The following is a 54,000-nucleotide window of genomic DNA, read 5'->3' on the forward strand; positions in this document are numbered from 1 at the left end:
CACCAAATGATGACCACCAATCAGAGACCACTATGATGACACACCAAATGATGACCACCAATCAGAGACCACTATGATGACACACCAAATGATGACCACCAATCAGAGACCACTATGATGACACACCAAATGCGTTTGATGGATCCTTTTTGTGTTCTTCTAATGCCTCTTAAGGGGACAGTAATCAAAATGTAACTGAAAGTAATCAGATTACATTACTGAGTTTGGGTAATCCAAAAGTTACGTTACTGATTACAATTTTGGACAGGCAACAAGTAACTGACATCATCTTCTGCACATCTATCACTCCAGTGTTAATACTAAATTGTAATTATTTTGCACTATGGCCTATTTATTGCCTTACCTCCATAACTTACTACATTTGCACACACTGTATATAGATTTTCTATTGTGTTATTGACTGTACATTTTGTTTATCCCATATGTAACTCTGTGTTGTTGTTGTTTTTATCGCACTGCTTTGCTTTATCTTGGCCAGGTCGCAGTTGTAAATGAGAACTTGTTCTCAACTGGCTTACCTGGTTAAATAAAGGTGAAATAAAACAAAAAAAAACTGTAACACACACTATATTACAAACAAACACGATGAAACACTGCCACCTAGTGCTCATTAAACAGTTTAGTGGTATGAACAGACGCACTCTTGAACCATTCTATTGTCTGGTATGGACTTTAATCTATGGATTAATCTAAAATCCAAAATCAATGTGTAATCTATGGATAAAGATCAAGTTTGAGTAAGATAGTATCTCTCTCTCTCTCTCTCTCTCTCTCTCTCTCTCTCTCTCTCTCACTCTCTCTCTCTCCAGTCTATCTCTCTCCAGTCTATCTCTCTCCAGTCTTTAGAGAGAGAGAGAGAGAGAGAGAGAGACTGGAGAGATAGAGACTGGAGAGAGAGACAGAGAGAGAGAGAGAGAAAAAGAGAGAGAGAGAGAGAGAGAGAGAGATGGTGAGAGAGAGAGAAAGAGAGAAAGAGAGAGAGAGATGGCGATTGAGAGAGAGAGAGAGAGAGAGAGAGAGAGAGCGAGAGAGAGAGAGAGAGAGAGAGAGAGAGAGAGAGAGAGAGAGAGAGAGAGAGAGAGAGAGAGGGAGAGGGGAGAGGGAGAGGGAGAGGGAGAGGGAGAGGGAGAGGGAGAGGGAGAGGAAGAGAGAGATACTATTCAAAAAATTTCAAATAGAGCAGCAGCTAATGAAAAAATGAGTTTTTAGAGTGAAGTACATCGGAAAAAACCAAAAGAAACTGCAAGACTGAATAAGAGACAAAACAAGCAACAAACAAAGAAGAAAGGCTTTTGAAAAAGTAACTATTTTTCATAAAACTGTAGTTATCTTAGCTAGCTGAATTGTTTACCAGTTGCTAAGCAGTTGCTAGGGACTCTCCTGGAAGAAGCTAGCTAGCTAACAAAGAATATCTAGTTAACTGAAGAAAAGAAAGACAAAATAAGACAAAATAAGGACAGAAGACAAATGACATCAAAGTAAAACAGTCCTCTAAAAGACACAAGAGAGAATAATACAAGAAACAACGCTTCTATTGCAACATTGTGTGAAATTGTTTACCCACCAGACATCCAGACGGAGAAAGCTAAGAAAAGTTTCAAAGGTTTGATGATGGAACAGAACCATGAATGCCTGTTTGCAGATCTTACCAGTTGCAAAACAAGAGCAAATGTAATATTTAATACCAAACAAGGGCACATATGAAAAAGGGTTATTTGCAACAATTTCCCTTTCTCAAAAAAGAGAGGCATCAGCCAAGGATGTCAGATCAGCATTTTTGAAGAAGCTGACAAGAGCAACACGTATTAAACAGTAAACTTATATAATAATGGAACTGTATTGATACAAGGCAATGATTCAAGCCTCCAGGATTTTGAGAATATGTTTGCTACCCTAAAAGCAGAAGCTAAACTCATCTCAGAAACTGAGGAAAAAGTCAATGAGGGAGATGGAGAAAAGCAGGCCCCAACGGTCTCTGTGACACAGCAAGAAGCCCTCAGTGTCCCTCTACCTACCTCACCTGCAGCAGACAAAGCCAAGGACATGCCTACGACACCAAGAACACCTGCTATGCAATGTTTCCACAACACCCTCTCTCTAATTGAAGCAGAGGTCATATAATTCAAAGAGAGGGAGGAGGACACTGTCCAGAAACTAAAAGAAGAGATGAAACAGTTCAATCAGACAAATGATGACCTCAGAGACCATCTGAGCACAACAAGAAAGGAGCTAGAACAAAGAGAGAGGTACATTGAGACCCTCAACCAGCAGCTAGTCAATATGTCCTCTGCATCTAGAGAACATGTCCACCAGCCTGGTACAACACAAGCAGAACCTGAGACCAGCATGGCCTCCACCACACAGCCTGATGACACTGCACCCGCCTACCAGTCTGCTCCAGTCCAGATCAGCCAACCAGCATCCCACTCTGCTCTAGCCCAGGTCAGCCTACCTGCTTCCCAGTCTGCTCCAGCACAGTGTGCTCCAACCCAGGTCAGCCAACCAGCAAACCAGTCTGCTCCAACCCAGGTCAGCCAACCAGCCACCCAGTCTGCTCCAGCCCAGGTCAGCCAACCAGCCTCCCAGTCTGCTCCAGCCCAGGTCAGAATACCAGTCTCCCAGTCTGCTCCAGCCCAGGTCAGAATACCAGTCTCCCAGTCTGCTCCACCCAGACAGTCACCCACAACTGCAATCATTATTGATTCAAATGGGAAGTTCTTAGTCCAGGAAAGATTATTCCCTAGACACCAGGTGTATAAGTTCTGGTGTCCTACAACTGAGAGTGCAATGCAGCTACTCAGTCAGACCAGGATTGACACCCCCGACAACGTCATCATCCACACTTCCCAGGAAAGTTGATCGAAAAAATAAATCAACAGATCACTGTGGACTGTGCCTCACTGCTCAACGGCTCACCACCCCACTCTGACATGTGAACATTTATACGATAATGTACATCTTGATCAGGACAGTATCAGAACCTTTGCCAAAGACCTAAAGGATGCAACACTTGGCAGGGACCCACACACCCATCACCTCAGCAACAGAGCCCCCCCCCCTCTCCCCCCCCCCCCTCCCCCCGCCCCACCTTCTGAAACAACAGTACCCCCACCATCCCCAAGAGAGAATAGCCAGACACGGCTTATTACAGCACAGCTCTACAAGACCAGGCCCAACACAGCACAGATTTACCAGACCAGACCCGCCTCAGGACAGCACGACCAGACCCGTCCCATCACAACACAGCTCTACTAGACCTGGCCCATCACAACACAGCTCTACTAGACCCGGCCCATCACAACACAGCTCTACTAGACCTGGCCCATCACAACACAGCACTGCCCACTACTCCAGGGTCGGGCAGAACACTGTCCTTCAGAGAAGTACACCACATGATGCAGTCCACACCATGTATCATTCAGATCATCAGCCTACATATGCTGAGGTAACCTCTGGCAAAAGACACCTAGAACTATCAGAGATTGGAGAGGTGCGCCAACTACTGCATCTAATATGCATACTACTGGGATAAACAGACCCTTTCATTCACACGCACGCACACACGCACACACACAGACACAGGGTTGCAGATTGCTTTGTACTTATTTTTTGGGCCATTCTTATTAATTTGTTTACAACTATCCTTTATTTTAATGCCACTGGTATTTTAATAATAGTGATGTGTAATGGTGTGTGTGTGTGTATGTGTATATGTATGTATATATGTGTATGTGTATATATGTATGTATATATATATGTGTATGTGTATATGTATGTATGTACAGTGGGGAAAAAAAGTATTTAGTCAGCCACCAATTGTGCAAGTTCTCCCACTTAAAAAGATGAGAGAGGCCTGTAATTTTCATCATAGGTACACGTCAACTATGACAGACAAAATTAGAAAAAAAATCCAGAAAATCACATTGTAGGATTTTTAATGAATTTATTTGCAAATTATGGTGGAAAATAAGTATTTGGTCAATAACAAAAGTTTCTCAATACTTTGTTTTATACCCTTTGTTGGCAATGACACAGGTCAAACGTTTTCTGTAAGTCTTCACAAGGTTTTCACACACTGTTGCTGGTATTTTGGCCCATTCCTCCATGCAGATCTCCTCTACAGCAGTGATGTTTTGGGGCTGTCGCTGGGCAACACGGACTTTCAACTCCCTCCAAAGATTTTCTATGGGGTTGAGATCTGGAGACTGGCTAGGCCACTCCAGGACCTTGAAATGCTTCTTACGAACCCACTCCTTCGTTGCCCAGGCGGTGTGTTTGGGATCATTGTCATGCTGAAAGACCCAGCCACGTTTCATCTTCAATGCCCTTGCTGATGGAAGGAGGTTTTCACTCAAAATCTCACGATACATGGCCCCATTCATTCTTTCCTTTACACTGATCAGTCGTCCTGGTCCCTTTGCAGAAAAACAGCCCCAAAGCATGATGTTTCCACCCCCATGCTTCACAGTAGGTATGGTGTTCTTTGGATGCAACTCAGCATTCTTTGTCCTCCAAACACGACGAGTTGAGTTTTTACCAAAAAGTTATATTTTGGTTTCATCTGACCATATGACATTCTCCCAATCCTCTTCTGGATCATCCAAATGCACTCTAGCAAACTTCAGACGGGCCTGGATATGTACTGGCTTAAGCAGGGGGACACATCTCGCACTGCAGGATTTGAGTCCCTGGCGGCGTAGTGTGTTACTGATGGTAGGCTTTGTTACTTTGGTCCCAGCTCTCTGCAGGTCATTCACTAGGTCCCCCCGTGTGGTTCTGGGATTTTTGCTCACCGTTCTTGTGATCATTTTGACCCCACGGGGTGAGATCTTGCGTGGAGCCTCATATCGAGGGAGTTTATCAGTGGTCTTGTATGTCTTCCATTTCCTAATAATTGCTCCCACAGTTGATTTCTTCAAACCAAGCTGCTTACCTATTGCAGATTCAGTCTTCCCAGCCTGGTGCAGGTCTACAATTTTGTTTCTGGTGTCCTTTGACAGCTCTTTGGTCTTGGCCATAGTGGAGTTTGGAGTGTGACTGTTTGAGGTTGTGGACAGGTGTCTTTTATACTGATAACAAGTTCAAACAGGTTCCATTAATACAGGTAACGAGTGGAGGACAGAGGAGCCTTAGTTAGTTAATCATTAGTCTAACAGTTGTTTTTCATTTTATTGTTTTCATTTATTTTATTTCTCACATTAAACAGACATTTGAGAAGGATTTGAGAAGCGAATTGCTTGCAGTTGTACCTATGACACACAGACACACTAAAGCTGTACAGTGTAGTTAGAAAAGTCAGTTTACATTATTTGCAGATGTGTTCCCTTTTATTTACAAATCGAAAAATGTAACATTTGAAATGAATGTGACAGAACAGTTAAGCCAAGAGTTCCTGTGGGAGTCTTCTCCTTCAGTCTTTTTGCCTCCTATGCCTCGTTTCCCATTAGATGGGATTTTCCCAATGCCAACTTCACCTGAGACAGCCACTATCCAGTGTCATGTGTTGCTGAATTACAGATCTCGCTATCCCAATGTCGCTGCTGTCCATGGTGCTGAAATATCCAATCTCGGCTATTTGCATACATAGGACCATCCACACTTGACACCACACACACAAGTTAATGCTTTTTCTCTCACACACTTTTGAACATTGCACAACCTGCAACAAGACACTGAAACAACACTTAATTTCAAGTTTGTTTTTTTCTGAATAAGATGAAATCAATGTGTGGAAGGAGATTGGACAATGTATAGGCATTCCCTATAGCTGTTTTTGACTGGAGCATGATCCGATTGCTTTGTTTGAGCCAGAATGGAAATTTGGTCTGAGAAACGACGCCCATTTTAGCATGACTATTTCAGACAAAATTAACTTTATGTTATATGTAAAAATATAAATAAGGCAATGTTTATATGTCACGCCCTGGCTCTGGGGACTATGTTATGTTGAGCCAGGGTGTGTAAGTCTATGTTTGTATATCTATGTTGGCCTGAGTGACTCCCAATCAGAGGCAACGAGTGTCAGCTGGTTGTCTCTGACTGGGAGCCATATTTAACTATCGGTCTTTTCACTTTGTGTTGTGGTTTCTTGTTCCGTTAAGGTTTGTTCGTGTTGTAACCTTAGACGTCACGCATCGTTGGTTATTGTTTTGATCGTGTTGATCAGTTAATAAATATATATTATGTTCACCTTCAACGCTGCGCATTGGTCCTCTCTCGTAGACGAGCGTGACATTATATGACCCCCTTTCAAACAGTCACTTATTTATCACTTTCTTGCAGATATACAGTGCATTCAGAAAGTATTCATACCCCTTAACTTATTCCACATGTTGCTTTCTTACAGCCTGAATTCAAAATGGATTCAATTATAACATTTTCTCTCACGCAGCTACACACAATACCCCATAATGACAAATTGAAAACACGCTTTTGAAATTTTTGCAAATGTATTGGAAATTACATACAGAAATATCTCATTTACATAAGTATTCCCACCCCTGAGTCGATTAAAGCTGTGTCTTACTTGATAAATCTCCAAGAGCTTTGCACAACTGGATTGTAAAATATATGCATTATACAATATATAGACAGACATTTTTTTTTTGCCATAGGTTTTCAAGCCGAATTAAGTCAAAACTGTAACTAAGCCACTCAGAAACATTCAATGTCGTCTTGGTAAGCAACTCCAGTGAATATTTGGCCTTGTGTTTTAGGTTATTGTCCTGCTGAAGAGGGAATTTGTCTCCCAGTGTCTGTTGGAAAGCAGACTGAACCAGGTTTTCCTCTAGGAATCTGCCTGTACTTAGCTCTATGCCGTTTATTTTTATCCTAAAAAAGTATCTAGTCCTTGCCAATGACATGCATACCCATAACATGATGCAGCCACCACCATGCTTGGAAATATGAAGAGTGGTACTCAGTGATGTGTTGTGTTGGATTTGCCCCAAACATTAGGCTTTGTATTCAGGGCATTAAGTTCATTTCTTTGCCACATTATTTGCAGTTTTACTTTAGTGCCTTATTGCAAACACAATGCATGTACAGGTTTCCTTCTTTTACATTTACATTTTAGTCATTTAGCAGACGCTCTTATCCAGAGCGACTTACAGTTAGTGAGTGCATACTCTGTCAATTAGGTTAGTATTGTGGAGTAACTACAATGTTGATGATTCATCCTCAGTTTTCTCCTATCAAAGCATTAAACTTTCTAACTGTTTTAAAGTCACAATTGGCCTCATGGTGAAATCCCTGAGCGTTTTCCTTCCTCTCTGGCAGCTGAGTTAGGATGGACACCTGTATTTTTGTGGTGACTGGGTGTATTGATACACCAGCCAAAGCATAATTAATAACTTCACCATGCTCAAAGGAATATTCAATGTCTGCTTTATTTGTACCCATCTACCAAAAGGTGCCCTTCTTTGCGAGGCATTGGAAAACCTCCCTGGTCTTCATGGTTGAATCTATGTTTGAAATTCACTGCTCGACTGAGGGACCTAATAGATCATTGCATGTGTGGGGTACAGAGATTATGTATTCGTTCAAAAATCACTATTATTGCACACATAGTGAGTACATCTAACTGATTATGTGACTTGTTAAGCACATTTTTACTCCTGAGCTTATTTACACTTGCCATAACAAAGGGGTTGAAAACGAATTGATTAGATTACTAGATACTAGACTCTGTCAATATGTTTTTGGAAGTGGCTCTGCATTTCTTGCATACATATCATATTTATGTAAGGATTATGATGACTTTCTAAAAGGACAAAGCTGTTTATGTGTGTTCCCTTGTCTCCACTGTCACCACATCCCTCGATGCGTGCAAACAGAGCATCTATATCAGGGATGGGCAACTCCAGTCCTCGGGACCTGATTGGTGTTACACTTTTTCCCCAGCCCCAGCTAACACGTTTGACTCTAATAATCAAGTGCTCATGGGTTTCAGTTTAGAATGCAATAAGTTTAATCATCTGTGTTTGCTAGGGATGGGGAAAAAGTGTGACACCCCTCCGACCCCCAAGGACTGGAATTGTCCATCCCTGATCTATATGGTACAACCAGTACCAGACCTTAATGAATGTGTCTGTTTTGAATATTCACGGAGACAGAATGATGTGGTTGATAGCAGAGACGTCATGCCCAAAGGGGGCACAGGGTCACTTGCCCCCTCAGATTTGTGATGTTTAAATTTGTCTTGTTATATTTTCTCTGTCATACTACTAACCATGAAGTTGGCTTTAGCTAGCCCAGATAGGATCCCAATCTCCCAACCTAATAACTACACTGAACAAAAATATAAACGCAACATGTAAAGTGTTGGTCCCATGTTTCATGAGCTGAAATAAAAATCCCAGAAATGTTCCATTTGCACAAAAAGCTTATTTCTCTCAAATTGTGTACACACATTTGTTTACATCCCTGTAAGCAAGCATTTCTCCTTTGCCAAGATAATCCATCCACCTGACAAATATGGCATATCAAGAAGCTGATTAAACAGCATGATAATTACACAGGTGCACCTTGTGCTGAGGACAATAAAATGCCACTCTAAAATGTGCAGTTTTGTCACACAACACAATGCACAGATGTTTCAAGTTTTGAGGCAGCGTGCAATTGGCTTACAGACTGCAGGAATGTCCACCAGAGCTGTTGCCAGATACGTTTATGTTAATTTCTCAACCATAAGCCAAGGCGGCTTTAGAGAATTTGGCAGTACTTCTAACTGGCCTCACGACTTCAGACCACTTGTAAAGCAGCGTATGGGCGAGCTGTTGGCTGATGTCAACGTTGTGAATGCTCCATGGTGGCAGTGGGGTTATGGTATGGGCAGGCATAAGCTACGGACAATGAACACAATTGCATTTTATCGATGACAATTTGAATGCACAGAGATACCGTGGGATAGTGTACGTGCACAAAGTGAGTTTGTAACATGTATATCATTCTTGCTTGTTGTTCTTTATAGTTACTACCATTGCCTATTGTAAGTTGCCTCTCTGTGTTTTACTGTGTTGTGTAATACTCCGCAGGTAGCATTATGCCATTAATACAGCCCTTCCTTTGTTAATAGCGTTGTTGCTCTACTTGTGCTATCAGTTATTGTGCATATTCATTACCCCTGTTTTCTGTCCATTACAGGACCACTATCATTCCACTACCTTTCCATGTCCATTTCATCCGTGTGTGTAAATTTTTTTATTTTATTTTTTATTTTTTTTTATTTCACCTTTATTTAACCAGGTAAACCAGTTGAGAACAGGTTCTCATTTACAACTGTGACCTGGCCAAGACAAAGCAAAGTAGTGCAACAAAAAACAACACAGAGTTACATATGGGGTAAAAAAAACATAAAGTCAGAGATACAACAGAAAATATATATACAGTGTGTGCAAATGTAGCAAGTTATGGAGGTAAGGCAACAAACAGGCCACAGTGCAGAACAATTACAATAGTATTAACACTGGAATGCTAGATGTGCAAGAGATTATGTGCAAATAGAGATAATGGGGTGCAAAAGAGCAAATTAAATAACAATATAGGGATGAGGTAGTTGGGTGGGCTAATTTCAGATGGGCTGTGTACAGGTGCAGTGATCGGTAAGGTGCTCTGACAACTGATGCTTAAAGTTATTGAGGGAGATAAGAGTCTCCAGCTTCAGAGATTTTTGCAATTCGTTCCAGTCATTGGCAGCAGAGAACTGGAAGGAATGGCGGCCAAAGGAGGTGTTGGCTTTGGGAATGACCAGTGAGATATACCTGCTGGAGCGCAGACTACGGGTGGGTGCTGCTATGGTGACCAATGAGCTAAGATAAGGTGGGGATTTGCCTAGCAGTGATTTATAGATGGCCTGGAGCCAGTGGGTTTGACGACGAACATGTAGTGAGGACCAGCCAACAAGAGCGTACAGGTCACAGTGGTGGGTAGTGTATGGGGCTTTGGAGACAAAACGGATGGCACTGTGATAGACTACATCCAATTTGCTGAGTAGAGTGTTGGAGGCTATTTTATAAATGACATCGCCGAAGTCAAGGATCGGTAGGATAGTCAGTTTTACGAGGGCATGTTTGGCAGCATGAGTGAAGGAGGCTTTGTTGCGAAATAGGAAGCCGATCCTAGATTTAACTTTGGATTGGAGATTCTTTATGTGAGTCTGGAAGTTGAGTTTACAGTCTAACCAGACACCTAGGTATTTGTAGTTGTCCACATACTCTAGGTCAGACCCGTCGAGAGTGGTGATTCTAGTCGGGTGGGCGGGTGCTAGCAGCGTTCGATTGAAAAGCATGCATTTAGTTTTACTAGTGTTTAAGAGCAGTTGAAGGCTACTGAAGGATTGTTGTATGGCATTGAAGCTCGTTTGGAGGTTTGTTAACACAGTGTCCAATGAAGGGCCAGATGTATACAAAATGGTGTCGTCTGCGTAGAGGTGGATCTGAGAGTCACCAGCAGCAAGAGCGACATCATTGATATACACGGAGAAAAGTGTCAGCCCAAGAATTGAACCCTGTGGCACCCCCATAGAGACTGCCATAGGTCCAGACAACAGGCCCTCCGATTTGACACACTGAACTCTATCTGAGAAGTAGTTGGTGAACCAGGCGAGGCAGTCATTTGAGAAACCAAGGCTATTTAGTCTGCCAATAAGAATGCGGTGGTTGACAGAGTCGAAAGCCTTGGCCAGGTCGATGAAGACGGCTGCACAGTACTGTCTATTATCAATCGCGGTTATAATATCGTTTAGGACCTTGAGCGTGGCTGAAGTGCACCCGTGACCAGCTCGGAAACCAGATTGCATAGCGGAGAAGGTACGGTGGTATTCGAAATGGTCGATGATCTGTTTATTAACTTGGCTTTCGAATACTTTCGAAAGGCAGGGCAGGATGGATATAGGTCTGTAGCAGTTTGGATCTAGAGTGTCACCCCCTTTGAAGAGGGGGATGACCGCGGCAGCTTTCCAATCTCTGGGGATCTCAGACGTTATGAAAGAGAGGTTGAACAGACTAGTAATAGCGGTTGCGACAATTTCGGCGGCTAGTTTTAGGAAGAAAGGGTCCAGATTGTCTAGCCCAGCTGATTTGTAGGGGTCCAGATTTTGCAGCGCTTTCAAAACATCAGCTGTCTGAATTTGTGTGAAGGAGAAGCGGGGGGGGCATGGGCAAGTTGCAGCAGAGGGTGCAGAGTTGGTGGCCGGGTTAGTGGTAGCCAGATGGAAAGCATGGCCAGCTGTAGCAAAATGCTTGTTGAAATTCTCGATTATTGTAGATTTATCGGTGGTGATAGTGTTTCCTAGCCTCAGTGCAGTGGGCAGCTGGGAGGAAGTGCTCTTATTCTCCATGGACTTTACAGTGTCCCAAAACTTTTTGGAGTTAGTGCTACAGGATGCAAATTTCTGTTTGAAAAAGTTAGCCTTTGCTTTCCTGACTGCTTGTGTATATTGGTTCCTAACTTCCCTGAAAAGTTGCATATCGCGGGGGCTATTTGATGCTAATGCTGTACGCCACAGGATGTTTTTGTGCTGGTCAAGGGCAGTCAAGTCTGAGGAGAACCAGGGGCTATATCGGTTCTTAGTTCTGTATTTTTTGAAAGGGGCATGTTTATTTAAGATTGAGAGGAAATTACTTTTAAGGAACAACCAGGCATCCTCTACTGACGGAATGAGATCTATATCCATCCAGGATACCTGGGCCAGGTCAATTAGGAAGGCCTCCTCGCTAAAGTGTTTTAGGGAGCGTTTGACAGTGATGAGGGGTGGTTGTTTGACCGCGGACCCGTTACGGACGCAGGCAATAAGGCAGTGATCGCTGAGATCCTGGTTGAAGACAGCTGAGGTGTATTTAGAGGGTATGTTAGTCAGGATGATATCTATGAGGGTACCTATGTTTAAGGATTTAGGGTTGTACCTGGTAGGTTCGTTGATAATTTGCGTGAGGTTGAGGGCATCTAGCTTGGATTGTAGGATGGCTGGGGTATTAAGCATATCCCAATTTAGGTCACCAAGCAGTACAAACTCAGAGGATAAATGGGGGGCAATCAGTTCACATATGGTGTCCAGGGCACAGCTGGGGGCTGAGGGGGGTATCCTTGGATAATAAAGTATCCTTGGATGTAACTCTGAGGTTGCCTTATTCCCCTCTTACCGAGGGAGGTGAAAGCGCAACCTGGTCTCAGAACATTTCAAGGCAAAGGGTGGCTACTTTGAAGAATCTCAAATCTGAAATATATTTTGATATGTGTAACACGTTTTTGGTTACTACATGATGCCATATGTGTTATTTAATAGTTTTGAAGACTTCACTATTATTCTACAATGTAGAAAATACACAAGACACAGAGGAGGAGAAACTATCCAACACCCTGGGAGAGAGAACGAGTGACCTCAGTCGAACTCATAGCCAGAAAGATGGGTTAGATACAGGAGAGGAGGAGGTTACCCCGAATGCCATCACCCCTGCTCCTGTGATCAGGCCAACGGGCAGGCGGAGCGAGAGGTCATAGTGATAGTGATTCACACCCAGAGAGAGACAGACAACCCATACAACCTCTTGGCTGAGATTAACCACACAGAGGTAGAGGTAGAGGGCCTTCAGGGCAAGCCAGTCAGTCTGCCTGCTCTGATCCTCAAGTCAATTGTATTTAAATTCATATTCATTAAAGATTTTTAGTCAAGACTTGAAAAGTGCCATTTATTTCAAATGATAATTATTCAGTGTCTGCAACCCTCAAGAACCAGGGTGAGTCTGGGTCCCCCTTTAACTGGGCAAACACAACTTGCATATCGTCATAGACTAGGCGGAAACGTTCATCTTTTAACTTTGCTTAAATAAAACAATGCATTTTTCATAGTGAGCAAGAGTTTTCTATGATGATTAAAGTTTTTTGGTCGCGCCCTCCACTTTTTTGTCAAATAATACATCTAAAAAAAATGTAATAAGTTAATTATTAAAAGCATTAAAATTGGGATTGGGATGTTTCCCACTTATTTATACAACCTACTCCACAAAGTTTAGAGAAATGTTCTGAAATTAATTAAGAATTAAACAGAAGAAAATCAGAATTGAAGGCAACTATAATGCAAAGAATTTAATGGTCTATGGTTCAATCCTGTTTCTGGTCTAATGAATAATTAATATTGTTCCTCCTCTTCCTTGTGGCAAGCGCAGCAGCACACTGCCCTCCAAAGCCTGCAAAAAAAACGCCGGACTGCCCCTTTCCTCGCCCTGCATGGAACATCCAGGGTCACCTCCTTGGTGACGTGTGGGGTGACGTCCAGGGTGACCACAGCAACATCCTCTGGAAAGGGACAAAAGTGGGGCAGAATGTAAATAAATGCAAACCGTAGGTTCTAAACACTGGCCAGTTGAATGGGATCTTTTATTTCAGCTCATGAAACATGGGACCAACACTTTACATGTTATCATGATGAACGGCACCTGTCAGAGTGCTTTCTATAAGTCTTACTCACCTGCTTGGATGTCAGATGGCAGAGTGGCGTAGACGGCCACCATGAGAGGCTTTTCTTCAGGTGTGACGTCCGCAACCTCCAAGAGTGAAGAAGCAGGGTATTTATCTGTGTTAGGGGTGAGGTCCAAAACCTCCAGCTGAGAACAAGCCGGATCTGCCTCTGTGTTAGGGGTGATGTCCACAACCTTCAGGTGGGTAGAAGCCGGGTCTGCCTCTGTGTAAGGGGTGATGTCCACAACTTCCAAGTGGGACGAGACGGGTTCTGCCTCTGTGTTAGGTGTGACGAACACAATCTCCAAGTGGGAAGAGACGGGTTCTGCCTCTTTGTTAGGGGTGATTTCCACAACCTCCAGGTGAGAAGTAGCCGGGTCTACCTCTGTATTAGGGGTGATGTCCACAACCTTACGGTGGGAAGAAGCCGGGTCTGCCTCTATGTTAGGGGTGATTTCCACAACTTCCAGCTGGGAATAAGCCGGGTCTGCCTCTGTGTTAAAGGTTATGTCCACAACAACTAGGTGGAAAGAAGCCGGGTCTGCCTCTGTGTTAGGGGTGATGTCCACAAGCTCCAGGTGGGAAGAAGCAGGATCTGCCTCTGTGTTTGGGGTGATGTCCACAACCTCTAGGTGGGAAGAAGCCAGGTCTGCATCTGTGTTAGGGGTGATGTCCACAAACTCCAGGTGGGAAGAAGCAGGATCTGCCTCTTTGTTTGAGGTGATGTCCACAAGCTCCAGGTGGGAAGATGCCGGGTCTGCATCTGTGTTAGGGGTGATGTCCACAAACTCCAGGTGGGAAGAAGCAGGATCTGCCTCTTTGTTTGGGGTGATGTCCACAAGCTCCAGGTGGGAAGATGCCGGGTCTGCCTCTGTGTTAGGGGTGGTTTCCACAACCTCCTGATAGGAAGAAGCCGGGTCTAACTCTGTGTTAGGGGTGAGGACCACAAACTTCAGGTGGGTAGAAGCCTTCTTAGCCTCTGTGTTAGGGGTGATGTCCACAAGCTCCAAGTGGAAAGCAGCCAGGTCTGCCTCTGTGTTAGGGATGATTTCCATAACCTCCTGGTGGGAAGAAGATGGGTCTGCCTCTGTGTTAGGGGTGATGTCCACAAGCTCCTGGTGGGAAGAAGCCAGGTGTGCCTCTTTGTTAGGAGTGATGTCCACAACCTCCAGTTGGGAAGAAGCAAGGTGTGCCTCTTTGTTAGGGGTGATGTCCACAACCTCCAGGTGAGAAGAAGCCGGGTCTGCCTCTGTGTTTGAGGTGATGTCCACAACCTCCAGGTGGGAAGATGCTGGGTCTGCCTCTGAGTTATGGGAGATGTCAACAAGCTCCAGGTGGGAAGAAGCCGGGTCTGTCTCTGTGTTAGGGGTGGTTTCCACAACCTCCTGATAGGAAGAAGCCGGGTCTAACTCTGTGTTAGGGGTGATGTCCACAAGCTCCAGGTGGGAAGAAGCCAGGTGTGCCTCTTTGTTAGGGGTGATGTCCACAACCTCCAGCTGAGAAGAAGCCGGGTCTGCCTCTGTGTTATGGGTGATGTCCACAACCTCCAGGTTGGAAGAAGCAGGGTCTGACTCTGTGTTAGGGGTGATGTCCACAACCAATGGGTGGGAAGAAGCTGGGTCTGCCTCTGTGTTATGGGGGATTTCCACAACCTCCAGGTGGGAAGAAGCCTGGTCTGCATCTGTGTTTGGGGTGACAATTAAAATCCTGATTGGCTTTACTACTACAAGGCACCAGGATGTCATGACAAAAGGCATATGTCAGAGTGTTCTCTATGAGTGCTACTCACCTGCTTGGATGTCAGCTGGTAGTGTGGCGGAGACGGCCACCACTAGGACAGGGGGAACTGGCAGGGTGTCTGCAGTAGGCTGGAAGTAGCTTTTCACCTCGTCCGCCACAAAGGCACAGACAGAGCTCATAAAAAAAGGGGTTGTGAGGTCATCCAGGGAGAAGGACTGGCTGATTCTCCCAAGGATCGACCTCACAGAGTCAAAAGTAGCAGCCCGGGAGAAAGGGGTGTGAGGAGAAGAGGCCTTCAACATGCTGGAGAGCTTCTCCCCTATGGCCACCACCATACTCACAGCCATCCCGCTTAGGAGGATGGGGTGATCTGAATGGCCTTCCTCTGGCTGAAGCCACAGGGCCAGGAGGATCCTGGGCACCAGCTCCACCACCACCTGGGATGGGCTGAGCAGGTTGCTACAGGGCTTATTGGACAGCTTGTCCTGAATGCTCCTCACAGCTCTCTCCATGATGATGTGGACCTTGGGGTCGCTGAAATCAACAAAAAGCAGCAGAGAAAGCTAAACAATGTGCAATGTTCACACAGAGAACACTGCCCTAGTTTTTTTCTGCATAGCTCCAGATGTGTAGATGAATGGAGCAAGCCGTATGCGGGGCAGTACATGGAACTCACATGTCAGCGCCAGCTGGAGAGGTGGGGTGCATAGAGCGGCGGAGCTTGCAGACAGCCTTGTGCTCCATGTCAATCATTTTTAGGCAGGTGTTTACTTCCCAGGTCTGCCGTAGGAAACAGGAAGTCCCATTAGTGTAATTTCACAACAGATATATTCTGCTGTACTAACTAGTTGTTGAAAGGCTAGAAAAGAGCTCACTGACTGATAGTCTAAGTCTCTAACTCTCATTCTCTTACCAGCCGAGCGAGTTCGTTCCCCTCCTCCAGGGTTTCCTTCCACACCCTTCAAATAAAACACAAAGCATTTCAACTTTCCTGGCTTCCTATTTATCTGTTGTTTATTTTACCCACACCTCCTGGAGTGCTGCTGGTGACAGAGAATGGCAGTGAAGGTGAGAGCTGACGTGGTACTCACCTCTCCCTAAGGGATTTTTTGCCCTGAGACACCAGCCAGTCGCTCATGTGCTCCATGGTGACATGGGGCGAGACCTGGCCTCGACTCTGGAGCAGCAGATAGTGGACCATGAGCTTCTTCTGCAAGATGAGGTAAGGTGTGAGACCGTGCCACTAAAGACCATATAATGTGCTTTCAGAGGGGCCTCTCGCAACATTTCACAACTGCTCATGTCTCACAATTTGCAAGTGATATTAAGAACTCTTATGACCATCTTCTCTAAACTGTCTTGAAATAAAACTCTTGTTTTGGGATTAAATCTATCTCTTTCTTTCTGTGGTTACTGTTTTTGTGGGATGAATCTTACCTGTTTATTGTAATATGCTTCCTCCCAGCAGGCCTGCAGAGTCTGAAAATAAAGGCTGCTTCTACAGAATTCCTTTGAAGATAATTAAAATAAGTATGCTTTATTAGGTACATTATGCACAGGCATTTACAGTATGCCAAAAGGAATATCTCCTAAAATTACCTTAGTGGGACCATAAGTGAACTCAGGAATGCTCCCAATCCTATCCATGGTCAGAGGGGGACGAAATGCAGCGCTATAAATATACGGGATGCTCTAGAGATAACAGGAATTACTTAAAGTCGCGAATGATCAATGCCTGTGGAATCGTCCAATTTGCTGCGCTGAGAATTGAGTTGTAGGCGATATTTGGTTATGTTTGGCGCAACATACATGTTTACATTCTATTGCCATGGAGAAATTGAGTTTCTAGAACCTGTTTTCTTCTATATCTTTATTTCGTGAAAGATTAAGATCTTTATTTTGTCATAATGTGTATATGAGGACGTTGGAGCCCGTTCCGATTCATGACGCGGTTATCCAGGTGCAAGTTGCATAGACCTACTAATCAAACCTTGGCTTACAAGTTAAATTAAATTAGTATATATGCCTATACAAATCTATTGACCACATCCATTTAAATCAATGATTGTCAATTGAAAATCTGGTTGTTGTGTTATCCTGTTGTGCGTGTCAGGTGTCCTCTTAAGCACGTTATTCCAATATTTCCTAGAATTGACGCAGGTTACACTTTTGCAAAACTACTCGGTTAAAAATAAGAGCATGAATGACAATAAAGGTATGACTTGAATTATATGTGTAGTAGTGTGATGTTGTTCCCCTAGATTATGCACCAAATTGCACACAAGGACAGTTCAAGTAGGCCAGGTCAAGAGGGGATGTTAAAAAGTTAATAATAATAGTAATTCAATGTGGTTTCTTTATTTAATTACAGCTCCATAGCTAATGTTATTTTTTGGTGTACAAACATTTTTATGTATCTATATTGTTAATACACCTAATTGTAAAAGTTGTGTATATTTTGGTTTGGTCCATCGCGGGTTATCTGTATTTATGTACCCTCTTATTGTTCTCTTTTGCCTGACCTTCAACTAGCAAGGTATGTTGTCCTTGGCGCCGTAATTTGTCGATATAAAACTGTGGTAAAGTTACACAAAGTGCTGTTACGCAACTACAGGTTTTGTTACAATGTGGACAATATAAAGATGTATGTTAACAACTTTCACCGAGCTCGCTAATTAGGGTACCTATTGTAACTCGGGAGTATTTGGGGCAGTGTTTGAGTGAGTGTCTATGTGCTCACGCAGGTGCCCGAGAGCTGTGGCTGCACCAAGGGCTAAACTATTGTGTGTTGTCTCTTCGTGTACAGGTATGTCATTTATTTTGTCAGAATTATGTTGTATATCATTTTACTTGTATTGTATAGTGTGTTGTTAGGCACTGAATGTGTGCATGCAGCACCTGTTCTCTTTTGCCTGACCTTCAACTAGCAAGGTGCCCGAGAGCTGTGGCTGCACCAAGAGCTAACATATTGTGTGTTGTCTCTTCGTGTGCAGGTCGAATAAAAATTATCCAACCATCAGAATTCCAGTTGTGGCAGTGTCCTAATTACGTGACCTGCCGACTGGTCAGCTCAAGCCGACCGCCGGAGCTGTGCATGTGGATGAGGTGCACGACCTGCGCATGTGAATTTGTTGATGGCTTACTGTAAGTGAATATATACTGTAAACAGTGAAAGTGAATGTAGCATATTCATTAGATACAGGTATTCGTGCTTATTTGTATGTTTTGGATGAATTTGTTTATTGCATTTTTTGGGGGGGGTATTTGAATGCACTAAATGCACCCGTGTTATGCTGGGGATTTTAGTGTGGGTAGAGGGAGGGGTGTCCTTCCATTTACACCAATTGTACAGTCAGCTCCTGGGAGTAGAGCGTTTGCTAGTCCTGAGTTTGCAAGCACTGGGAGGGGTAGGCTGTTTGTTCCACCTGACCAGGGTATCCCACCTCTGTCTTTTGATGTACCATCATCCACAGTACTCGGTGATAATGGGACGCCTCCGAGTCAGCTTAGTGACCTTATTAAGCAGATTGGTTCAGAGATAGGAGAATCTATCAGAGCGAGTTTACTGCAGCCTGGGGTTTCAAGTCTTTCTCCTGCCCGTCCCCCTCACCAACCCCAGCAGTTTCCCCTGCCTGAGCAGTGTGGGTCAACCTTTATTGATGCGTCCAAGCTGAATCTGGTTGTGAAGTCAGATGTTAGTGCTCCACCTCTTTTTAGGGGTGATGGCTCAGATAAGTACTCTGTCCTGGAGTGGGAGGAGTTAATGGAAGTCTACCTAGAGAAGAGGGGTTACACTGGGTCTGGGAATGAGATGAGGATTCCTAGTCAATGAACTTGTCATAAATCAACATAGGATAGGCCCTCTTCCCCCCCCCCCCCCCCACACAAGACTCATATATATATATATATATATATATATATATATATATATATATATATATATATATATAGGAAATGTAAGCAAGGGTTGAGCTTCTTCAGTTTGTGTCACAAAGTGGATAAGTTTCTGTGTCCCTTTCAGAGTGAGTGACACATTTACTTTATATAGTGTACCAAGAGTTGTTCCCTCGCTTACGGCCATACCAGCCTGAATACGCCCGATCTCGTCAGATCTCGGAAGCTAAGCAGGTTTAGGGCTGGTTAGTACTTGGATGGGGGACCACCTTGGAATACCAGTTGCTGTAAAAGCATGTAAGAAGCTATGACGTGGACTGATAATCTGCGTTATAGGCTGAGATGTGAAGATGTGGAATATGAAGATATGATATGGAAAATAAGCTGTGAAGCTATGAGATGTGAAATATGAAGCTATGATATGTAAAAAATAAGCTGTGAAGCTATGAGATGTGAAATATGAAGCTATGATATGTAAAAAAGAAGCTGTGAAGCTATGAGATGTGAAGAAGTGATGTGAAATATGAAGCTATGATATGTAAAAAAAAAGAAGCTGTGAAGCTATGATATGATGTGAAGATGTGAAATATGAAGCTATGATATGTAAAAAGAAGCTGTGAAGCTATGAGATGTGAAGAAATGATGTGAAATATGAAGCTATGATATGTAAAAAGAAGCTGTGAAGCTATGAGATGTGAAGAAATGATGTGAAATATGAAGCTATGATATGTAAAAAAGAAGCTGTGAAGCTATGATATGATGTGAAGATGTGAAATATGAAGCTATGATATAAAGATGGGTTAATTTTAAAAAAAAAAAAAAAAAAAAAAAAAAAAAAAAAAAAAATACGCCCGATCTCGTCCGATCTCGGAAGCTAAGCAGGGTTGGGCCTGGTTAGTACTTGGATGGGAGACCGCCTGGGAATACCAGGTGCTGTAAGCTTTTTGTCCCAGTAGAGCGTGCTCTTGTGTCATGGAGCAACTGCCTTTTATTTATCACCCTAATAATATCATGGATTGTTATTGGACTAAATGCAGTTTGTGTGCTGCCCTGCCCTGCCCTGATCAAATCAAATAATGGACAGTGCGTTTCCCTCAAAATATAGGCAGTACATGCAATCTTAGTTTTTAGTCTAGGAGACAGTCAATGTCTGTAGTCCATTAGGGCACTATAAAATCCCTTCAATGTTTTGCCTGATTCCGTTAATTCCCAAGTTCCCTTTTCTCCGTTTAGATTTCCCCGTTGACCGTTTGTCCCTGTTTTGGCAGGTTTTCGCTCTCAAAAGTACACCTTTTTAATAGCAAAACAGCACAATTGGATGTTCTATGTCCACAACAATGTTTAAACCCTATCAGGTGACCATTTGTGAGGTCTGGGAAAAATGTAAGACATTTAGATTTTGGGGTGTAGTTACCCTTAAATGCAAGCGTGCACCAGGAAGAGACCTTTGTTTGGTTAAGCGGTGTTGCTGTAGAACAAATGGCCACTGGAGTGATGCAAATGATCACGGTATAATTCTGCCAGGCAGGCATAGGCTACTTTGTAGTTAACATTTACTTGCGAAGGTTTTGGGGAAAGCCATTCCTTCCCTACCAGAAGAAGGTTATCATTAGCATCATCGCTAACGGCTACACAAAGTGTAGACATACGCGCGCACCGCACACATGCACACAGACAGGGGCATTCCTGTGCCGTTTCAGAAAGTTCATGGAAATACGAATCACTGATGCATTTTGTTCATGTCTTATGATTGACTTGGGCAAATGAATGTGTTTTCTAACAAGTTGAATAGATTTAGTTGATTTCTTACTAAGTTCAATAAATGTTTGAATATTGTTGAATTTCGGTTTAATGTCTGGATTCCGTGATTCGGTCCGCAACGCTTATTTTATAGGGCCCTAGTCAATGAACTTGTCATAAATCAACATAGGATAACGATATTATAACCGCGATTGATAATAGACAGTACTGTGCAGCCGTCTTCATCGACCTGGCCAAGGCTTTCGACTCTGTCAACCACCGCATTCTTATTGGCAGACTAAATAGCCTTGGTTTCTCAAATGACTGCCTCGCCTGGTTCACCAACTACTTCTCAGATAGAGTTCAGTGTGTCAAATCGGAGGGCCTGTTGTCTGGACCTATGGCAGTCTCTATGGGGGTGCCACAGGGTTCAATTCTTGGGCCGACACTTTTCTCCGTGTATATCAATGATGTCGCTCTTGCTGCTGGTGACTCTCAGATCCACCTCTACGCAGACGACACCATTTTGTATACATCTGGCCCTTCATTGGACACTGTGTTAACAAACCTCCAAACGAGCTTCAATGCCATACAACACTCCTTCAGTAGCCTCCAACTGCTCTTAAACACTAGTAAAACTAAATGTATGCTTTTCAATCGAACGCTGCTGGCACCCGCCCTCCCGACTAGAATCACCACTCTCGACGGGTCTGACCTAGAGTATGTGGACAACTACAAATACCTAGGTGTCTGGTTAGACTGTAAACTCTCCTTCCAGACTCACATAAAGAATCTCCAATCCAAAGTTAAATCTAGAATCGGCTTCCTATTTCGCAAACAAAGCCTCCTTCACTCATGCTGCCAAACATGCCCTCGTAAAACTGACTATCCTACCGATCCTTGACTTCGGCGATGTCATTTACAAAATAGCCTCCAACACTCTACTCAGCAAACTGGATGTAGTCTATCACAGTGCCATCCGTTTTGTCTCCAAAGCCCCATACACTACCCACCACTGTGACCTGTACGCTCTTGTTGGCTGGTCCTCACTACATGTTCGTCGTCAAACCCACTGGCTCCAGGCCATCTATAAATCACTGCTAGGCAAATCCCCGCCTTATCTTAGCTCATTGGTCACCATAGCAGCACCCACCCGTAGTCTGCGCTCCAGCAGGTATATCTCACTGGTCATTCCCAAAGCCAACACCTCCTTTGGCCGCCATTCCTTCCAGTTCTCTGCTGCCAATGACTGGAACGAATTGCAAAAATCTCTGAAGCTGGAGACTCTTATCTCCCTCACTAACTTTAAGCATCAGTTGTCAGAGCACCTTACCGATCACTGCACCTGTACACAGCCCATCTGAAATTAGGCCACCCAACTACCTCATCCCTATATTGTTATTTATTTTGCTCTTTTGCACCCCGGTATCTCTATTTGCACATAATCTCTTGCACATCTAGCATTCCAGTGTTAATACTATTGTAATTATTTTGCACTATAGCCTATTTATTGCCTTACCTCCATAACTTGCTACATTTGCACACACTGTATATATATTTTCTGTTGTATTTTTGACTTTATGTTTTTTTACCCCAAATGTAACTCTGTGTTATTTTTATCGCACTGCTTTGCTTTATCTTGGCCAGGTCGCAGTTGTAAATGAGAACTTGTTCTCAACTGGCTTACCTGGTTAAATAAAGGTGATTTTTTTTTATTTTTTTTATAAGTTTGCAAATGTGATGATGCATGGAATGCTTGATATATTCTTCATGGAGAAAATTAGCTTCCCCAAACTTGAGAGCAAGACTGGCCTAAACGCGCTAATGTTTTCCTTTGCTAATGTGCGTCCCGCCCCCCTGTCAGCTGTCAGTTTTGTCGATGACCACGTACATAAGACACGCCAATCACCGACACCTGAAGTTCCATGACCATCACAGCCCTAGTTGTATGCTTGAGTTTGTTCAGAGGAGGCTTTGAATAAAATCCGATCTGAGTGTGAAATGCCTTACTGAGGGTAAATGGAAGCTCCTCTTGTGCCCGGCTCAGCCTTATACAGTTTAAGGTACTTTACCGTATCCATTTCAGTAAGGCCAGATTGTCCAAATTCTACCCAAATATTGATGGTACATGTGACAGGTGTAAAAGCTCCTTGGCGGACTTGACCCACATGTTCTGGTCCTGTCCCCGTCTGGCAGATTATTTGTCCACTATTTAAAACCCTTTCTGAAGCATTTGATATAAAGTTGCAGCCTAGTGCAGAAATTGCTATTTTTGGAGTACCAAACAACAATCCTTCTCTGACCAATAGACAGCTAGATGCCATTGCCTTTGCCTCCCTGTTAGCCCGCAGAAGGATTTTATTGGATTGGAAATCTATCAATCCTCCCTTAGCCTCTCTTTGGCTCAAAGATCTGAAGCTGTTCCTAAAATGAGAAAAAATGAAGTTACCATTCGAGGGTCAACCAACTCATTTTATTCCTCCTGGGACCCGATGATATCCTATTTTGAACAGCTCCAAACACTTCCTCCAGATTAGTACTCTTGGCCCCACCTTGAGATTACTGCTATATAGGCCTATAAAATCACTTAATCACCTGAAATTGTTAGGCTATTACATTTTTGCTTGAAGTAACGTTGTTGTATACTTTTATTTTGTTTTCTGATATGTAAGTCAATTACTTTCCCTTTCTTTTTAAATGTGTTTGGAGGCATTCTGGGGGGAGGGGGAGGTCAAAGGGGGACTAAAAGGGGAGAAATGTACCATGTCTTTACATGTTATCTTTCATTCATTGTGAATACAAAATATATAATTTTAAAGGGAAGGCTTTGAAGCCAGATTTAGCGGATTTTGCTGTTTAGTTTTCCTCAACCTGTGTTTTGTTTCTCTCTCCTCTCCCTGTTAGATGGTGAGGCTGCTTCTCTCCAGAGGAGCCAACATTAATGCCTTTGACAAGAAGGATCGCCGAGCAATCCACTGGGCTGCTTACATGGGTGATGAGTTTACCACATCATTTACATTCTGACTAATGTCCTTTATACCAATGAATGAATGAATGAATGGACTGTGTGTTAGTCTCACAGCTCAGCTGTATGAGCCACGTCTAGTGTGTTATTATGTCAGAATCATGTACTAAGTAGGTTGATTAGATGTTTTCAGTTGTACTAACATGATGTAGGTGTTGCTTATGGTGCTGTGTACCACTGTAAACTAATCTATCTCTCCCTCTCTCTGCCTATCTCTCTGTGTTTGTATCTCTGTTTCTCTCTTAACCCCCTTACTATCTCCCTCCCCTTCTCTCTCTCTCTCTCTCTCTCTCTCTCTCTCTCTCTCTCTCTCTCTCTCTATTTATCCCTCCCCCTCTCTCTCTACCATAGGGCACATTGAGGTGGTGAAACTGCTGGCCTCTCATGGATCAGAGGTGTCCTGTAAAGACAAGAAGGCCTACACCCCTCTCCACTCTGCAGCCTCCAGTGGAATGATCAGTGTGGTCAAGTACCTCCTGGACCTTGGAGTGGATGTGAGTCAACACGCATTCAAATGTGTAGTCACTGTTCAATTACAACTCAATGAAAATACAGAGCTCTAGTGGGTTGGCGAATGATTTCCTTTCAAGTAATGAAGAGATGGAGGTTGGAGCCAGTGTTTTGGGCCAGGGGGTTTTCAGAACCAAGTGACCTGATCAGGAATGTATTGTTTTGTTCCCCCCCCCCCCCCCCCCCTCTCTCTCCACTCTTTTCCCTCCCTTGCTCCCTCCAGATAAATGAGCCCAATGGTTACGGTAACACCCCCCTCCACGTGGCATGCTACAACGGGCAGGACGTGGTGGTGAATGAGCTGATCGAGTGCGGCGCCAACGTGAACCAGGTGAACGAGAAGGGTTTCGCCCCACTCCACTTCACGGCCGCCTTGCGCCATGGGGCGCTCTGCCTGGAGCTGCTGGTGGGCAACGGGGCCCTCGTCAACATCAAGGTGAGGAGACCGGATGACCAACACTGTGTCTGAACTAAATAACACCCTATTCCCTATGTAGTGCACTACTTTTGACCAGGGGCCCATAGAGCAAGGAGCCGTGATGACACTGCCTGTGTCCCAAATGGCACCCTGTTCCCTTTATAAGTACACTACTTTGGTTCAAAAAGTAGTTCACTATGAAGAGAATAGGGTGCCATTTGGGACGCACACACTGACGCAGCACATGGCTTAGTATTTGGCCCTGGTCTACATTCAAATACCAATGGAATAGGCCTAACAATGCAAACTAAATGCAATCAAGCGCTCCTCCAATACGTGTTTGATTTTGCCTGTGGTCAGCAGCACAGACTGCCGTGTGAACCATCTTTGTCTTTCTATCTGCAGAGTAAAGATGGAAAGACCCCCCTCCACATGACGGCCATCCACGGACGCTTCTCCAGATCTCAAGCCATCATCCAGAATGGTGAGTCGCTGTGAATGCTCTCAACTGAATATATATGAACCAGTAGGCTCTTCAGCATTGTCTTTTGTCTTCAAACCATGATTCACTGGCACAGAGCAATGTTACTTGCAATGTGGTTGAACATGAAGCTTCATGAGGCCTCTAGGGTCAAGTGGTTGACGTGTGTGTGTGTCTGTGTGTGTGTCTGTGTGTGTGTGTGTGTTCTGTAGGTGCTGAGATCGACTGTGAAGAAAATAATGGAAACACACCTCTGCACATCTCTGCTCGCTACGGCCATGAGTTACTCATCAATACACTCATCACGAACGGAGCTGACACAGCCAAGTGAGAACACACACACACACAGTTTCCAGCAATAATGCAACATGCATCTGCAATTCTGTCATTGACCGAATTCCCGCTTGGAGACTATGCTCAACACATTGTGGTGTGTGGGGGGTTGATAGACAGGGCATTGCAGCATTCTGATGTGTTGATCTGCTGTGGGGTTTAATGAGGACTGTGATGTGGTGCTGTTTCCAATCTTAGCTGAATCAACTGTAAGTCACTCTGGATAAGAGTGTCTGCTTAAAGTCTAAAATGTAAAAATGTGTTGCAGGCGAGGCGTCCATGGGATGTTCCCCCTCCACCTGGCTGCTCTCAGTGGGTTCTCTGACTGCTGTCGGAAGCTCCTCTCATCAGGCTTTGATATAGACACCCCTGACGACTTTGGAAGGACCTGTTTACATGCTGCAGCAGCTGTTGGGTGAGTGGACTGGTCCAGGCTTTACACCAAGGAATATTTAGTTCATGAACTGGAAAGCCACCAGAAAGAACAAACACATATTCACACTCTTACATTTCACATGGTTTAGCAGTATTGTTTAGAGTTATTTAAAAAATCGTATAGATCATTAGTGCGGTATCATTTCTGTATAATGTGGTTCCATGCCATGGTGGTATTGACTTGCGCTCTGGTCTAAATTGTCTTTATATCTTCTTGAAAGAGAAGCCTGCAAACTGCTCTTGCTAGTATCACTTTTTATTATTGCTTTTAGTAGCATTATAAAAACAGTGATACTAGCAAGAGCAGTGTACGGGTTTCTCTTTTCTTTCAGGTTCTCATTGTTACCATCCACCTGATAGCTCAGATGAACGAGAGCCTTTCTGACCTTGATATCTTGTTACCATCCACCTGATAGCTCAGATGAACGAGAGCCTTTCTGACCTTGATATCTTGTTACCATCCACCTGATAGCTCAGATGTACGAGAGCCTTTCTGAACTTGATATCTTGTTACCATCCACCTGATAGCTCAGATGTACGAGAGCCTTTCTGAACTTGATATCTTTTTACCATCCACCTGATAGCTCAGATGTACGAGAGCCTTTCTGAACTTGATATCTTGTTACCATCCACCTGATAGCTCAGATGAACGAGAGCCTTTCTGAACTTGATATCTTGTTACCATCCACCTGATAGCTCAGATGTACGAGAGCCTTTCTGAACTTGATATCTTGTTACCATTCACCTGATAGCTCAGATGTACGAGAGCCTTTCTGAACTTGATATCTTGTTACCAGGAACCTGGACTGTCTGAATCTGCTGCTCAACACAGGGGCAGACTTCAACAGAAAGGACAGCTTCGGAAGGTCTGTCTGTGGCATCAAATAACTTTCATATGTGATCTTTATGATAATGGGGAATATAGTATAGGGGCATATAGGAATTATTATGGGAAAGATTGGGCGGCAGGTAGCCTAGCGGTTAAGAGCGTTGGGTCAGTAACCGAAAGGTTGCTGGTTCAAATCCCCTAGCTGACTAGGTGAAAAATGTGTCTATGTGCACTGCAGCAAGGCACTTAACCCTAATTGCTCCTGTAAGTCGCACTGGATAAGAGTGTCTGCTAAATGACGTAAATGTAAAATGTAAATGTTATACAGCTCCAATAAGCTGTTTCTGTTGTTGATGTTGAATGGTTTCTGTGCGTTCTTCTAGGAGTCCTCTGCATTATGCGGCAGCCAATTGTAACTACCAGTGTCTGTTTGCCTTGGTGGGGTCTGGGGCCAGTGTGAACGATCTGGATAAAAGGGGTTGCACCCCGCTCCACTACGCTGCTGCCTCCGACACAGACGGAAAGTACGTCTCACACCTCTCTTACTGTTGTGTGTGTTGTGGTGCCATGACCTTTCACATTTCACTGTAGTCTGGAGAGTATGTTGTGGTGCCATGACCTTTCACATTTCACTGTAGTCTGGAGAGTATGTTGTGGTGCCATGACCTTTCACATTTCACTGTAGTCTGGAGAGTATGTTGTGGTGCCATGACCTTTCACATTTCACTGTAGTCTGGAGAGTATGTTGTGGTGCCATGACCTTTCACATTTCACTGTAGTCTGGAGAGTATGTTGTGGTGCCATGACCTTTCACATTTCACTGTAGTCTGGAGAGTATGTTGTGGTGCCATGACCTTTCACATTTCACTGTAGTCTGGAGAGTATGTTGTGGTGCCATGACCTTTCACATTTCACTGTAGTCTGGAGAGTATGTTGTGGTGCCATGACCTTTCACATTTCACTGTAGTCTGGAGAGTATGTTGTGGTGCCATGACCTTTCACATTTCACTGTAGTCTGGAGAGTATGTTGTGGTGCCATGACCTTTCACATTTCACTGTAGTCTGGAGAGTATGTTGTGGTGCCATGACCTTTCACATTTCACTGTAGTCTGGAGAGTATGTTGTGGTGCCATGACCTTTCACATTTCACTGTAGTCTGGAGAGTATGTTGTGGTGCCATGACCTTTCACATTTCACTGTAGTCTGGAGAGTATGTTGTGGTGCCATGACCTTTCACATTTCACTGTAGTCTGGAGAGTATGTTGTGGTGCCATGACCTTTCACATTTCACTGTAGTCTGGAGAGTATGTTGTGGTGCCATGACCTTTCACATTTCACTGTAGTCTGGAGAGTGTGTTGTGGTGCCATGACCTTTCACATTTCATTGTAGTCTGGAGAGTATGTTGTGGTGCCATGACCTTTCACATTTCACTGTAGTCTGGAGAGTATGTTGTGGTGCCATGACCTTTCACATTTCACTGTAGTCTGGAGAGTATGTTGTGGTGCCATGACCTTTCACATTTCACTGTAGTCTGGAGAGTATGTTGTGGTGCCATGACCTTTCACATTTCACTGTAGTCTGGAGAGTATGTTGTGGTGCCATGACCTTTCACATTTCACTGTAGTCTGGAGAGTATGTTGTGGTGCCATGACCTTTCACATTTCACTGTAGTCTGGAGAGTATGTTGTGGTGCCATGACCTTTCACATTTCACTGTAGTCTGGAGAGTATGTTGTGGTGCCATGACCTTTCACATTTCACTGTAGTCTGGAGAGTATGTTGTGGTGCCATGACCTTTCACATTTCACTGTAGTCTAGAGTATGTTGTTGGTCGTGTTTGAATACATACTAGTGTTAAATCTGCAGTGTGAAAGCTTGGCCACGTCTCCTTTGGGAAAGTGTCTCTGCTTGCTTATCTGTCTGTCTTGATGTTGGTATAATGATTAGTGAACTCTTGACCTCTGACCTCTAGGTGTCTGGAATATTTGCTGCGAAACGACGCTAACCCAGGGATCAGGGACAATCAGGGCTACAACGCAGTCCATTACGCGTCTGCGTACGGACACCGCCTCTGTCTGGAGCTGGTGAGTCAGAACCACAGGGGACTAGACGCCCTGCATTCACAGACCATTTTGTCTGCGTCCCAAATGGCTGTAGGGCCCATAGGGCTCTGGTCAAAAGTAATGCACTATATAGGGAATAGGGTGCCATTTGGGACAGACGTTGATATTCAGTAGGTTTTAAGGTGTGGTTGCATGTTTGTCGTGGCCGCATCGTCACTCTTGATGTTCTTTTTCCAGATTGCAAGTGAAACACCTTTAGATGTGGTAAGTACCAGTTGGTTACTTTTCCTCACACTAGCTTGTTTAAGATACGAATGCAACACCCCAGTATGTCTGCAGGGGCTGGTCACTGAGATTTACAACATGAAACATGCTACTAGACTAACCTTCAAAGTAAATATGTTACAAGTCTAAACTGGCCCGTCCTTGTCTTTCCCCAGCTAATGGAAACCTCAGGGACAGACATCCTGAACGACTCTGATGTCAGAGCTCCCATCAGCCCCCTACACTTAGCTGTGAGTAAAGCCTACCTGCTCCTGTAGGGGTCTCGCCACATGACAAATGGCACCCTATTCCCTATTTAGTGCACTACTTTTGACCAGAGCCTTATGGGCCCAGATCAAAAGTACTGCACTACATGGGAAATAGGGTGCTATCTGGGATGCAGGCATGGTGTTGTTTTTCCACGAAAAGTTGATTGTCCAGACACTCACACACCATGTTCCTATCTGTTCCTGATTAGTGTAAAATACATGCATGTTTTGACACAGTGATGATGAGGATGATTTCCTTATTTTGCCATTTGAGTTAATCAACCTCCAACAGAGGAGAAGTAGAGTGTTTCTAAATCTCACGCTTGGCAGGGACCTTCGATGTTGATGCTGGGCGGGAGAAAAAATGGGCACCCGATTTGAGAGACACTGGTCTACTTTAGGGGTCTAGGACTGTTTCTGTTCAGGCATACCACTGGTCTACTATAGGACATTGATTATATTAAGAGTGTATTTCTGTTCAGGCATACCACTGGTCTACTATAGGACATTGATTATATTAGGAGTGTATATCTGTTCAGGCATACCACTGGTCTACTATAGGACATTGATTATATTAGGAGTGTATTTCTGTTCAGGCGTACCACTGGTCTACTATAGGACATTGATTATATTAGGAGTGTATATCTGTTCTGGCATACCACTGGTCTACTATAGGACATTGATTATATTAGGAGTGTATATCTGTTCTGGCATACCACTGGTCTACTATAGGACATTGATTATATTAGGAGTGTATATCTGTTCAGGCATACCACTGGACTTTGCTTCAGACTGTGTGTTTGTTTCCATTCAGGCGTACCACGGCCACCACCATGCTATGGAGGTCCTGGTTCAGTCTCTGCTGGATCTAGACGTGAGGAACAGCCAGGGGCGCACCCCTCTGGACCTGGCTGCCTTTAAAGGCCATGTGGAGTGTGTTGACGTCCTCATCAACCAGGGAGCCTCCATCCTGGTTAAAGACTTCACCCTGAAGAGGACCCCCATCCACGCTGCAGGTACGCATAGGATATCACGTAAGACCTAGAGATTCTGTAATTCAAAAGTTTTCCTTACCAAGATGGACATTTGTTTGGTCATGTTGCTAGGACGCCAATGTCCACTCTAGGGATATTATATAGCATAGTGTGAAAATGCCCACTACACACTGATCTAAGGTCATTTTTTGTCATTATTGCTGAGGATCTGGGGAGGGTAAGCTGATCCTAGATCAGTGCACAGGGGGACTTCTATCCAGAGCCAGGTACACAGCTAGCAGGTGACAGGCTTCGAGGGCCTCAGCCCCAAAATGTTTTATTATCTGCTGTGTTAACATCATGAGGATGTCATCTACCAATACCACTGTTCTAGAAATCTGTCTGTTCATGTGAAGGTAATAGTCGTCCAGCAATCAGCTCATATCCTCTCTGTTTATCCTCCTCTAGCTACCAACGGTCAATCATCTCACATTCTTATATCCTCTCTGTTTATCCTCCTCTAGCTACCAACGGTCATTCATCTCACATTCTTATATCCTCTCTGTTTATCCTCCTCTAGCTACCAACGGTCATTCATCTCACATTCTTATATCCTCTCTGTTTATCCTCCTCTAGCTACCAACGGTCATTCGGAGTGTTTGCGTTTGCTGATTGGAAATGCTGACCTCCAGAGTGCAGTGGACGTTCAAGACGGGAATGGACAGTAAGTCAATTGGGTTTTGGATACAATTCCTGAAATAAAGAGATTTTGACACTAGTTCTACGTCCCAAATGGCACCCTATGCCCTACTTGGTGCACTACTTTAAACCAGAACCCTATGGGCTCGGGTCAAAAGTAGTGTACCATATAGGGAATAGGTTGCCATTTGGGACTCAGCCTGGTTATTACCAGTTTGTAATATGACCTTGTTGTCTTGTGTATCAGAACCCCTCTGATGCTGTCGGTGCTGAGCGGACACACAGACTGTGTGTACTCACTACTCAACAAGGGAGCCAGCGTAGAAGCCAAAGACAAGTGGGGCAGAACAGCGCTACACAGAGGGGTGAGGAGGAGAGCTGGCTGTATACGCTCACACACAGAAAGAGACGGGGAGGCTCAAATATACATATTATCTTCAGAAAAGTAGTTGTCCATGGGTAGTGGTGTATTCATCCCTGTAGGGGGACCTGCCTCCAGACATCATTTGTAATAATTGATGATTCATTATTATATCATTGATTATTAGTTATTCAAATCCATTCTTGTCTCCCCGCCCTTCCTCCCAGGCGTTGACGGGTCATGAGGAGTGTGTGGAGGCCCTGCTGCAGCACAGCGCCAGCTTCCTGGTTCGGGACTGTAAGGGGCGGACCCCTGTCCACCTGGCGGCGGCATCCGGACACATCGGGGTGCTGGGGGGACTCCTACACGCCGCCCAGTCAGTGGAGACCCTCCCCGTCATCACAGACAACCAGGGCTACACGCCACTACACTGGGCCTGCTACAACGGTACGTACTGGACTAACGGAACACTAGATCTTTTCTGATTTTCTCTCTTCAGCACCGTAAACATGTCCCTGAATTAGGCAGGCCATACAACTAGGGGTGTAACGATTCGATTTGTATCACGATTCGTGGTTGTCGATACGATTCAAGGACGATATTGGTTCATTTAGAACGATACGATCCGAAACGATTCAGTGACTTGAAATCGATTCAGTAACCTTTTAGCCAAAAATTCAACCAGTGTGACTGAAATAAATACCTGGATACTGGACAGTGCAGGTGAAGTTTCCTAGATTCCTGTTTCTTGTAAGGACCGCAATGGTGGCCTCATAATTTCTCGCTCGTCGGCTTCTCCTCTGTCGTCCGCCATGCTATGTTTTGTTGTCTTTGCGCCTTTGCGCTGCTGCTGGCGTGGGGCGATGACGTCACGGATAGGCAGACTGAATCGAGTAATGTTTAAAGCCTTTATCATTAAAAGTGCTAAGAAAAAACATCCATATAAAGTCTGACGTGCTTAAATCCAATGGGTTATTTCCTAGTATCGATACAATCGATTTATTACATTTTAAAACGATGTTAGAGTGATATATGTTGTCCAAAAGGCCAACTCACCGAGCACAGATCGATGTAGTTGGATCATAGGAATATAAATCGATACATCGATGTAGTAGATGGATCGTTACACCCCTACATACAACGGTACGTACTGACTAACTGGACTGTAGCTCTGTTCTCTCCTCCATGAAGTGTACACTCATTCACTCCCTCTTGTGGCTTGAAAAGCATTCGATTGGTGTGGACGGAGCCATGTGGGGGAATGAACAAGACTACAACAGAATTAGGGGTTATGACTCTCAGTGGAGGACCTTACACTGAAACAGGACTTTGTCATAGCATATGTCACCGAGGGCAACTCGTTCAGCCCCCTCCACTGTGCTGTGATCAATGACAACGAGGGGGCTGCAGAGATGCTGATTGACACTCTGGGGCCGGCCATTGTCAACGCCACTGACACCAAGAACCGGTAACTACAGCACATGACAAAGTCCTTTTCTTCTGGAGAATAATGTTGTCTTGGGAATAAAATGACCTCTGGGGTTGGATGAGGGATTGTAGATTACTTTTAATACATCTATTAGTGATTTTATATTTCTATGGTATAAACAGGGTTAATTGAACAAACTTGTTTATAACAGTCCTACATGATATCGGTGAAATAAGTTTCCTCTCTCTCCAGGACCCCCCTGCATGCGGCGGCTTTCACGGACCACGTGGAGTGTCTTCAGCTGCTGCTAGGCCACAACGCCCAGGTCAACTCCCCCGATGCCTCCGGGAAGACCTCCCTCATGATGGCTGCTGAGAACGGACAAACCAACGCTGTCGGTACGCAGCCCCCTCTCCTCCGCTTTGCCTCGCCCAGCCGGCTTAAGTTCAACATGTCTGTTTTACATTTTAATAAGTCGCTTCATTTCCTAATTGAGTTTCTTTATGTTTCTCTGTCTGTGTCAGAGCTGTTGGTGAGCAGTGCCAAAGCAGAGCTCACCCTGCAGGATGCAGTCAAGAACACTGCTCTTCATCTGGCCTGCAGTAAGGTGAGCATCCCCACATGAAGATGACGTTCATCTGAACAGTTGGCTCTCTCTGGTTGAAATTTTGGTCTGACATGTTTGACTCTGGTTTTTAAAGGGGCATGAAACCAGTGCTTTGTTGATATTGGAGAAGATTACAGACAGGAACCTCATCAACTCGACTAACGCAGCCTTACAGACGTACGTATGGTTCAGCTGTATTAATTGGGCCAGAAGAATTAGAAGAAGTGCACTATATAGGGAATAGTCTGGCATTTGGGAGGTATCCTCATTTGCTGCTGGCTAATCTGACGGTACTTTCTCCTCAGGCCGTTACACGTTGCAGCCAGAAATGGTCTGACGGTGGTGGTTCAGGAGCTACTAGTGAAGGGTGCTAGCGTGCTCGCAGTCGATGAGAATGGTAAGATCCATAACGCTAACACCGTTTTCTTCTGTACTTCTCTTCTCAATGTGTCCACAATTGTTTCTCTCTAGTCCACTGCTTGGTTATTGTCTTAACTTTGTATCTCCTAGCCTGCTGTTATTTCATGTTTTTCACCAAAAGTGTTATAGTAAACGGTGATGCTCCTGAAGTGACCCTCTGCTGTTCTGTTTGAACCCCTCAGGTTACACGCCTGCCTTGGCCTGCGCCCCCAACAAAGACGTGGCGGACTGCCTGGCGCTGATCCTGGCCACCATGATGCCCGTGTCCCCCTGCAACCCGGCGCCCAGCCTGTCCTTCAGTGCCATTAACCACTACACCACCAGCCCCTCCAAGAGTGTGACCTTCGACAGCCTGCCCGTGCTGCGCAGCGAGCACAGCTCCTACTGCAGCTTCAACAACATCGGCCACCGCGACCACGATGGAGGCTTCTACAAGGATGAGGAACTCAACGACTCAGACTCAGAGACATACTGAGGGGGGGGGTGGTCGCTGCCCAGGAGGGGAGCCAAGGGCAGGCGGATGGACAGTGAAGTGGGGCAGAGGCCACAAACAAATCCACACATACACACCGTGTCTTAAATCACCACAGCCAGCTTTGGGAGGGCACGAGCCGAGACAGTCCGCACAGGAGCCTTAAGAGTCCTGCAGATGGAGAGAGAGAAATGGAGGGAGGGAGGGAGGGAGGGAGAGGGGGAGGCACAACAGGCTGGCTGGCCACACTCATCCTCTCGTACCACCAGGTGTCCTTCCAGCAGATACTGGACTTCAGAGGAACTGCTGCTGCTATACCCCACCTTTACCTTTACCCACAAAGGTCCTAAACGGTAGAAACTGTCCAGCCAACAGACAGACGGACACCTTATGACGGCAATAACCTGTAGTCCAAGGGGATAGTAGCACTTCACTGAGTGAAAAACAGACATGGACCAAAAGATGTGGAAGAAGCCTTTTCAAAACCTGTTTTGACAGTAGAAATGGGATTGAGCGTTTTGGCCTGAGAAAAAACATAAGGAGTGATGTTTCATTTAAGTTTTATGAGAGTGATGGTCATGTTTATCCGCACACTAAGACAGTCAGAACGCACCTAGCCTCTTGTCTGTAATCCATGTGGGAGGAGGGGAAATCATTTATTTTTTATGAACAAACATTTTAATAAAATCATTCATGTCTTAAGCTCCTGACCCTCTGTGGGAACCAAAAAATCGTAGTATTTGCTCTCATGAGTAATTTCAAAGAATTTCCATCCCCAATGGCACCCTATTCCCTTTATAGTACACTACTTTTGACCAGGGCCATAGGGTTCTGGTCAAAAGTAGTGTACTCTATAAAGAATAGGGTGCCATTTAGATTTTGCATTTGTATGTGAGCGACAGGACTTTTTACATTTGCGTTATTAAACCTACCTGTCCTTTGCCCTCTAGAAAATATTTTAGAAAGTAAATTATTAATTCATATATTCTTTCTTGTGATATTTATGTCATCATTTTGTGCCTTCTTTAGTTACTGAGGGGAGGTTAGGAGAGTAGGGGCAGCTGTATGAGCGAAAACAATGATGCACACTAAGTACTACAACGTTTGTGAAAAGCACTGATACTATTCCGAGGCATACGAGGGGGAAAACATGCCTCCCTTGGAGAGGAGAAACACTGTAAACCAATGGTTTTGTCTCTTTTTTAAAATAATTTAAACTGGAAATATGTACAATACATATGCTATGTTCGTCAAATCAGGATCAGGAGGTTCACAGGTTTTTTCGTGTCCTTTTTTTCTTTAAAAGGATGAAACTAGCATGTACATATGAAATAGTGACTGAATCGAAACTCCCATGAATTCTTTCAGTATCTGAAGATTGCTGTATATTTTATGAGTAATAAAATAAAGAAATGAGTTATGTTATTTAATAATGAACTATGGGTTATCTGTTTTATGTGACAACCGCAGTATCAATTTCTAGGTGACAGTGGTGCTAATCCCAAAAGAAAGGCTACATACAACAAGGAACAAGAAGTCTATTGGCAAAGTGATGAATATTGCATGTACCTTGGCCTAACGGTGTGGGTTATGTATTTTATTTTTCATGGCGTCCTCAACATTACAGTTTTAAGGGCAACAATAGCCTACATTTGTTTACAACTCGCAGGATTTCCATACATGAGCTTTCAACAACACAGAGTGTTGCATCAGCACGAGATCGAAAGTGCGTCAAATCTGTACAGGTCATTGTTACGTCATCACTGATAAACGTTGAAACTGATGAAAAACCGCTGGAGCAGTTCAGTCTAAACCTCCCTAGTGCTGGAGGATTGCGTTTGTTTTCGCTCTGGATGCGCGTTCATTTTGGCAAGGAAATGTGCTGATTTTGCAAGGAGATGGAGAATAAAGAGTTCAAGGTAGGCATGTTATTTATTTTTAAATCTTCAATTATATTAATTACTGTGGATTAAATATTGTTTAACAAATGAAATAATGTGCTATTCATGCTGTAATATCAAACTAGAAAGTCTATGGCCGGGGAGTCATGAGAGTTGGCTAAAGGTACAGTAGGGTCAAATGGGGGTCAAAGGTTATGACAGCACCTTCATGAATTCGTCCAAAATGGCACCCTATTCCCTATGTAGGCTAGTGTACTACTTTTGACCAGGAGCCATAGAAGGGTTGGCTGACGTCACGAAAATGATGCTCGCGCATCGATGGCCGGAAGTCGTGTATCTTGTTATGATTCTGAACCTCAGCTAACAACAAGCTGCCATGTGGGGAATCGTAGCTCTGTGGCATGTTTCAGCTTGTTGTATGGTGTTATTGATACCATGTCTTGTTTTGAGGTGTTTTGACTGATATCATGTCTATGCAATGACTCAAATTCGCTACCTAGCTAACCAACAACAACTGTAACAATGTATTTGAGACGAGTTCATTGTTCAAATGTATTTATGTTTGCATTAAACATTTAGAGACTAAATATAGTTTACATGTTGTCAACAGTCTAAGTCAAACCCTGTCTATTTTGCCCCATAGTTGCATGCCAGTTTTGTTGCTTAACAACCAACCCCTCTATAGAGTCCCACAGTGGAGGTGTGATAATACCCATAAAACCTAGCGGTCAAACAGGGACATGGTTCCAATCGTTTTTCCACCATTCATTTTTCCCATAGCCGATTTTAGAAACACATAAAATAAGGGCTGTATTTCGTGTAGGCTTACCCTGGCGTGACGTTTTTGTAACTATGTAAATCTCTCTCGGACAAGTTGACTTTTATCAGTATATTTACATTTTACATTTATATCATTTAGCAGACGCTCTTATCCAGAGCGACTTACAATGGTGCATTCAACAATTGGTGCATTCAACTTATGATAGCCAGTGGGACAACCACTTATTTTTCTTATTTTTTTTTTTATGGGGGGGAGGGGGGGGTAGAAGGATTACTTTATACTATTCCAGGTATTCCTTAAAGAGGTAGGGTTTCAAGTGTCTCCGGAAGGTGGTCAGTGACTCCGCTGTCCTGGCGTCGTGGGGGAGCTTGTTCCACCATTGGGGTGCCAGAGCCTGAAGGTAAGGAGGTGCCGTTCCCCTCACAGCTCCGTAGGCAAGCACCATGGTCTTGTAGTAGATGCGAGCCTCAACTGAGCGGGGTGACATGAGAGAACTTGGGAAGGTCGAACACCAGACGGGCTGCGGCGTTCTGGATAAGTTGTAGGGGTTTAATGGCACAGGCAGGGAGCCCAGCCAACAGCGAGTTGCAGTAATCAAGACGGGAGATGACATGTGCCTGGATTAGGAACTGTGCCGCTTTCTGTGTAAGGTAGGGTCGTACTCTGCAAATGTTGTAGAGCATGAACCTGCAGGATCGGGTCACCGTTTTGATGTTAGCAGAGAATGACAGGGTGTTGTCCAGGGTCACGCCAAGGCTCTTTGCACTCTGGGAGGAGGACACAATGGAGTTGTCAACCGTGATGGCGAGATCATGGAACGGGCAGTCCTTCCCAGGGATGAAGAGCAGCTCCGTCTTGCAGAGGTTCAGCTTGAGGTGGTGATCCGACATCCACACTGATATGTCTGCCAGACATGCAGAGATGCGATTCGCCACCTGGTTATCAGAAGGGGGAAAGGAGAAAATTAATTGTGTGTTGTCTGCGTAGCAATGATAGGAGAGACCATGTGAGGATATGACAGAGCCAAGTGACTTGGTGTATAGAGAGAATAGGAGAGGGCCTAGAACTGAGCCCTGGGGGACACCAGTGGTGAGAGCACATGGTGCGGAGACAGATTCTCGCCACGCTACCTGGTAGGAGCGACCTGTCAGGTAGGACGCAATCCAAGAGTGAGCAGCGCCGGAGATGCCCAACTCGGAGAGGGTGGAGAGGAGGATCTGATGGTTTACAGTATCAAAGGCAGCGGATAGGTCTAGAAGGATAAGAGCAGAGGAGAGAGAGTTAGCTTTAGCAGTGCGGAGAGCCTCCATGACACAGAGAAGAGCAGTCTCAGTTGAATGACCAGTCTTGAAACCTGACTGGTTTGGATCAAGAAGGTCATTCTGAGAGTGATAGCAGGAGAGTTGGCTAGAGACGGCACGCTCAAGAGATTTGGAGAGAAAAGAAAGAAGGGATACTTACTTGTCTGTAGTTGTTGACATCGGAGGGATCGAGTGTAGGTTTTTTGAGGAGGGGTGCAACTCTCGCTCTCTTGAAGACGGAAGGGACATGGCCAGCGGTCAAGGATGAGTTGATGAGCGAGGTGAGGTGAGGTGAGGTAAGGGAGAAGGTCTCCGGAAATGGTCTGGAGAAGAGAGGAGGGGATAGGGTCAAGCGGGCAGGTTGTTGGGCGGCCGGCCGTCACAAGTCGCAAGATTTCATCTGGAGAGAGAGGGGAGAAAAAAGTCAAAGCATAGGGTAGGGCAGTGTGAGCAGGACCAGCGGTGTCATTTCACTTAATAAATGAGGATCGGATGTCGTCAACCTTCTTTTCAAAATGGTTGACGAAGTCATCCACAGAGAGGGAGGAGGGTGGGGGAGGAGGATTCAGCAGGGAGGAGAAGGTGGCAAAGAGCTTCCTAGGGTTAGAGGCATAGGTTTGAAATTTAGAGTGGTAGAAAGTGGCTTTAGCAGCGGAAACAGAGGAAGAGAATGTAGAGAGGAGGGAGTGAAAAGATGACAGGTCCACAGGGAGTCTAGTTTTCCTCCATTTCCGCTCGGCTGCCCGGAGCCCTCTTCTGTGAGCTCGCAATGAGTCGTCAAGCCACGGAGCAGGAGGGGAGGACCGAGCCGGCCGGGAGGATAGGGGACATAGAGAGTCAAAAGATGCAGAAAGGGAGGAGAGGAGGGTTGAGGAGGCAGAATCAGGAGATCGGAGGGAGAAGGATTTAGCAGAGGGAAGAGATGATAGGATGGAAGAGGAGAGAGTAGCGGGAGAGAGAGAGCGAAGGTTGTGATGGCACATTACCATCTGAGTAGGGGCAGAGTGAGTAGTGTTGGAGGAGAGCGAGAGAGAAAAGGATACAAAGTAGTGGTCGGAGACTTGGAGGGGAGTTGCAGTGAGATTAGTAGAAGAACAGCATCTAGTAAAGATGAGGTCAAGCGTATTGCCTGCCTTGTGAGTAGGGGGGGACGGTGAGAGGGTGAGGTCAAAAGAGGAAAGGAGTGGAAAGAAGGAGGCAGAGAGAAATGAGGCAGAGACGTAGGGAGGTTAAAGTCACCCAGAACTGTGAGGGGTGAGCCATCCTCAGGAAAGGAACTTATCAAGGCGTCAAGCTCATTGATGAACTCTCCAAGGGAACCTGGAGGGCGATAAATGACAAGGATGTTAAGCTTGAATGGGCTAGTGATGTGACAGCATGGAATTCAAATGAGGAGATAGACAGATGGGTCAGGGGAAAAAGAGAGAATGTCCACTTTGGAGAGATGAGGATTCCTGTGCCACCGCCGCGCCGACCAGATGCTCTCGGGGTATGCGAGAACACATGGTTAGACGAGGAAAGAGCAGTAGGAGTAGCAGTGTTTTCTGTGGTAATCCATGTTTCCGTCAGCGCCAAGAAGTCGAGGGACTGGAGGGTAGCATAGGCTGAGATTAACTCTGCCTTGTTGGCTGCAGAACGGCAGTTCCAGAGGCTGCCAGACCACTAGGTTTTATGGGTATTATGACTCATACTGTGGGACTCTATAGGGCTCCAGCCAAAAGAAGTGCACTATATTGGAACTAGGGTGCTATTTCGGACACAAGCATAGATATGATGCATTATTATGTGACCATAGAAATAGAATCACTAGAAAGGATAGAGCCTCTGACCTTGGCAATTTGACTGGTAAACTGAACTGCACACCTGATATGATGTTCTGGTGATTATATTTCTCTGAATATGATGCATTATGATGTGACAATGAGAGTTGGGTTAATGGTGCTCTCAAGGCAACTGGGAACTCGAAAAAAATAACTAGGTCAAATCATGACGTCCGTGATCTTCAGGTCGGAAAGTCGGAGCTCTAGAAAGATGCCAGAGTTTCCGACTTGGAATTCCTTTTTACATTTTGTGGTGGTTATTTTATCCCCTTTTTCTCCCCAATTTTTCGTGATATCCAATTGGTAGTTACGATCTTGTTACGATCTTGTCTCATCGCTGCAACTCCCCAGCGGGCTCGGGAGAGGTGAAGGTTGAGTCAGGCGTCCTCCAAAACATGACCCGCCAAGCCGCGCTGCTTCCGACTTGGAATTCCGAGTTGGATGACTGTTCAAAACGATTTTTCCCAGTCGGAGCTTGTTTTTTTTTCCTATTTCCCAGTTGTCTTGAACGCACTGAAGTCGGAAGTCAGAGATTTCCCAGTTGTTTTGAACACGGCAAAAGGCGACACAGTAGGTGACATCTAAACATGACTTTGTGCTGTCTTTCAGAGGTCAGAGGTCAATGGGAATGACCTCACCCTCATAGACCTGGATGACCCCATCAATGAAGCTGATGTTATGAAGGAAGTCAGGTAAGTGATTTACACTAATGACACATTTGTGACTGGTTACAGGATCACATAGGCCTACAGATACAGATTCAGTAGTAGGTCAAAGGTCACCGCCTATGGAGAGGTAGGCCCAGAGCCATGTATTTAGAGAGTTGGGACATTGAGATATAAACTCAGCAAAAAAAGAAACGTCCTCTCACTGTCAACTGCGTTTATTTTCAGCAAACTGAACGTGTAAATAACGCATCTCCCGAGTGGCGCAGTGTTCTAAGGCACTGCATCGCAGTGCTAGCTGTGCCACTAGAGATCCTGGTTCGAATCCAGGCTCTGTCGTAGCCGGCCGCGACCGGGAGACCCATGGGGCGGCGCACAATTGGCACAGCGTCGTCCAGGGTAGGGGAGGGAATGGCCGGCAGGGATGTAGCTCAGTTGGTAGAGCATGGCGTTTGCAACGCCAGGGTTGTGGGTTCGATTCCCACGGGGGGGCAGTATGAAAAATATATATATATATATATAAAAAAAGAATAAAAATAAAATAAACAAATAAAACAATGTATGCACTCACTAACTGTAAGTCGCTCTGTAGCTCAACTGGTAGAGCACGGCGCTTTGTAACGCCAAGGTAGTGGGTTCGATCCCCGGGACCACCCATACACAAAAATGTATGCACGCATGACTGTAAGTCGCTTTGGATAAAAGCGTCTGCTAAATGGCATATTATATTATTATTATTATAAGAGCGTCTGCTAAATGACTAAAATGTAAAAATGTAATGTAAATATTTGTATGAACATAACAAGATTCAACAACTGAGACATAAACTGAACAAGTTCCACAGACGTGTGACTAACAGAACAAAGGGGGGGGGTCAAAATCTAAAGTAACAGTATCTGGTGTGGCCACCAGCTGCATTAAGTACTGCAGTGCATCTCCTCCTCATGGACTGCACCAGATTTGCCAGTTCTTGCTGTGATATGTTACCCCCTCGTCCACCAAGGCACCTGCAAGTTCCCAGACATTTCTGGGGGGAATGGCTAAATCCTAGCCCTCACCCTCCGATCCAACAGATCCAGGCTCTTCATGGCAGAACACTGACATTCCTGTCTTGCAGGAAATCACGCACAGAACGAGCAGTATGGCTGGTGGCATTGTCATGCTGGAGGGTCATGTCAGGATGAGCCTGCAGGAAGGGTACCACATGAGGGAGGAGGATGTCTTCCCTGTAACGCACAGCGTTGAGATTTCCTGCAATGACAACAAGCGTAGTCCGATGATGCTGTGACACACCGCCCAAGACCATGACGGACCATCCACCTCCAAATCGATCCCGCTCCAGAGTACAGGCCTTGGTGTATCGCTCATTCCTTCGACGATAAACACGAATCCGACCATCACCCCTGGTGAGACAAAACCGCGACTCGTCAGTGAAGAGCACTTTTTTGCCAGTCCTGTCTGGTCCAGCGACGGTGTGTTTGTGCCCATAGGCGACGTTGTTGCCGGTGATGTCTGGTGAGGACTTGCCTTACAACAGGCCTACAAGCCCTCAGTCCAGCCTCTCTCAGCCTATTACGGACAGTCTGAGCACTGATGGAGGGATTGTGCGTTCCTGGTGTAACTCGGGCAGTTGTTGTTGCCATCCTGTACCTGTCCCGCAGGATGTTCCGATCCTGTGCAGATGTTGTTACACGTGGTCTGCCACTGCGAGGATGATCAGCTGTCCGTCCTGTCTCCCTGTAGCTCTGTCTTAGGCGTCTCACAGTACGGACATTGCAATTTATTGCCCTGGCCACATCTGCAGTCCTCATGCCTCCTTGCAGCATGCCTAAGGCACGTTCACGCAGATGAGCAGGGACCCTGGGCATTTTTCTTTTGGTGTTTTTCAGAGTCAGTAGAAAGGCCTCTTTAGGGTCCTACGTTTTCATAACTACCGTCTGTAAGCTGTTAGTGTCTTAATGACCGTTGCACAGGTGCATGTTCATTAATTGTTTATGGTTCATTGAACAACATTTTACATTTTAGTCATTTAGCAGACACTCTTATCCAGAGCGACTTACAGTTAGTGAGTGCATACATTTTCATACTGGCCCCCCGTGGGAAACAAACCCACAACCCTGGCGTTGCAAGCGCCATGCTCTACCAACTGAGCTACAGGGGACTAGCATGGGAAACAGTGTTTAAACCCTTTACAATGAAGATCTGTGAAGATATTTGGATTTTTACGAATTATCTTTGAAAGATCCTGAAAAAGGGACGTTTTCTTTTTTTGCTGAGTTTATGTATACATTACATGACACAGTAGATATCCATATGACAGCTTGCTCCCCATGGGCAATGTTGACATTTTAAACAATGCTATGTAACTGAACATCTATAATTAGAATTTACTTATAATGAAAGGATAAATGAAAGGCTCCAAGGCGCTAACATGGAGTCCTTTTAAAAGTTGGCAGAATTCTCTAAATATTTGGCTCTGGATAGGCCGAGTCATCTCAAGAGTATTGGAGCCATATAATTTGAGTGATTCTATTCTAATTCTAGAATGATTCATTCTAATTCTGTGATTCTAATTCTATAATTACACATCCTCACACTCACATTATAGCAGTGACCTAAGAGAGATTCCTTTTCTCTATCTAGATCCCATAAAGATCACAGAGAGGCTGAGAGACTGACCAAGTTGGACGAGGCTGTTCTAGACACAGATACCCCAACTCAGTCACAGGAGGTTGAAGAAGAGAGTGAGTTGGACGAGGCTGTTGCCATCCCATCTCAGTCGCAGGAGGTTGAAGGAGAGAGTGAGTTGGACGAGGCTGTTGCCATCCCATCTGAGTCGCAGGACGATGAAGGAGATAGTGAGTTGGACGAGGCTGTTGCCATCCCATCTCAGTCGCAGGAGGTTGAAGGAGAGAGTGAGTTGGACGAGGCTGTTGCCATCCCATCTCAGTCGCAGGAGGTTGAAGGAGAGAGTGAGTTGGACGAGGCTGTTGCCATCCCATCTCAGTCGCAGGAGGTTGAAGGAGAGAGTGAGTTGGACGAGGCTGTTGCCATCCCATCTCAGTCGCAGGAGGTTGAAGGAGAGAGTGAGTTGGACGAGGCTGTTGCCATCCCATCTCGGTCGCAGGAGGTTGAAGGAGAGAGTGAGTTGGACGAGGCTGTTGCCATCCCATCTCGGTCGCAGCAGGTTGAAGGAGAGAGTGAGTTGGACGAGGCTGTTGCCATCCCATCTCGGTCGCAGGAGGTTGAAGTAGAGAGTGAGTTGGACGAGGCTGTTGCCATCCCATCTCAGTCGCAGGAGGTTGAAGGAGAGAGTGATTTGGACGAGGCTGTTGCCATCCCATCTCAGTCGCAGGAGGTTGAAGGAGAGAGTGAGTTGGACGAGGCTGTTGCCATCCCATCTCAGTCGCAGGAGGTTGAAGGAGAGGGTGAGTTGGACGAGGCTGTTGCCATCCCATCTCAGTCGCAGGAGGTTGAAGGACAGAGTGAGTTGGACGAGGCTGTTGCCATCCCATCTCAGTCGCAGGAGGTTGAAGGAGAGAGTGATTTGGACGAGGCTGTTGCCATCCCATCTCAGTCACAGGAGGTTGAAGGAGAGAGTGAGTTGGACGAGGCTGTTGCCATCCCATCTCAGTCACAGGAGGTATGATGTATTTTTCTATTACATGGATGACATTTCATTGAGATATTTTGTGTTTTAATGACGCAAAATTGAATTCCAGCCTAACTCTGCTTTCTGTTGTCGCCATCAGGCTGCAGTGGTGACCTTCACTACCGTGACCCATAAGGATGAAACTTCCCAGACCAGCCTCACCCTCAGCAGGGGAAAGAGAAGCTACCCAGACCTACACACCTTTGTGCAGGACATGAAGGACGAGTAAGTTGCTCTTTGGCTTCCCCATGCATCCCCTAGATATGTTCCCTATCTCAATTGCATACTCCTCGTGTCCTCTCTTCTCAAAACCCATTGGATGAGAAAGCCAGAGGTCCCGCCCTTCTGACCTTCTCATCCAATGGGTTTTGAGGAGGAGGTGAGGAGATTGAGAGTCTCCCATAGTCTCGGGCCAATACAAAGGACTCAACGGACCAAATAACCAATCAGGGATGTCTGGGTGTGGCCTAGTTCCATAGAGGTCCATCCTTAACGTAGTCTAAGATAATAGAGGTAATGTCCATCCATAACGTAATCTAAGATAATAGAGGTAATGTCCATCCATAACGTAATCTAAAATAATAGAGGTAATGTCCATCCATAACGTAATCTAAAATAATAGAGGTAATGTCCATCCATAACGTAATCTAAAATAATAGAGGTAATGTCCATCCATAACGTAGTCTAAGATAATAGAGGTCATGTCCATCCATAACGTAGTCTAAGATAATAGAGGTAATGTCATGTAGTTCATTGTGTACTTGCATTTATTTACTTTTCAGCCATTGGAATCTGCTGAGTGAGAATATGCGTGCCGGGGTGAGTTATAGTCACCTCTAAAGTAGTTAATGTTGGTAAAATGGACCAAACATTCATTTGTGGAAATCCTGCAGGACCTTTAATCCTGAACCACTGCTTTAATTGACTAGCTTGAGTAAATGGTTCTACGTTTTATATCAGTGCAGCCCCTTTAACAAACTAACTCTGGATGGTCTTTTAACATTGCAGATGAGCAGACATGAGTTTAGTGCCAAGTGCATGGATATTGTAGCATGGGTGATGGAGTCTACATCCACTGTGGTTGTTCCCGCCCTTGACCTCACCATGCAGATAGAGCTCTCTGATTCGCCAAGCTCTTCTGGATCAGGAAGTAATGAGGCAGGAGAGGTGACCTCTCTTGGCCGCAGCGTCAGATTCAGCTGTAGTGGAGGACCCAGCAGGTGCACCAGCGCCAGAACCGCCTGCAGCACACGCACTCCCACGCCTTTCCCCTCCTCTCACAGGTACCTAGCCCTATCCCCTCCTCTCACAGGTACCTACCCCTATCCCCTCCTCTCACAGGTACCTACCCCTCTCCCCTCCTCTCACAGCTACCTAGCCCTATCCCCTCCTCTCACAGGTACCTAGCCCTATCCATGCCTCTCACAGGTACCTAGCCCTATCCCCTCCTCTCACAGGTACCTAGCCCTATCCCCTCCTCTCACAGGTACCTAGCCCTATCCCCTCCTCTCACAGATACCTAGCTCTATCCCCTCCTCTTTTTGCAGGTCTTTCCTGTTATAGGTACAAATATCCATTCCAGATCCACTTAGTGAGAAATACTACTTAGATACTACACAACCACTCTAAAAAGTTTACTCTAAATGTTAATGTTTGGACTGAGTGTGGTTTGAGATGGTTCACAATGCTTCCTTTGAATAACAATAACAAGGTTGAGTTTGTGTCCCAAATTCTTGGATCATATTTTTTTATTTTGTTACCATGTATTATTCATTTCTATTGTGCATTCTGCAGGTGTTTGACCTCTTTGCTGAGTGAGGACAATGAGCGATATGTCTCCTCACCTGAGGGTGGCGATAGAGAGATGAGACACAGACCACACTCAGCACCACTGAGATCTGTGTTTGGCATCTCTGAGGACTCTGTCTTCGACATGGTCCAGAGCGGCCAGTCGCAGGGTGACATCGTACCGCCGCCCAAACGGAGTAGACAGGAGAAATACAGACCTAGCAAAATGTCAACGGACGGCAAGTTTATGATGGGTATTGTCGAGTTGGTTATAAACCTTCTCAACTCCAGATGGGCTGAGCTAATGCGAAGTGTCAGTCAGGGAACTCTAGTTCTGCTGACTGGAAGTATCTCAGCAAGTCAACAGTTTGCCCAAGAGATGCTAAGCATGGCGACTTCTAAGATGTATTCCCATGCCATAGAGCATATTGCGCTCGGCCACAAGTCTCCCCTTGAGTTAGAGAGGGAGCTTGAGGCCATCTTGGGTCCTCTGGCTGGACAGGTCATAGTCATCATCATAGATAGCATCATCAAGGCTAAAACCAACGGAGGAAATGAGGGGAGAGCGACCAGCCCCTTGACCTATTTTCTAACTGCCATTTCGGCAGAAATACAAAGCCTAGTGGTTCACAGATCGGCTAGCAGACCATCCACCAGACTGTCCAACAACGACCCACTGCTGAACATTTCCAAGTCGAAGGTCTTAAGATCAGTTCTGCTCAAAATGGCAGAGCTCTTTGGCCAAGGTCCAAGTGAAACCTGTCTAGTTCCACTAGTCCAGAGTCAGTCCAACAACTCCATTTGCGACTGGACTGTGAATGCAGGCACCATTCATCCAAGTACATTTCTGTCCGACAACAGAATGATAGAAGTGTCATCCGATGTTGTGGATCTTGTACTTGAGGTTTTTTGGATAACAGGATTTTTGGATAACAGGAACCCGTCAAGGCCACAGAGTGCCTGCTCCCACAACTCAGCTAGTGGAGCAATAGATATGAGAGCTCTTGCTGGGGACTTGGTCAGACAGGTGTCTGTCAAACTCAGCCCGTTTGTCTCTGAGAGTCAACTCTCCACCATGTCCATGACAGATCTGTCATCATCTTTTTCTGACTCCACCTTGAAGCAGTTGTGTTCTCGCTCTGTTGTTGCTCTGGTAACTGCCTGTCAAGCAATCAAAACAGAGCTCGAGAACCAGAGACCTACCAACCTGGCAGCCAGAGACCTACTATCGTCTCTGGTAGAGACCATTGAGGACATGGATATCTCTGACATCCTCCGGGGCCCGTCGGCCATTTTGGAGGTGGCTGCTGTGATAAAGCACCCAGAGATGTCCACCTCGACAATATACAGATCTCTGCTTCTCGACTCATCTCTCGCCTCCTCTAAGATGGTCACTGAGAGCATTATCTTCAACAACCCATGCCCATCAGAGGAGAATGTGAGTATTCAGAAGGAGCTCCCTGCTGATAAAGTTGACATCCTCCATGGTCAACCAGTGGAGGAGTATATTGTCAAAGCTGAGCAATGCATCACTCAGGTCATTCAGGATGCAGCTGTGACATATACTGCTGCGCTGGATAAAACCGACACTTGTGGGAAACTGTCGGAAATCCTATCTGTCCATGTTTCCTCAGAGAATATTGAGGAGGCATCCTCTGATCTCTTTGGTGGAATTATTTCCGACCTGCTTGAGGTATATGAGGTCAATAAGGCCTCCAAGCGTACGAAATCAGGTCGCAAAATGTTCTGGGTGGAAGTGAGTTCAGGTTCCCAGAAGATTTATACCAAAACCCTGGACAAACTAAGGAAGCTGTTCACCTCCCACCATCTCACTGAGGGAAAAAATACTCCTGTGCAAATCGAGCTTTCTGCAACTGGACTACTTGTAACTGAGGCCACTGTGCAGGAATCTCCTGTAACTGAGGCCACTTTGGCAGTGTCTCCTGTACAGAAGACAGACAGTAAGACCCCTTCTAAGTCCTCAGCCTCAGCCTACCAGCTCACCCTCGACACCTGCACTAAAGGGGTAATCAAACAGGTGATCTCGGTGCTGAGGGTGGACACTTCAAAGGAAAACTGCTCCGCTTCCGTTGGGGAGAGCACGTCAAATTCATCCTTCGACTTCAACCAGAAGTTGGACTCGATAATTTCGAAATTGGAGGACCTCACCATTTCGAGTGATGTGACGTCAGCCGAGATTGCCACACTCACGCGATCTCTTAGTGCAGCCAGCAGAACCTCTAACATTTCTATCCAGAGCTTTCACAGTGCTGAGTTCCGAGCTAAGGCCAAACACATTGTGAATGAGACCATTCTCAGAGCTGCTAGCAAAGCCAGCCATTCTTTGCTACAGAGCATGCCTAGCACCACCTTCTCACACCATGCGGTTTCTACAGCCGAAGATATAGTAAATATTATCATGCAAGACCTTGAAAGTGTATCCCAGTACACTGTGGACGACGCAGACTCCTTCCCACTAGGAGAGAAAAAGCTGGAGTTCCAGCTCAAACCCAGAGTTGTCTTTGACAACTTATTGGATGCTGCTCAAACCATGTACCACAGAGTAAAGGATAGACTGAACATCTTTTTCTCTTTTCCACCAGTGTCAGTCACCACAGCCAAATATGTGCTGGACTCCACCCCTGTGGAGACACTCAGACGTTCTAAGTCCGCTGACACTGCTCTTGTTGAGGACAGGAGCCGCCCTCCGTCTGTGAGAAGTGAGAAGCCTTTGTCAAAAGTCTGTTTGGCTAAAAGGTCTAAAACCCTTCTGTCTTCGAGTGGCTCTTCAACAGACCACCATGTAATTGACACATGCAGTGAGGATGTCACTCTGCCCACCAGGAGTATGTCAGTTGTGAGCAACAACAGTTTGAAGAGAGCCTCTCCTCTCCACGGCAGTGGATTGAGTGAAAGTTGCAAACCTCTTGTGGCTCTAAAAGACGTAACAGTGGCAGTCAGCCAAGAAGGCTTTAGCAAAACTGCAAAGAAGACGCTCAGCTTGATCCTAAATGTGATCAAGTGTAGAGTGGCCAACTCTGAGAGTTCATCTGTTGGGCAGATTGCAAGTGAGGAGTGTCTGATAGCCACTAACATGTTAGACTCTGTACTGGAGAGCCTTGACCAGTTGCCTGACATGAGCGCTGCCGATGAGATCACAAGGACAGAATCCCATACCTCTATCGCAATGGACGAGACAGGTTCACGGTCAATGCTTGTGAGCCAACAAGAAATAAACATATCTGACACCAATATCATAGTGAAAACTATAATGGACACATTGAAGACGGACGACCCAGAGATGACTTCAGCAGAAGAACATCTGGATAGGCTCCTGTCAGTTGAAGCCCTTCAAGGTGCATCTGGCAACCTGATCGCAAAGGTCCATGGTCTCATTCAGGAGATAACCATAAACCGTCAGCTTCAATCCATGGTTGGCCACAGAAGCCTCTCTCAACCAGCGCTGCCTAAACCAGCCCTGAGGAAGCTGTCAAAGGACGATGCCTCAGAGCTCATTTACAACTTTGCCCAGACTTCTGTTAGGAGACTCCTGGGGCAGTGTATGGGAAGGCCTATGACACCATCAGCTGAAATGGTTTTGGATCAGGTCATCAAGTTGATGACAGACGTGGTGATGGACAGCCTGACTTATGTGTCCAAGTCTACAATGGAGGATGGTAAGTGAAAGTACCTCTTTTCATCTGCATAGGACTTAATTGTAACATGATGCTCAATACATTGCGTTTTATGATGTAAAATTCACTGGTTGTGTCCAAAATGGCACCTTCTTCCATATTTAGTGCACTACTTTTGACCAGACCCTATGGGTCCTGGTCAAAAGTAGTGCACTATAAAGTGAAGAGAATGCCATTTGGGATGCAGTGACTGACTTCAATGGCTGCGTCCTCTTCTCCCAGTTATTGTACACAGGTCGGTCACACTAGCGTGCTCTTCTCACTCAGACACCAGCAATGCCACAAGTGACATCACTCATGGTGTTGTAGCTGACCTTAATGCTACTGAGGAATTCCCTGCCAGGAGCCTTAGCCCGGCTGATGTAAAGGCTGACGGCATGGCCCGCCTTCCCTCTGCCAGAGGGGAAGAGACTAAGAAGAACAGGAAGTGGCGTTTCCTACCGAAAATGCATAAGTTTCCAAAGATCATGATTAAGGTAGGGTGCTCTGTGTTTTGAGATTACCTCTGTAAGGCAGGGCTGAATTTTACCCTACAGATTCACTACACCCCTATTGTCTCTCAGCATTAGAACAATACTGTTGTCATTGTCTTTAGGAGGTTGAGTGAGGACGCTGTAATGCAATCCTAATACACATGGGAGAGAGTCAATGGCTATGTCCCAAATGGCACCCTATTCCCTATATAGTGCACTACTTTTTACCAGCGCTCTATGGGCCCTTTTCAAAAGTAGTGCCTTACGTAGCGAATAGGGTGCATTTTGGGATGCACACTCTGTATTTTACACAGGCTCAGTTGTCCTGATGTGTTTTGTCAACAGCTGTTCAAGACAAAAGGGGAACCGAAGAGCCACCCTAAACAGGATGCACTGCCTACCAAACGTCTCAGAGAGACTCATATTTCACAGGGTAAGTGATAAGCATCGATAATGTCATATTGATGTATCACCCTATGACAAGCTTGTTAAAACAGTGACAACAGATACAGGCAGACCGACGGACAGACATGCAGACAGACAGGCAGGCAGACAGACAGACAGGCAGGCAGGCAGGCAGGCAGACGGACAGGCAGACAGACAGACAGACAGACAGACAGACAGACAGACAGACAGACAGACAGACAGACAGGCAGACGGACAGGCAGGCAGACGGACAGGCAGGCAGACAGGCAGACAGACAGACAGGCAGACAGACGGACAGGCAGACGGACGGGCAGGCAGACAGACAGACGGACAGGCAGGCAGACGGACAGGCAGGCAGGCAGACGGACAGACACAAACACACACATTCATTTTCTGATTATGAAATGTTCTTATGACAGATGCTGAGTGTGAGGTTCCAGAGGTTCCATCCACTTCCCCTCCCAAGGAGGACCTGACAACCACACCGGCCCCTGCTCCCCAGGAGTCCCAGTCCCGTAAACACCCACTCATAGTCAGGGTGTTACACGCTCTCTCCAGAGCCATCTCCAAACCATTCAGAGGAGCTTCTGGGAAGAAGAATTAGCCAAATGCCTGATTTTATTAATATTATATTTTAATCAGAGCCTTTATTTAATAAAACATTACTGCATTGATTTCTGTCTATAGTAGTCTTCATGTATGTGCAAGATAACGGTAAAGTACTTCAAACCACATAGTCAAAAGTATTCATAGTGAAGTACCGTTTATGATTATTGATTGTGGAAATACACATAATACAGAAAAGTTGTTGTCACATACAAAGACAGACATAAAGGAGAACTCCGTAGACCAGTCACATTCTCAAGCCATAACTAAATCCATGAATGGATCTCCTATAAGATGACAGGAGAACATTTGTAACACTTTCTATGAATCCAGGCTCTGTCGCAGCCGGCCGCGACCGGGAGACTCATGGGCGACGCACAATTGGCCCAGCGTCGTCCAGGGTAGGGGAGGGAATGGCCGGCAGGGATGTAGCTCAGTTGATAGAGCATGGCGTTTGCAAGCAAAACCTCAAGACTTCCTTAGTATTTGATTTTGTGCACCAGCTGTTGTTTACAAATATACACAGACCGCCACCCCTTGTCTTACCGGAGTCAGCCGCTCTTTCCTGCCGATGTAGCGTATATCCCGTCAGCTGTATGTTGTCCATGTCGTCGTTCAGCCACGACTTGGTGAAACATAAGATATTACAGTTTTTAATGTCCCGTTGGTAGGATAACCGTAATCGTAGGTCTTCTAATTTATTTTCAAATGATTGAACATTGGCTAATAGGATTGATTGAAGAGGCAGTTTACTTGCTCGCCGTCGGATTCTTACAAGGCACCCTGACCTACGTCCACGATATCTCCGTCTCTTTCTCCTGCGAATGACGGGGATTTGGTCCTTGTCGGGTGTCTGTAGGATATCCTTCGCGTCCGACTCGTTGAAGAAAAAATCTTCGTCCAATATGAGGTGAGTAATCGCTATCCTGATATCCAGAAGCTCTTTCTGGTTATAAGAGACGATGACAGAAACATTATGTACAGAATAAATTACAAATAACGCGAAAAAACACACATTATAGTACAATTGGTTAGAGGGCTGTAAAACGGCAGCCATCTTCTCCGGCGCCATCTCCCCAGATGCCTTTAAACAGCTTGGAAAATCACCCCCACAGCATGATGCTGCCACCCCCGTGCTTCACGGTTGGGAGGGTGATCTTCGACTTGCAAGCAACCCCCTTTTTCCTCCAAACATAACAATGGTCATTATGGCCAAACAGTTCTATTTTTGTTTCATCAGACCAGAGGACATTTCTCCAAAAAGTACGATCTTTGTCCCCATATGCAGTTGCAAACCGTAGTCTGGCTTTTCTATGGCGGTTTTGGAGCAGTGGCTTCTTCCTTGCTGATTGACCTTTCAGTACCTTTTGTACCTGTTTCCTCCAGCATCTTCACAAGGTCCTTTACTGTTGTTCTGGGATTTATTTGCATTTTTCGCACCAAAGTACGTTCATCTCTAGGAGACAGAACGCGTCTCCTTCCTGAGCGGTATGACGGCTGCGTGGTCCCATGGTGTTTATACTTACGTACTATTGTTTGTACAGATGAACGTGGTACCTTCAGATGTTTGGAAATTGCTCCCAAGGATGAACCAGACTTGTGTACGTCTACACATTTTTTTTTTGAGGTCTTGGCTGATTTCTTTTGATTTTCCCATGATGTCAAGCAAAGTGGCACAGAGTTTGAAGGTAGGCCTGGAAATATATCCACAGGTACACCTCCAATTGACTCAAACAATGTCAATTAGCCTATCAGAAGCGTCTAGCCATTTTCTGGAATTTTCCAAGCTGTTTAAAGGCACAATCAACTTAGTGTATGTAAACTTCTGACCAACTGGAATTGTGATACAGTGAATTATAAGTGAAATAATCAGTCTGTAAACAATTGTTGGAAAAATTACTTGTGTCATGCACAAATTAGATGTCCTAACCGACTTGCCAAAACTATAGTTTGTTAACATGAAATTTGTGGAGTTGTTGAAAAACGAGTTTTAATGACTCCAACCTAAGTGTATGTCAACTTCCGACTTCAACTGTATGTCTCCTTTACTATGTGACTAGCTCTCAGCACGTCTCAGATATCACTGGGGTAATAGAATAGGACTACACTACAAAAAGACTGAAAAGGAAATTGAAAGTGATGTCAGACAGATGACAGGAGGGATATTGTAAAGACATCAGCTCTGGGATACAAAGTCTCATCTTCTCAGAACTGGAGTCATAATATTTCACTTTACTGCTGAGGGTGCAGAGTGTTAAACACACACGCACGCACGCACGCACGCACGCACGGACGGACGGACGGACGGACGGACGGACGGACGGACGGGCGGGCGGGCGGGCGGGCGGGCTTGCGGGCGGGCGGGCGGGCGGGCGGACGGACGGGCGGGCGGGCGGGCGGGCGGGCGGGCGGGCGGACGGACCACCAGTCAGAGACCACTATGATGACACAAC

At 45.3% G+C, this 54,000-nt stretch overlaps 1 protein-coding gene across 1 annotated transcript; it reads left to right on the forward strand.

The window, feature by feature from the left end:
• Positions 1 to 23,754: 23,754 nt before the first annotated feature.
• On the forward strand, positions 23,755 to 34,523 carry LOC311115203 (serine/threonine-protein phosphatase 6 regulatory ankyrin repeat subunit A-like; the record flags this gene model as incomplete). Its single annotated transcript, XM_084190404.1, has 21 exons — positions 23,755 to 23,842; positions 24,227 to 24,369; positions 24,609 to 24,821; positions 25,209 to 25,287; positions 25,497 to 25,611; positions 25,886 to 26,032; positions 26,850 to 26,918; positions 27,265 to 27,405; positions 28,854 to 28,965; positions 29,182 to 29,208; positions 29,385 to 29,459; positions 30,292 to 30,493; positions 31,088 to 31,175; positions 31,398 to 31,515; positions 31,739 to 31,958; positions 32,814 to 32,979; positions 33,193 to 33,338; positions 33,465 to 33,547; positions 33,642 to 33,724; positions 33,853 to 33,944; positions 34,150 to 34,523. The coding sequence occupies 21 exons, from the start codon at positions 23,755 to 23,757 to the stop codon at positions 34,440 to 34,442; spliced, it is 2,700 nt and encodes an 899-aa protein (XP_084046530.1). The 3' UTR covers positions 34,443 to 34,523.
• Positions 34,524 to 54,000: the final 19,477 nt, after the last annotated feature.

This window comes from Coregonus lavaretus, assembly GCF_964263955.1.
Source record: "Coregonus lavaretus genome assembly, contig: HAP1_SCAFFOLD_4100, whole genome shotgun sequence".
NCBI classification, from domain to species: domain Eukaryota; kingdom Metazoa; phylum Chordata; class Actinopteri; order Salmoniformes; family Salmonidae; genus Coregonus; species Coregonus lavaretus.